This window comes from Hemitrygon akajei, chromosome 3, assembly GCF_048418815.1.
Source record: "Hemitrygon akajei chromosome 3, sHemAka1.3, whole genome shotgun sequence".
NCBI classification, from domain to species: domain Eukaryota; kingdom Metazoa; phylum Chordata; class Chondrichthyes; order Myliobatiformes; family Dasyatidae; genus Hemitrygon; species Hemitrygon akajei.
Genome location: NC_133126.1, coordinates 15,595,428 through 15,667,516, shown reverse-complemented (window position 1 = coordinate 15,667,516; position 72,089 = coordinate 15,595,428). Strand labels below are relative to the sequence as shown.

Genomic DNA, 72,089 nt, shown 5'->3' with positions numbered 1-72,089 from the left:
TTATGTGGGGATGCAACAGAGGTTCACAGATCAATTTGTGGCAAGGCAGGTCTGTCATTTGAAGAGGAATTAAGTAGGTTAGACTTCTATTTTCTAGCGATCAAAGAAAGGTGAGCTAACCCCACTAAAACATGTAAAAATGTTTAGAGTTCTCCATTGGAGAACTTGGTAACTGGAGAATGATTCCCCTAGCTGTGGAGTCTGCAACTGTCTTAAAATGAGGTACAGGTAATGTAGAATTGAAATGAGGAATTTCTTCACATGGTGAATGGTGAATCTCAAGAATTCTCTCTTACTGTGGACTATAAATGTCAGTCAATAACTGCATTTGAGATAATGAATTTTGAGATGTTAGAGGAGCCAAGGGATATGGTGTTAAGTTAGATTGGCCATGATCATATTGAAACGTGGAGCTGAATCACGTACACTTTCTCCAATTTCTTAAGTTTCTATGCAACAAAGATCAAGAAGCTAGCATGTTTTCTTGGAATTAGAATTTACATATTTATCAATCAGTGTTTTAGAAGATTTCTAAGACTAGTATGAGGTTTTGATTTTACTTCAGAGAATGAAAGTTGCAATCTCTTTTCCCTCACAAAATATACCTTAATTCCTGTTTGTCTTTGCAGCTGTTGGTGATGAAGTAAGTGAAGATGAAGTGGTTTGTGAAATTGAAACTGATAAAGTTAGTAATATTTTTGATTGTTTTTTATAACATGCTTTTCCCCTGTTTTTTAAATTAAATCACTGAGATTTCTTCAGCATAACTGTCAGCTAGCAAATAATGTGTTCCTTAATATTCCAGTATTCTAGTGGGGAAAGTTTTAATCTATTCCCAGATTGCTTCAAGCCAAGAATTATGAAGGTTTGAATAAAGGACTGAGGCTCCTTAGTAGGGGTTCAGATGATAGAGCCAGTAGAATGATAAGGAATAAAGAGTCAATGTTTCATTTATCAGAGAGCACAAGCCAGTTTTTCTGTGAATTCCTGATAATCTGTGGATTTGCCATATGAGTATTTTATTGTAGTTTGTAAAACAATCTGCTATCTGCTATGTCATTAGTTTGGATCGTATTTCTGAACTGACTTCCCCCCCGCCCACCCCCCCCCCCACCATCTTGAATACTGAATGTAAAGATGTTTCTGTTTCTTAATTGACTGCTAGAATCGAAAAGGTTGCGGAGAATTTCCTTGCTAACACTGAGAATCTAGTTCCTGGTTAGGGTATAATTTCTGCAATAAATACTTTCTCTTTTCAGACATCAGTGCAGGTCCCTGCACCACATTCTGGTATCATTGAGGAGCTCCTGGTCCCTGACGGCGGTAAAGTGGAAGGAGGAACCCCTCTCTTTAAACTCAGGAAGACAGAAGGTGGAGTATCCTTTATATTACACAATGTTTTGAAAAACATCATAGGTTGACACAAAGTACACTGCAGATGCTGTGGTAAAATCAAGACATACAAAAAAGCTGGCTGAACTCAGCAAGTCGGGCAGCATCCATTGAAAGAAGCTGTCAACGTTTCATGTCCTGATGAAGGGTCTCGACCCGAAATGTTGACTGCTTCTTTCAGCGGATGCTGCCCGACCTGTTGAGTTCATCGTAGGTTGAAATATGTTTAAATTTTTATTTTTGCTTTTCCAGCTGGTGCTGCAAAGACCAAGCCAGCAACCCCCTCTGCTGCTAAAGAAGAAGCTCCAGTTCCACCTCCAACCACAGCACCGCCACCACCTCCCGCAGCCACAGCAGGGGCAATTCCAACCACGATGCCACCCGTGCCACCTGTACATACACAACCCATTGACAGTAAACCTGGTAAGTTTTAAAAAACACTAGTAATTTCATACCTCAAAAATGTCATACTGCCTTTTATATTGATATCATTTCTGAAGCAAAATGTCTTGCCATAAGACGCACAATGACATCCTGTGCACTACCTCAGTGGGTTGTACACTCACCTGAGATTACAGGTTGTGACTTCAAGTTCCACTCAGTGTCCCAAGCACAGTCAATTAGAGTGACGTTCTGGTGCAGTCCTGAGAGAGTGCTATGATGTCAGAGGGCTGGGTTCTTGATAAAATGTTAAACTAATGCCCATCTCTCAAGTGGATGTTTAAAAACAAATATGACATTACGTCAGGGTGTAGCAGAGTGATCCAGTTTGTCAAGATTGTCAACCATCCTTCACATAACATCATTAAAGATCAAGATTATCTGGCTAGTTGTCACATTTTGTTGTGACTTTTGTGCAAATTAGAACTCTCATATTCTACTTTTCAAATATGATCACACTTCAAAAATATTTTGTCTTGGAATGTCCTGAGTTCCTGAAACTTGCTCTATTAATACAAAGCATTATTTTCCTTTTACAATGTGTGCTTTTGGTGTCATTCATCAAAGGAACAACACTGAACCATGTATAATGAGTTCACTTTTTTCCCAACCCTGTGCCTTATCCTACAGCATTCTCCTTACTACTGCTTTGGACTGCCACTGAGATTATGCACTCAAGCCAGAGTGACGCTTGAATTCCCAACTTTTCAAATGAAGCAACTGTACTATTGACTGAAACAAGATAATGTAATAAAGCAGTGAAAACAAAAGGTTGTTAATTTTAGCAAATCTTTTGCTGTATCTAGTAGTTCACAACACTTTGCAATCATGGATCACTAACTTGTAACTAGTGAATTTGCTAATGGCAGTATGGTTACAAATGTTTCTTTAAATGGAGTTTTGCTGTGTTATCTGTAAAATATGAGATGATATGCCCAGGATATAATTGAGGGTGTAGCATATACATAATTTCTAATATTGCCTTGTTGTACTGTTATTTTTGTTCCAGTATCAGCAGTGAAACCTACTGCAGCTCCTGTTGGACAGTTAGCTTCAGATGTTGGATTCAAAGGTGTCAGATCAGAACATAGAGTAGGTATAATAAAATGCTGTCATAGCAATTGCATGTTATATTCAGTATTTAGCATTGTATATAAATAGTATGAATGATTGCATTGTTAGTTAATGAATTGAAACTCTTAAATGCTATTTTATCAGCTAGCAGATGAAATTTTTCCTGTGAAGCAGTTTCATTTTTTGTAGAATTCTTTGATATCCATGAAATTATTGCCTGGCTAACTTGGAAAAATGGGCTGTGCATTTATTCAGTGAAAGTAGCTGTCTATTCTTAGAGCATTATATCACAGAAACAGGTCCCTCAGATGGATACAGTAAACAGCTCCAACAGACACACAGGTAAAGTTCACCTGAAAGTCCTTTGAGGTCATCAACTGTATTCAGTGCTCTTGAAGCAGGCTCCTCTACATTAGGGAGATCTGATGTAGATTGGGGGAACCGCTTCATCGAGCACCTCTCCTCTTTCCCTTTCTCCCATGGCCCACTCTCCTATCAGAATCTTTCTTCAGCCTTTACCTCTTCCACCTATTATCTCCCAGCTTCTCGCTTCATCCCCCTCCATCTACCTTCCCTCTCAACTGGTTTCACATATCACCTACTAGTTTGTACTCCTTCCCCTCCCCCCCCCTCCCCCCCATTTTCCTATTCTGGCTTCTGCCCCTTCCTTTCTGCTCTTGCTGAGCGATCTTGGTCCAGAAAGTCAACTTTTATTTCCCTCCATAGATGCTACCTGACCTGCTGAGTTCCTCCAGCATTTTGTGTGTGTTATTCCATATTTCCAGCAGCTGCAGAATCTCCTATGTTTAGTATTTCACTGACTGTTGCATTAATGAGTCGTGGTAAAATGAAAACCACTGGACATTGAGGGGTAAACAATAATTGGAGAGAGACGTTGCACGTAGGAGGACAGTAATTGGAAATAGATTAGCCCAGTCACAAGGAATCACTGCAAGAGGTTTTCATGGCAGTTTTCTGGATGCATCACTTCATCTGCTTTATCGACTCGTTCTTCTGAAATAGAGTCAAAAGTGGTGAACTTCTATCCAGCATGTACTTCCTTCTAATTCAACCTAGCATGCTTTGCCCATCCCATTTCATGATAGTAACAGCAGAACATGGAAAAAATGCAAATGTGTTGTGCTTATAATTACACAAAGTTGAAGATGATTATACTTTGTCTATGTGCATCAAAGCAAGGCAGTATTCAAACATGAGCATTGCTGATGAAGGGTCTCAGCCCGAAACATCGACTGTGTATTCCTCTCCAGAGATGCTGCCTGACCTGCTGCATTTTGTGTGTGTGTTACTCTGGATTTCCAACAGCTGCATTGTCTCTTCTGTTTATGGTATTCAAATATGAGCTAATAATTGGCAAAAACATTTGTGTCGTGCACCTTGCTGGTATTGTTTATTTCAGAGAAAGAACACATGGCATTGACACTCATTTGCACTTTTACTGCTCTGGTGGGTTCATAATTGACAAGGATCTAATTTTTCTGTCACGTACATACTGTGTCAATGAGCCCACATTAACTGGGTGTCATGTGAGTGGCCTACTTCCTGATTTTTCCAACATTAACAAGGCTTAAGAGCATGATGGAATGCTCTTGTCCGGATAAGTCCAGTACAAACAACGCCCAAAAAAATCCCAACATCCAAGGCAAACTAAGCCATTTTACTGGCACCCCATTCATTCCTCTGTCCCTTTTCCATACATCACCCCCCACTTCCCACACCACACATTCTTTCACTCCACTAGTAACATAGTTGTGATTGCAGTGTATGTCATATATAAACTACACTGTGGTTACTTGTATTAAGTTCCTCCAACAGCACTTCCCAAACTAGTAGAGCTGCTGTTCCAGCGACTTGAATTCAATCCTGACTTCTGCAGTTGGTGCGGAGTTTGCTAGTTGTCCCTCAGGCTGCTCCATTTTTCTCCCATTTTTCCAGGCCTTGCGGATTGATAGGTCATTTAGTCTTGATAGGTTTGTGCAGATCAGCGGCAGAACCTGGTATGAGTTAATGAGAATGTAAGGTGCATAGGTTTCTAGAAAAAACAACAAATAGGATTATTCTGCAAAGTGGCATAGGCGATGATTCCTACATAATATGGAAATATGGTGAGCCCACAGTGGCTACCAGTAAGAAGAGTTGGTCTGTAGTCACTTGTGAGCACAGCACCTCCATTTGTAATTTTTCCTCCTTTTAACATGCCATCCTGACTTTGCAAACATTGCTGTTCTTTTATCATCACTGACTTAAAGTCCTCGACGTTTGTAAATAAAAATACTTTGATTGATGGAAAGAACTAGGGAATTCAAGAAGGTTGTTGACCACCATTTTCTCACAGACAGTTAGGAATAAACAGGAAACGGTAGTACAGCCAGCAAGGCTCACATCCTGAAATGATAAAGTCTCATTTCACATCCATGTGTCCTGGCTTCTATTGACTTCCTTTGCAGTTCCCTTCATGCCCTTTGGCCTGCCATTTTTGGTACTTAATTCCAGCCTTGCAGCCCTCCGCTTCTGACCTGCATTGGCCCTGCACTAGCTCTAAATTCTGGAATGCACCATATCTTTTCTCTTTCGGGATGCTCCATAAAACTTATTTTACTAAGCACTTGATCATCTGCCTTAATGATATTATATGATGCAGTGTCAAACTTTGTTCGTAACATCTCCCTGGAATCAACGTGGAATGTAATAGATCAGGAACGTTGCTATATTGCACGTGCAAGCTGTTGATGAGTTAAAATGGAGTAATTTAGTAATTAACTTTCAAATTATTAGGTTAAAATGAATAGAATGCGACAGCGAATTGCACAGCGACTAAAGGAGGCTCAGAATACTTGTGCCATGCTGACGACATTTAATGAGATTGATATGAGGTAAGATGAATTTTGTACCTACAATCATCATAAGTGGTGTAAGCATGTAGCTGTAATTGTCATTTATTTGATATGCTTATTTGTTTGATAAGAAAAACTAGTGTTTAATGTATGATTCACTGCTGTAATATGTTAAGCACAGGACATTTTCCTGCCTCTCAAATATTGGTTGTGAGATTCCATTGCACTATTCACATTGACACTCAGTACCAGTACGTTGTGACTCTTCAATAAGTGTTAGCCAGAACTGCTGAAACCTTTTTATGTTTTGCTTCTGGAAGCAGATGTAGAAAACTTGTCATCCTGTGTTGAAGGGCAAGAGTGGTAGTGAGTGATGTATCTATACTTTTACACCCATTAATACCCCATATTTCAACTCTTCATAGCCAGCTTAGCCTTTGCTGATATGACCTGCTGGGTGGGTGCTGTTGGGACACTCCATTATTTCTGTGGTCTGGTGAAATAGCTGAGGTTAACAGTTGTGGATTGTTCATCATGGTATCAAATCCATGCTTTACCATTTCAGGCGCAACAGCATTGTCTTCCCCGATTTCGCTGCTGTGTCCTCTTCTCCTCTTTCTTGACCTTAGTCTTCCTATGAGTCTTGTGGAAAGGTTGTATACAGAAGGTTACAGGGCAATATGTTGGCTTTAAATTGAAAGTAACTCTGCTACATCTTGAAATGTAATTAGGGAATTTTCTTCCAATGCCTGTAAAACCCAATGCCAAACTGAAAAATAATCTCCACTTAATGACAAACATGTGTAAATATTTGTTCCTAAAGTGCTTTTTGTTGTCAGTTGCACAGACTGCCCTATGTTAATTTGAGAAAATATTTGTCTCTTGTGTTAGAAATAATGCTTTTAGCATTTCTTTTAAGGGTCTAATAAGCCAGTTTTGGTTACAGCTCTTCAGGATCGTGTTGTGTAACAACCTATTTAAACGGATTAGTGAAGAATGCATTTTGTAAGACTAACATCTGCATGGAGACTGAAGAGAAGGAGGGAAGAGATGAAGGAGAGAGATAAACCCCCAAGGGAGAAGCTCAGTCTTCAAATAAAAGCAGTTTAATGATGAGGCAATGGAATTTTGATATTGTTAGACTAAAAGATTTTATCATTTCTGGCTCCTTTTCTTGTGTTCTTGCATCTTGGGGATGCATAATAGTGTTAGTTAAGTAATCCTAGATATAATGAGCTTAAGTGCAGGAAAACAAACAGGGTTAAGGGGAAAACACAGATATAGATGCCTATTATTTGGTCAGTGAGCACACTATCCACTTTCACTGGCTTTTAACTCTTACATTGCTAGTTTTATTTGAAATATCTAAACAGTGAGAAAACACGTACTTTCTGCAGGGAACTCTGCCTTCTATAGACTTCACTTTGTTTGGAACACCTTTGCACCTTTTATGTGAAACAGCAGCATCAAATTTTCCAATACTACATCGTGAGGCCAGCAGGTCCATATTTTTCTGCATTTGTAGCATGCTGGTTCTTCATTGTTGCTTATGGGTGTGGTTAGAAATTCATGATTTATGCCATGGCCAAGCTGTGTATCTTTTTGGACAGATGAAAACTGTCAAAATGAGAGGACTTTGTTTCCCAGAATTCTATTTCTATGTCCGAGTGAGCCAAGAGAGGATAAAAACCTCCATGAATGTTGTCTGGGATTTCCGCGCTGCCTCTATCCTGTCCTCACTCCCTACAGTTTGATCTGACATTTGTACATCCATTAGAATTTGTGCTGTGTACAAGTGGCATAAAAAATCTTATCAAAATTGTGTTTGACAGTTAAAATGAATAGGTTCTCAATATCATTTGTGTATGTCAGAAATTTCAGGGTTCATTCATACGTGCCTCCCTTCCACTTGGGACTGTGTCATATAAAGAGTCTTTTAGGTAGTTGAGTTATATAGACAAATCTAGATTTTAATCATGACAGATCAATAGAATCAGGTACACCAACTAAGTCTCTTGTAATGGATATAGAGGATTAGTTTTTTTCCATAATCTTAAATGTAATGTGATATTACAAATTGCCATCATCAGTTGTCCCTCCCCCCACCACCATGACATTTTTCTTGCCTTGCAATGTGTCTATTTTGCAAATATATAGTATTAAGTTGACTGAATGGTTTAATGATCGCTAACACTGTTCCCTGCAGATGGTGAGAGAGGAGAAACAAAATCATAAGTCGTTGTAAGGGTGTATCATATCCGATGTCAGAGTAATGACACAAGTTTCTCTTTGAGTTTGAAAATGTGAAGGGCAGTGCAGTTTGCTGTGGGGCAGAGAACACAAAAAAGCAATGATTTGGCTTGGGTGAGATGGAATGAAATTGCAGTGCTGGAGTCACTGTATGTTCATTGAAAGCCTTAAGCTGATTTCCGTGCAGCCACATAAAGTGTCCTGAACAATTATAAAAGGCATTCACAAGATCACAAGCATTTGTCGGCTCTTGGAGTGTATTCATTAGAGTATAAAAGAATGAGAGGGCATCTCATAGAAACATTTCGAATGTTGAAAGGGTTGGACAGAGTAGATGTGGAAAGGCTATTTCCCTTGGTGGGTGAGTCCAAGACAAGAGGCCACAGTTTTAGAATTAGAGGGTATACATTTAAAGCAGAGATGAGGAGAGATTTTTTTTAGCCAGAGGGTCGTGGATTTATGGAATTCGTTGCCACATACAGCTGTGGAGGCCCAATCATTGAGGGTGTTTAAGGAGGAGATTGATAGGTATCTAATTAGTCAGTATATCAAGGGATATGGGGAAAAAGCTGGAAATTGGAACTAGATGGGAGAATAGTTTAGCTCATGGTGGTGTGGCAGAGAAGACTCGATGGGTCGAATGGCCTACTTCTGTTTCTTTGTCTTGTGATCTTGTGAATTGGCACTGTGAAAAGTTATTAGTGAAAAATAAAAGCTGATAATAAGTTTATTAAAATGTAGAGAATGAAGGCAGAAGATCTTGTGCAGCTCCGTGTAGCTTGAGACCACAAAATATTTCAATTCTATCTATTATTGTCTTCATATAACAAAGGACAAAACAAAATAAAAATTTAGCACCTCTCAAGGTGGGAGAAATTGCTAATATCTATGTAGGCTTTAGGAGTGACAGACCTATTTCTACAATATATATTCTGTTCTATCTTAGTTTGATAAACCTAAAAGTTTATTGAGAAGCCATTTCTGAGTATTTGTTACTTTTATGAGGTTTGAGGGAAGAAAGGAAACTCTGTCTAATTTCAATCTTTCTGCTGCACATATGCTTGTAAACTCTTGTCTAACCTTTCTTTTGTAGTAATGTTATCCTTGATTCCTTTTTTCAAAAAGCTCATACGATTCACAGAGAAAATGCCATAATTGCTCAACATGTAATCAACATTTCAGATATAAGTAAGGATGATCGCACACGATTAACTTGAGATGTCTTGGAAATCTAATTGAATTCTTAAAAAACTAGGTACTCTAACCTAGTGGAATCGTTAATAGATCTGTATTTGTAATGTTTTCTTTTAACATGCTCCCTTCACTTTTGATTTGAAGTGAATTCTGACAATGTAGTTGTACCTAAAATATTGGCTATTCTTTCCAGAAATGCTTACTGCATAGTTTCATTGTTGTTTCCATCTAGGTTGTTTGTAACAATGGCATTTTTCTCTCAAATTTGTTCCGTTCTAGGTTGGTTTCTTGCGCATCTGTTGAATTGGGTCTGTTCCCTTTTCTCTACTGCATACTAACCTCTTAGCAGTTTTTTTAGGAAAATATCCACATTTACTGACTGTCTATAAATATTTAACAGCACTCTCTGCTTGGGATTTTTGTATAAGAAACGTGGAAATATGGAGAATGTTTAAACTGGTTTGACCATCAAGTATATCTTATACTTGTATCTATATGTCTTCATGCATATCTTGTGTTAGTAGGGATTTGCCTCCTGTGATTTTGTAGCAGCTTACTCTGGTCAGCACTATTTGTAGTTTATGTCATTATTGAAAGAAAATTGTTTTTCTTTTCTTTGCAGCAATATCCAAGAAATGAGAACTTTGCATAAAGAAACCTTCCTCAAGAAGTACAACTTGAAGCTGGGCTTCATGTCTGCATTTGTTAAGGCGGCCAGTTTTGCACTGCAGAACCAGCCAGTGGTAAACGCTGGTGAGTGAAAGCAATTGATGGGACCAAATATCAGTGCACATATTTGATTCAGTAATTTTAAATGAAGAACAATTGACATTAATAGTCATCTGAAATCTTTCCAGCTATTTACATAGCGATAAATGTAAACTAAAAAAAACTCCCCATTCTGTTAGTAAACAAAAAGCTGCCAGTATTTGACAATGAGAAACCTTGAGTGAAAGTGAACAGTGGTAATGTACTGATTCCTGATTAACTCTCAACAGGATATTTATAGTGAAAATCAAATAAAGTGTAGAATCTGGAAATCTATGGTAAAAGCAGCAAATGGTGAATGGTGTTTGACTTGAAGCATGTAACTATTTCTCTTTCCACTCATGTTGCCACACCTGAGTTTTTGCAACATATTTTGTTTTTATTTCAGACAGCTATAATGTTCAGTTTATTGCTGACACTTGATGTGCAACCTGCACCATGCACCAGATTATTTTCATTATTTTTCCTGTTCATTGCTATAAAAGGAAACGTCAATCTTTAACATTTTTGTATTTTATTTTGGAAAAAAATGTGCAACTCTTGCTTTGGCTAGCGTCTTAAGATAAGGGGTGATAACCCTCTGCCGGCCAAACTTAAGAAATCTCGTTTAGGTGGATGCTGCATGACGTGTCCCTCGTTACAACTCAGTACCCCGAAATAACAAACAGTATACAATATGCAATTAAACGATTAAGCTTGATAATTCTTACTTTGACCGTGGTAGTAAAGAAATGAAAAAAAAGGGAAAAAAACAGGCCAATCTTATTAAACAATCTGTTGTGCAAAGTTGGAGCTCACTGATAAATCGATCTTCCACCATCAACCTCTTCCAATTGTCACTGCCCTTTGGACCCTCGCTCCAAGTCCACCCCATCTGGCGGTCTACCAAATCTCTCCATTCTTTTTTTCTCATCTCTCCCCGGCAAAAAGACCACGAAAATCTCTCTTCCAGTTTCATAAGACAGAGCAACAATCTCCTGATTGGCTAACATGCATACCACAGTCCTGTTATCTCCAGCCATAACCCAAACATTGCTGTGACAGAGAAACCATTACCTCAGCAGTGGAACATTACAGAGAAGCCATTACATTACCAGCGAATCCTTACAGCATGTTATACTCTCCCCCCCCCCACCAAATTTAGTCATGTCCTCATGACATTGAGATAATTCGCCAACCCTTCCTGCAAAACACAAAGCCCAATCCAGGTGCAAAAGGCAGTGACATAGCTCCCCAAAATGGTAGAGATTACGCCCCATTCCCCTGGTGCTACATAGGCCAGTCTATCGGGTGGTCTCCTAATTCTCTGAGACCTCCATACCTCCTCACCTAACTCTTCAGGCTCAAATGCTACTGGGGATACTTCTGGTCTACCTGGCGAGTCCTCCCCCGACACATCACTCATGCCCCCCTGCAACTCGGAGCCCTCGGTCCCGTGTCCAGGCCCTGCTTCGTCTCCTTCAGGGTTCTACTGTAACCCAGGCTGCTTACAGATAGCCCCCCACTTCACCTTACTCAGCGGGAGAAGGGCCAGGAGTCAATCACTGGGGAGTTAGTGAAAGGCAGCATATACCACACATCCGGGTCCTCATCCTCCGAATCAGTATCCCTCTTGGGTGGGGGCCAGCCTAACCTCGCCTGTTGGGGGCTCTGTAGTTCTCCCCCCCCCCCGCATTTCTGAAGAGTCCTCTTACTAGGTGTAGTCTCCAAGTTGGGCTCTAGGTCTACCTGCACCTCTTGACCCAAAGTGGTTCCAATGGAGAATCTTGACAGGCCCATTCCCATCCTCGGGTTTCACCCGGAAAACTGGTAGGTTTGGCATCTGACTCTCCACTACATAGGGCGTAGCCGCCCAGCGGTCAGCCAATTTATGCTACCCAGGTAGCCCCAAATTCCTTATGAGGACTCGGGTCTCCCGGCAGGAGTTGGGAGAAGCTCACCTTTTGATTATACCTCCTCTTATTCCCTTGATTCTGCTGGGCAGCCGCAACCCCAGCTAATTCATAAGCCCTTTTCAACTCTCTCCTCATGTCAGACACATACTTCAGCTAAGTCTTCGGTGATAAGTCGCCCTCATCAGTCCCAAAACAACAGTCAATGGGCAACCTTGCCTCGCGCCCAAACATCAGATAGTATGGTGAGGCAAGGTTGCCCATTGACCTTTGTTTTACCCAGTAGCTTCATTTCTCGTACAATTATAACTGTGAACCAGATGCCCAGTATGTTGACTCCACCTGCTATTCTTGCTGATCTCCAGGGTCCCGACATGTCTAGCAAGGTCCAGTTAAACCTCTCTGGCTGGGGATCACCCTGTGGGTGATAGGGCGTGGTCCTCAACTTCTCGACTCCAAGCATGCCCAGTAACTCGTGGATGAGTCTGCTCTCAAAATCCCATCCCTGATCGCTATGTTTTCACATGGGAAAGCCGTAATAAGTGAAATACTTCTCCCATAACACCTTTGCCACCGTAGACACCCTCTGGTTCTTGGTAGGAAAAGCCTGAGCATATCTGGTGTAGTGGTCCGTGATGACTAAGACATTTGCCGTGCTGCTGGCATCGGGTTCTATTGACAGGAAATCCATACACACCAGGTCCAGAGGCCCCGCACTCTGAAGGTTTGACAAGGGAGTTGCCCGCTTCCGCCGTATGCATCGAATGCATGACTTGCAGTTTTCTTCGACCTCAGACTTCATTCAGGGCCAGTAAAACCGGTCTCTGAGCAATCCATAGGTCTCTTCCACCCCCAAATATCCAGAATCATCATGAAGTGATTTCAACGCCATCCTCCGATACTTCTCAGGCAGAACCAGCTGGCAACGCCGGGGTCGTCTGGGGGCGACGTGACCCGGTATAAGATCTGGTTCTTCAACTCCAACCAAGGCCATTCTCGTAGTAATGGAGGCACTGACGTGTGTTTCGTCCTCTCTGCCCGAGCCATGTCTCCATTTTCGACTGCCGGCCAAATGATACCAATGCCCAGATCATCTCACTGAGCAGCAGCCACTTCCCCAGAAGTCATTTCCGGCAGCAGCAGTCAGGTTACAATAAACTTGGGGGATGGCGTCATCAGAAGTCCCCGATTGATCCACCGCTCGCTCCTGCCCCTCGTTTTCCTCTGCCTTCATGGTGATGGCAAACTACACAGGGCCTTCACCCCCGGGGCAAGAACACTGTCCCACTCCTCATCCCTGACCATTGGGACAAAACATCAGTATCAATGTTCCTGCTTCCTGTCCGGTACTTCAGGCTGAAATCATAGGCAGACAACGCCGCCAACCACCGATGGCCTGTGGCATCCAGTTTCGCCGTGGTCAGGATATAAGTTAGGGGGTTGTTGCTTGTCCTCATCTCAAACTTGGCGCCAAGAGGTGGTCACTCAGATTATCCACCACTGCCCATTTCAACGCCAGAAATTCCAACTTGTGCGTGGGATAGCTTTTCTCAGAGAGCGACAGACTCTGGCTATCAAACGCAACGAGCCTCAACCCGGAACCTTGATTCTGATACAGGGCGCCCCCAAACCCTCTTGGCTGGCATCTGTGTGCAGTACATATGGTAATCAGGGGTCTGCAAAAGCCAGCACTGACGCCTGAGTCAGCAGCAACTTCAGCGACTGAAAGGCCTCCTCACATTTTGCATCCCACCTCGGTGTAAAGGGCTCCAACGTGATAAGATACTTCCCACCCTCCTGGCCTTTTCTCCGCCTCCCTTTCTTCCCCAAAGGAGGGAAACTGCACTGAAGCTGATTCAAAGGTGATTAACTTTCGCGCAGCCTTTCACAAACCTCCGATAATACCCACAGAACCCAAGGAACGAGCTCAGAGCACTCACAGTCTGGGGTCTTGGCCAAGTGGTAACCACCTCAATCTTAGCTGGGTCTGTAGCTACCCGATCTGTGAGACTATGTTCCCAACATAGCTGACAGACATTTGGCAGAACTGGCACTTGCCTAGGGAAAGTTTTAACCCTTCAGCTTTCAGTTGGACCAGCACCTTCAGCAGTCTCGCTTCATGTTCTTCCAAGGTGGATCCAAATGCTGTGAGGCCATCCAGATATACCAATACTTCAAGCAAGCTCATATCCCCCACCGTCTTCTCCATGACCCACTGGAAGGCTGCAGGAGTTCCCGAGATGCCCTGGGGCATCCTTTCAACTGGAAAAATCCCAGGGGACATATAAATGCCATTTTCTCTTTGTCGGCCTCACTCATGGGCACCTGGTAATATCACTCCTCAAGTCCAGCACACTGAACCACTTCGCACCAGTCAGGCAGGCCAGCACGTCTTCAGTCCTCGGATCAGTATACTGGTCAGGGATGGTGCACCTATTCAGATACCTATAGTCCACACACATCCGTACCTTCCCATTCTTCTTTCGGGCCACTGCTATTGGGGACACATCAGGGCTTGGGACACGATGGTGATACCAACTTCCTTCAACTTACACAAATGCTGCCGAACGTCCTCCACCTCTGCAGGAGCCAGTCGCCGTGACCTTTCTCTGAACGGGGTATCCTCAGTCACCTGGATAGTGTGACGTGTGCTCTTGGAACAACCCACATCAAACACGTCAGTGGAAATGACATCTTCCAGCTTCAACATTTTCTCTACCAGCTTCCTCTTCCAACCTGCAGAAACCGGGAAGTCCCCGAAGTTGAATGACTCAGCAGTCAACTTTCCTCCTTTTTCCAATAGTTTCTCCCAGCTTGTCTTACAGGGGCACTAGACATTACCGTCACCAGGAACAAATGCGCCGGGGCATCCCCCACTTGAAGGTAACCTCTCTCTTCGTAGTGTTCCTGACGATCACTGCCATCCTGCGTTCCTGTACAACCGAGGGCTTCTGCAATTCGGGCCTCACCAGTACCCGGAGCAGGAAATCCCAACTCCCCCTTGTGGTCTTCTGGAGCGTCGACTAAGAGGGCTTCTCCCTCAGGCACTCTGGGAAATTTGGGGGTCCCCATATCTCTCGCCACTTCACCAGGCTGTACCAGCATAGGCTTCAGCTGGGTGAACCACACAGTCCCTCGTTTAAATTTGGTATCCGACCCAGTGCTGCCACACACTTCCTCAAAAGCAACTCGAAACTCTGGGTGCACAGACAATGTCCCCAGAAAGCTCTCGCCAGCTTTCTCCTTGCAGGCCCCCATGAGCCTTTTCACAAGAGGGGTGTTGGTCCCCACCAGAATTGAAACACCGCCCTTCTCAGCAGAGTTCGGACAAACCAGCACCAATGTATCAGGGACCTCAGACACTCCCACATTGGCCTCCGAGAACTCCAACTTCACTGACAAATAACCATGGTATGGATAATCACTAGCGCAATTAGTGGATAATCAGTGGTAAATGTTTCAGATACCAGTTGTAAAGCGAATGGTACAACAATGTGACCTGTGGCCCGGTGTCGAATATGGCTTTAGCATAAATACCCTCTATTCGTAGTGACACACTGGAGCATGGACCAACTAAGCCTTCAGGAATTGGGCCTTTCGCTTTCAGGGGTTCCTTGGTACATTGCTGGGAATGTGTTCCCCCCCCCCCGAGACACCAGGCCGTTCCCTCACTGGGTCTCCTCTAGGTTTTCCCAACGACTCTTCCTGCTGAGGTACCCGGGGGCTCACTCACTCTCCTTCTGGTGTGACACCTGCTGCCAGCAGCCCTCCGCATTGTTCGTCCCCTCGGGGAATCCGCCCCCCCTCCCCCATCAGCTCCATCATACGGGGGGGGGGGGTCACACCCGCTGATATCGGCCAACATATCTCCGTTCTCAATTCCACCACAGTCTCCTGTACCGCTCCCTGGGGAAGGCTATCTGTGGTCACTTCACCACAGGGGACAACTACCGAGGACTTTACCCTGTTGACTCAGTCCTCCCATGCCTCCACTATGTTCTCCTCTTCCCGTACCTCTGTGATCAGCTCAACAAAAGATGGAGGGGGATGTGCGTCTTATGAGACTGTGGGAGACCCCAAGCAATCAGGTCTTGGGACTGGGCGCCCTTGGTTATCTGGTCCATTCTTAACTGATCCACCTCAGCCGCCTGAATGACCCCCTGGCGCCTCAAACAATTTAGCTGCCTCTCTAGCCGAAAAATAAAAGCAGAAAGTTTCTCCCCTTCTCCTGATGCATGTTCTGAAACCCCACCATGAGCTCCATTTTGCTTCCAGTCGGACCGAAAGCATTGTCCAGTGCTTGCAGATGATTGACAGCTGTCGCTACGGGAGACTTCAGTCTGACAGTTCTCACAATGTCAGCGGCCCGCCCATTCAAACTTTCAACCAATCTTCGTCGTTTACAATCTTCGCACTGCCACTCACCTAACAACTGAGAGGTCCGTTCCACCCAAGTCTCATACTTCTCCCCTTTAGGGGTGGGTGTTATTCCAGAGAATAGGTGGAGCCTGCCATAGCTGGGACATTGAATCTGATTTCTCCATTTATTCACCAGAGAAGTAAGGGCGGATACTAACTCAAAATTCTCACTCTTCACCAGGGGACGTGGACTAATTAGACATTCCAAATCCAATCACTCTTTTCCCTCACTCCTCAGAAACGAGAGAACCTGGTCTTTGAAATCTCCATGCCCAGCTACCTCAGCACTGGTCTGCATTAGAACGAGAGCTGTGCCAGCCATTTTATCAAACCTCCGCCTACAATAGCAACTTCAACAGTACTTAACAGACGAATTAACAACTCATCCAGAATACAAATATCTGCCCCACTGGTTCATTGCTCAGGACACCCGACGTAATCAATCCCGAACACAGCCCCCACAATTGCAACTCTTGCTTTGGCTAGCGGCTTAATATAGGGAGCGATAACCCCTGGCCCAGCCAAACTTAAGAAATCTCGTTTTTGTGGATGCTGCGCGATGTGTCAAATGAATTTGATGGCAGTAGCTTCCCCCCGCCCAAAAATATAAAATATATTCTCTACCCATTTACTTGGGTAAGCTACTCCGTTTTAAATCCTGTTCCAGGGTGAAAGGAGAGATGTTTTCCCAGACTTCCTGCTTTACACTAGAAATCAAAGACCAAAGCACAGGCAAGGTTTTTTCTGTGGTAATGAGTAGGGCTTCAAATATAGAGCCACAGGGGATAATTAAAGAAAATTTAAACACTAGCTTTGTCATGTGTTGTTTTGCGTCAATGATCAACTGTCTAGGTATGTGCTGGGGGCAGCCTGCTAGTGTTGCTATGCTTCTGATGTCAATACAACATGTCCACAACTTGCTTATTCTTAATAACCCAAGGTCAGGGAAATGGAAACTATTGAAACCATGTGTTTGGGAAACAACACCAATAAACTGTCCATTTAAAAATTTAAGTATTTAGCTTGCTTTGTAAGTATGAAGTTCCTTTATCAATTTGGCAAAGCAGTCCCCACAGTATTTTATTCCACTGAAATTCATTATTACTTCTAAATACAACAATTATTTCAGTTCATGTCAGTGGTTCTATTTTTTTCTTTCTAGTTATCGATGATACAACCAAAGAAATCATCTACAGGGATTATATCGACATCAGTGTAGCTGTAGCAACGCCAAAGGTAAGCATTTATTGACTGAATTGGTCGCTGGTATTCGCAAGAGAAGGACAGAATAGCAGTTGCCTTCTGCTCATTCACAGATTTTATGCTGAAATGTTTTGGATAGTTCTTATTTATTTGTGCAGAATGAGCATCATTGAGTTTCTGCATTCTGTTGTTTTCCCTTGTACTATCTTAATGCACTATTGTAATAAAATGTGGATGACATGCAAACAAAGTTTTTCACTATACCTCAGTATATCTGACAATAATAAACCAATTTAATATATTGTATGACTTGAGTTTATTTTTAACCTCGAAAGCTTTACAAACCAGTACCTATTACAGTACCAGTACAAACCAGGTTATCAGCTGCATTATGATCAATAGGGATTCTGAGATCAAGATCGAATTTTCACAAATGACTTGCCAGGGATGGTGGTGGATGCTAAAACATTAGGGGTATTTAAGAGCCTCTTGGACAGGCACAAGGATGAAAGAAAAATGGAGGGTTATGGGGTAGTGTGGGTTTAGTACTTTTTTTTTAAGGATTATATGAGTCGGCACAACATGGAGAGCTGAAGGTCCTGTACTATGCTGTAGTGTTCTATGGTTAAATGCCATCACTGAGTTTCATTTCAAAATAAATATTCGTGCACAGTGAATTCTGGTTAATTGGGACATATTGGGACCAGTATATTTTGGCTCAATTAAGTAGCTGACCCAGATAGCTGAAGTTTAATAGAAATAATTAAAAATATACAAAAACAGCTAACTACTGTTTAATAAATTACCTACTTACATGAAATACACAACAAATTAGAACACTAGCAACGCTACTACAGTACTCTAAAACCTCTGGTGAAGGGGCTCGTCATGTCCATTCTGTGGCAGCTCACTCACCCTTGTTCTCTGCCGGACGCTCAGCTGTCACCTGTGGCTTCAAGTAGTGGTTTGCATGTGATAGCAGCCACACCCTGGCACACTGTTTCGACAGGTGGACTAAACCAGGTGTGGGTAGCCAGCGGGCCTTGTACCCCCAGTAAATAGGAACGTGCTTGTCCTAGCGTGTGAAGTCAGCTCCGACGGACTGGATAGATGAGATCAACAGTGAGATCCAACGGCCAACAAGGTGGTTCTACAACGCCTTGTGGAGAGTGAAGAGCATGGTAAGGCACAGGAGAAGTCATGGTTATCCACTGCTACCAAGGCAGACCCCAAATTTTTTGACGACTGCTTCTACTACTGGACCCTGACCTCTGAGGTTGAGAGAGTGGAACTATCCCAGTGCAAGGGCCTTTCCACTTTAAAAACTCTTGCACACAGGTTTCACTGTAGTCATGGGATATGACGGGCAACTAACACGCTGAGGTGTTCTCTAGTCTGACTGTAAATGAATAAAATTAGCACAGATACCTGGTGCAGATAATGGACTGCCTTCATACAATGCTTTTGATGATTGCATCCTCCAAATCTTCATTTTCATTGTAACATTCAAGATGTTTATTGATACCTTTAAATTCAAGTTCAGGGTTAATTATTATTCAATCATACAAGAATCCCATGAATGTAGCCAGGCCAAACTGCATTCTTCCAGGGCCAAGGTGCAAAATACAGTATTAACAGTCGTACACAGCACAAGGCAAATACAGCATACATTTTCATAGTTTGTTGAAGGAGTGAAATCGTTTTATTTTCATTCCCGACTGTGTTTGGCATCTCCAAGCCTGAATGCTTGAAACCGTAGTAACCAAAACAATTCTAAATTGCCTTACTACTATTGCTCGCCAAGTATCAGTTACAAAAATCACTGCTTTTTGAACACAGACACACGTAACCCTGGCTACTTAAAAACTGCTGACTCGAAGCATGGTGTGTCTAATGGCCACGCAAGGTCACGTGACTGACACTAGTTAGAAACTGTTCAAATCTCCTGTCCTAACTAAGCAGCATAGTGTCCTAAATAAATAAAAGAAATCCCTGCTAACTTTTCGATTCTTTAAGAGTTGTCTCAAATAAGTGAATGCCCAGATTAACTGATGGACCAATTAACTGGAATCCACTGCACTTTGTAATTATTCTAACCTTGGGTATTTTGGAATCCAAAACATTGGGTAACATATTTTCTGCAGTTTATCCAATGATTAAATATAAATGCTTGATGGTTTTCCTATTCATTAGTGATTCCACAAGATTTAATGCTTGAACCCTTGCTGTTAATTGTGTATGTCAGTGGTTTGCATGATCAGTAAATTTGCAGATTCTGGAATCAGTGTATTATCACTTGTACGACATGAAGTTTGTTGGTTTGTGTACAGTACAGAGAAAAAACTGTAAATGACAACATAAACGAATAGTGCAAACTAAAACTAATGAAGTATGTCCTGGATGGTAAGGGTCCTTAATGGATGCAGTCTTAAAGCACCACCACCTGAAGATGTCTCGGATGGTGGGGGAGGGTTGTGCCAGTGATGGAGCTGGCTGAGTCTACAGCCTACTGCAGTTTGGTTAGGGAAAAGAAAGCATGTGGTATTCTTAAACTTTGTTAGCTTGGATATTGAATAAAGAGATTGCTCTGGCTTTAGAAAACTTAGATCAGATGTAAGCTGGAGTACTGCATGCAGTGCTACTAACCATATTTTGGGAAGTCAAATTCTAATGAAACATGTAGAGATAAGTGACAGGGACCTTAGGAGCTTTGATGTACAGAGGGATGTCTCACTGGAAGTGGAGACAGGTGGCTGGAGTAGTGAAGAAGGCATTTGGCATGCTTGCCTTCATAGGTTGAGGCTCTGAGCATAAAGGGAGGGCGACAGAAAAGATTTAGACTGCATTTGGAGTATTGGATGAAATAGTGATAGAGAGAGTACAACAGCATTTCACCACAACGTTACTAGAAAGAGGGGCTATAAACTTGGTTTGGTTTATTGTCAAGGGAACATAGCTGTTTAAGTGGTGACCTTATTTTTGTAAATTTGAAGGAGATTGATAGGTTTAATGGTGTTTTTTCCCCAGGGCAGGGGAATGTAGAACAAGAGACACATGTTAATGGTGAATGGGGAGAAAGGTTATAGGAGATTCACACAAAGGGTGTTGGTTTTCTGGAATGAGCTGCTAGTAGAGCAGTGGAGACAAATACAATGTTTGAAAGGAATTTGGGCAGGTGTTTAGATAGGAAAGGATTAGAGATTTATAGTCTCATTACCGGTAAGTGCAAAGAGCATAGATTAGGCATGATGGTTATCATGGTAAGGGCCATTTCTTCTGCAGTTCAGTTCTCTCATATGATGGTGCTGGAGAGGTTCCAAAGGAGATTTACCAGGACGCTGCCTGGAATGAGGAGAGACCGGGGAGGTTTTGTCTGTAATCCATGGAGTGGATGAAGTTAAAAGGGGATGTGATTGACATATACAAAGTTATGGGGGCCATACTTGGGGTAGATTGTAGGAAACATCTCCCCATATCAGATTTTGGTTAAGGGGTGAGAGATTTAGAGATGATCTGAGGCATGCATAGCTGAAATACATTGCCTGTGAGAGTGCTGGAAGCAGTCACTAACAACACTGATGTGTGTAGACAAGGCACTTTAAATTGCCTAGGTATAGACGACTGTGGGGATAAGTGCTGGAAGATTGTGGATCAGTGCCCAAATAGACTGTTTCTATTTTGTATGACTTAGTTTGAGAATGAGAAACCTGGCTTTGAAGCACATGTCTTGAATGTGAATAAAAGTAGTTACAAAGTTATGAAGGTAGAACAGGACTGGAAAAATTATTTAAAAAGTGAAATGGTGGATAAGCTACAAGATTTGAGGATCACAATTCTCAACCAAAATGCATTTGATTGTGGAATAAACTTGGTGAGAAGGACAAACTATCTTTGCTATTTAAAGAAGTTGAGGAGGATTTCAGATTTCAACAAAATATTATGAAAATTAATGATAAGATAACATTTGAAAAAGTTTTGGAAACCAGCATAAGGTTACGGGGAAAATAGACTGCAAGTAAACAGACCATTAATATTGAAGCTGATAGTCAGAGCTTTGACATATAAAACATAGATGAAAAATTTTGGTCCCTTAGATGGTAAGAATAGGAAATTGTCAAAATCTTACAAGTGTCTTCATAGTAGAATACATTAAGTACATCCCAAAAGTGCTGAAAAACCAAGGGCAAGTGGAACAATATATTTGGCAAAATAATGCAAATAACTTCAGGATATTTGGGAAGAGAATGGATAGGCTGATTTTGTTTTCCCTGAAGCTAACAAGGCTGAGTAGTAACTTGATAAGAGTAATATTAGCATGGATAGGGTTGATAAATCTATATCTTTTTCCCATCCTGGAGGTATCACAAAAGAAGAAAGCTCATGTTTAAGGTGAAAGGAAGGAGTTTTAAAAGGGGATTTAAGGAGCTCTAGGAGGAGGTGGTGGTGGAGTCAGACATAATTGCTATGTTTTAAGAAGCATTTAGACTAGTATCCACATTGGCAAGGAATAGAAAGATATGGACCAAATGTGAGTAAAATGTCATCATGGACATGATGAGCCAAGGTCTCTTAAATAAACTGCAGCTCTAAATGCTTGCTGATGCTCTAGATCTTATGAGCTGCTTTCTTTGGTCTTCAAAGTGGCTCCAGAAATAGAAAATGCTATGTTTGTAATTGTTAAAGATTCACTGTTCTGGTGGGTTCCTGAAGAAAGCCAGAAGTATTATGTTGCTATTGAAGAAAGGAGGGGATACAAAAAGCAGGAACCTATAGATTAATTACTTTGCATTCTCCCACTGTGAAAATGCTGGAATGCATTATTAAGGATGTTGAGGCAGGATATTTCAAAATTATGATAAAATCAAGCTGAGCTTTATGAACATGAGATTGCATTAACACTTTTAATAGTTATTTTTTGAGGATGCAACAAGTAGGGTGGATAATAGTACATATTTGGATATGTACTATTTTGATAGCGGGAACAAATTCAGGAAGGAGCCTTTTTAAAGGTGATTACACAAGGTAAGAACTTGCTGGATTTGAAGTGATAGCATACGTGGAGAATTGATTAATGGAAAGCAGAAGTGGGATAAACATGTAATTTTCACGTTGGTATTATGTGATGTTGTAGGGATCAGTACTTGGCCCTGACTAAGGGAACTGATTTAATTGCTAATATATTTGGCTACTGCAAGTAGGGGTGGGAAAGCAAATTGTCAGGAGGTTATGATAGGTTAAGTGCCTAGAGAAAATTTTGGTACATAGAATAAAATATTGGGAGATGCATAGTATAGAAAAGTGGAAGATTGCTTAAACATATATAATAACTAAATATATTCTTAATAGAATTTTAAATATATAGATGGTGGTTGGAATCTTGAACATTGCCTAAGGGTTTAGGTGATGGCAGATATTTACAAGAAGCTTTGAGATGTGTACTTCAATCATGATGCAGAGCAGGCCACAGAACAAGGAAATGAGGTTAATAGAGTTAGTACTTGATGATAGGCTTGGATGTGGTGAGCTGACAGTTGTGCCTATGTACTGTAGTCTCTGACTCGACCACTACCTGAAACACAGACCTTGCACATTGAAGCTAGGAAGGTCAACTTTCAACTTCATATTCCTTGCAATAAATGTCAGGATGTTTTGCCTCAACTGTTCATGGCATTGACAAGGCATCACACCACTTTTGAAGTTTTGGTCTCCTTATTTAAGGAAGGTATGCTTGCATTAGAGGCTGTATAGAGAAGATTGCTTTCTAGAATAAATGAGTTGTCTCATGAGGAAAGATTAGCAGGTTCAGCTTTTCTCATTGGAGTTGGGGTGATCCTGTTTGAAGCACGTCCCCTCTTTTACAAGGCAGTAAAATGTTGAAGCAGATTCAGATCAGTCCTGATCTTACTGATTCTACCTGTTTATCCTGATGAACGGTCTTAGCCCGAAACATTGACTGTTTATTCATTTCAGATGCTGCCTGACCTGCTGAGTTCCTCCAGCATTTTGTGTTACTGCTTCTACTGTTTCTGATTTCAATGTCCCCATGTTCCTCTTGAAATCCATTAAACCTAGCCCTGCTTTTATTAAAATATCTTAAATCTATTGGTAGATTTGAGTTTCAATTTAATCATTACTGTATTAATAGAAATGGGCTTTGGTTTGCTCAGGCCAAAATACATTTTCCCTGATATATGTGATCAGTTCATTTTCTTAAATTTCCTGTAAAGAAAGGGCTTGATAAATTTACTTTAATTATAGGCATTATGTAAGAACAGTGTGTAATCTTATTTTTTCTTCCATTCCATAGGGTCTGGTGGTTCCTGTAATTCGAAATGTTGAAACAATGAACTATGCTGATATTGAGAAAGCAATCAATGAGCTAGGAGACAAGGTGATTGTCAAAACATTATTATTGCTTGTTTGTGTTGAAGTGCTATCAGGCACTGACCCCATTTACACCACCTTCAAATCATCATACAACACTTTCATGAAACACAAATTCAACCACTGAGCTCGTTTCTGGGAACCATGCATACACATCAAAACCTTGGCAAGGGTGCAGACAAAAAATAGTGAATAAGGACTTGCATAAGACTGAAGATGCTAAGGCGGTTGTTCTTTGTCTGGAGAGGATTCAGAGCTGTCCCGACAGAGTTCTCACTGGAAGTATCAGGGCCCAGAGAACATATTTCCAAATTGCATATTTCCTTACAGCACAGTAGGCCATTTAACCAACTGAGTCTATTCTGACACACAGAACAAGCCCTTTCCCCCCACTAATTTCCCTGAAGCCGAGTCTCCCCAAGTTCCCATCAATATTACCAATCAACTCTTCATTTTGCTTTTTTTCCTTTATATCTGAGACATGTAAAATTCACAATATTTTGATTTTGTTATTTAATTTCTGCTTCCCAGGTATGAAAATTAACTCTTGTTTCCTGACTTAAGTTTCCAGAAAATTTTAGATGCCTTAACAGTTTGGTTTTGTGTCTGAATTGTTTCCGTGTAAGCCATGATACTTTGATCTTTTGAATAAGTGGGAATTGGAAATAACAAACCAAAGCCCTTTTAGAAGGACAGTGAAATGTTTCATCTAGAAGTAATCATCTTTCTGAGGAGTAACATACCTTTTACAGAATTGAAGTAAGTTTTAAAACATCAGATAGGAATTTGAATTTCTTTAAATCTTGCATTCATCCCATAACAATGCTGTGGTACCGTTTGCCAGACGGAAGCAGCTGAAATAGTTTATGGTTGGACTAAGTTTTTGTATGGAGGGGGAGAAAATCATAGATGAATTCTATTACACTGTTGGAAACTTGAGTGATTCAGAGTGAGGTTGGATAAGATGAGAAAAGAATTTGGCACATTTGAACTACCTAACAGGCACATTTTGCACTGATCTAGGCACGTAAGAATGAGTTGGCTATAGAAGACATGGATGGAGGTACTTTCACAATCAGTAATGGTGGAGTGTTCGGCTCGATGTTTGGCACACCAATTATCAATCCACCCCAGTCTGCCATCCTGGGTATGCATGGTATCTTTGAGAGGCCAATTGCAATCAAGGGTCAGGTAGGTAATAACATCATTAAAGTTGATCAGTTGTATGGTTTCAGATGGATTTCAAGTATTGCTTCTTGTGTTACAAAATGAGTTACAACTTGATGTCACAGATATAATGCATTTTTTGGATTTTTGTAAGAAAGGTAAAGATTAGTTTCATTTGGCACACATACATTGAAACATACAGTCGTCACTACCTCCTGCCATAGATGCTGTCTGGCCTGCTGAGTTCTGCCAGAATTTTGTGTTTTTATTTATTTCCAGCATCTGCAGATTCACTCGTGTTGTATACAGTGGAATGCATTGTTTTTTGCATTGTTTTCAACACAGTCCAAAGATTGTGCTGGGAGTAGCTCACAAGTATCGACACACTTTCAGTGGCAACACGGCATGCCCACAAGTCACTAACCCTAACATTAACTGCACATCATTGTAATGTGGGATGAAACCACAGCACCCAGAGGAAACCCACAAAGTCACGAGGAGAACATGCAAACTCCTTACAGTGGCAGGAATTGAATCCTCATCTGTGATTGCTGATACTGTAAAGTGATGCGCTACTGCTCCTCCCTGCTTTTATTTTGATCTCATTTCCCATTAGACTTGAGAGGCTTCAGTGGGTTTTTAACTAAATGCCTTGTCCTAGTGCACTCTTGTGGAAAGTGGTGTTATTCTACATTGGTTCTGATGTGTGTAGGAGTACTGGCCTGCACTGGAGATTGACTGTTGGCTGAGTACACTGTTAATTGATTTAGATACAACATCTCATGCTTGTTTCCCTCTTATTACAGGTGGTGATCCGCCCCATGATGTATGTGGCCCTAACCTATGACCACCGCTTGATTGATGGAAGAGAAGCAGTATTTTTCCTCCGAAAAATTAAATCTGCTGTTGAAGACCCTCGTGTGCTGCTGCTTGACATTTAAACCCCATTTCAATTATCTAAAGAGAAACACACATACTCAAAATGTCATATGCATTTTCATATTAAATAATTGTTCTACCTTTTTGATGTTTTAAAAGAAATCTAAATGAATGTTTTATGGACAAATTGCAATTCTGTTGGAATTGTTTATAATGGAAGGGTATAGCATGTCAGAGACTTTATAACTAATTTATATTGTGAGCAAACTAACATTGCAATCATTACTGTTATGTTATATTGAGGGAGCAGCTTTAAGTAGTGTCATTCACAATTTAGTATTATGAAACCGGCAATTACAGCAAAAGAAATGAGAATTGACTACCGTAGTATTGGAGCTGGAAATACTGAATTTATTAACTAATACTCATAGTGAGACATGTTGCCAAGGCAGATGTCTAACAAATGGTACATTTGATTCAGGAATGTTTCACATCTGTGAGCATATTTCATCCTCCAGCATTAATATCTTTATCTTGATATAAAACACACTGACTGAAAGAGTACTGTTGCAATGTTATTTCCTATCCAGCTAGGTAGGAGCAAATTTGTTGGTATAAGGTTGCTTTGGGAACTTTGAATAGCAAAAGTTTCATATTTATCACTTAGAGAACAGGGGACATGCAACCATTTGTTCTTAAATTGGCTGTAATACCAGGCTTTCAAGTATCTGCTTCCAATCTTGGCCATCGAAGACAGTTGATGAAAAGAATCAATCCCTGCCACTGTCTGTAAGGATTTTGTACATTCTTCCTGTAAGCATGTGGGTTTCATCCGGTGTTCCGGTTTCCTGCCACAGTCCAAAGATTTGCCAGTTGGTAGGTTAGTTGGTCACTGTAAGTTGTCCCGTGATTAGGCCAGGATTGCTCGGTGGTGCAACTCAAAGGGCCAGTAGGGCCTTTTAGGAACACAGAAAAAAGTGGTTTTATTGAGATACAGTATCTCAATAAAACAAACCACTCTTGCCTAAATAATCCAATTTGGCGTCCTAAAATAGACAACAAATGCAGAAGGAGTACAACTAATAGAGCAAGGTGATTACTGTTAATTTTAGATGGGTGTGAATTTACAATGTGGAAATGTGTTTACAGGTTTTAATTTGTTCTTCATTGATAGGTCTTTGTACTGGGCTGATTTCTTGTTCCTGCTCTCGTCACCTCCATAGCCCGAAATTGTCTAGCTGATGTCAAGTTACAAGCATTCATGCCACTATCTTACCAAATCTGTTCAGCTTGATGTTAGTCCAGATTTCCAAATGATTCATTATGGGACCAGCTTAATACAAATCCATTTTGTTAACAGCATATTCTGTTCAAATCAAACCCTGTTTCCTGAACATTGAATTTCCTTATCCTCTGAGAATTAAGCAGTCTTTTGAAATTTAAAACATACGCACAACTTTTATTTTAATCTCATACTATGTTGTGGTGAGCAGGTGGTATTAAGGTTAGCACAATATTAGGGTCAGTAAAGTAATCATCAGGTCGAGTATTATTTGGATAAATGTAGATCCTTCTGTAGAGAGGAGGGTTTTTATTGACAGCTGCTTCCTGACATGAAATGTCCTTCCTGTATAAATGAATTACAGTAATACAATTTAATAGAATAGTGGGAAGATGGTTCCAAATGAGAATAAAGTCAACAGTGTTTTTACAGAACAGTCACAGGAATGTGTGCATTTAGTATTGAGAACAAGCTGGGTGTGGTGGGGAAGAGATTTGCACTTTGAAGGTAATGGTGCATTTTTTTCCATTGAGTTTATTTTTAATATTAGGTAGTGAGATTCACATGATCGTACTACACTGCGTGTTAAGTGGAAAAAGGAGCCCTGTCCTTAACTTGTGTTTTGAGACAGAGATATACACTAGCACAAAATCAGAGGTGCTGCTTCTACAGATTCACATACATTTTCCAGGATCTTCGTAACAGTGACAATATTTCTTCCCTCAACCTGTATAGCTTTTAAATGTTCGATACATGGTGTGCACTGTGATTTCATATGTGACACTAGCTGACCTGTTTCCATCAGCACAGGGCATAGTTAGATATATGTACGTTGCTTTTTTAGAAGTTAACTGCACAGTGGTGCAGTCATTCGCAAGAGGGAAACATCTGTGATTGAGAGAAATACATTGGTTACCTACAAGTTATAGAGGAGAAATTTTCAGTAGCTTTATTCTGGGTGTGCTACCAAGCAGTCTTAAGTACTGTATTCCAACTGGATGCAGTTATGCGACAATTTATTGTTGTGCAGCTTACATCTCTGCCAGTAGGTGCTTTCCCAGGCGTGACATTTATTGGTATACAGGATGTTTATATTTACTTTGCAGGTCAGTTATTTAAATTACAAAAAGTCTGAAGCATTTAACCAAAAACAAGGCAGTAAGTTGAAATGTTGAAAGGGAGAATTGGTGATGTAATGGTATTTGAAATTAATAAATGTGACTATTCAAATCATCTTGGCTGGTCTACGATCTGAGAGTGTAGGCCATTCTGAACAGAAGATGGGTAAAATTCATTTGCTCTTTTTACTTTACAACCTTCCTTTCATTTTGTGAAAATCATGGGTGTTTAAAGTTCTTGTATATTTTATACGTGCATTGGTCTTCTACTCTTGGATTAAGGTTTTGGGATAGTGAGCGCTCGTGATTGCCATATGTTGAGATTACTAGAAAAATAGAAAACCTACAGCACAATATAGGCCCTTCACCCACAAAGCTGAGAAATTACTTAGCGGTCGGTACCCATAGCCCTCTATTTTTAGATTAGATTAGATTAGATTCAACATTATTGTCATTGTGCCAAGTACAGATACAAAGCCAAATGAAATGCAGTTAGCATCTAACCAGAAATGCAAAGAATAGTGTTATTTACAAAATAACTGCAAATAAAAATAAGTGCTACAGCACACAAATATAAAAGTACTGAGACAGTACAATACGGGTGCAATACTGCTTCGCGCTGTGATGTGAGGTTCAGCAGGGTCAGAGCCTCAGGGAAGAAGCTCTTCCTGTGCCTGCTGGTGCGGGAGCAGAGGCTCCTGTAGCGCCTACCGGATGGGAGGAGAGTAAAAAGTTTTCTAAGCTCCATGTACCCATCCAGGAGTCTCTTAAAAGACCCTATTGTATCTGCCTCCACCACTGTCACCGGCAGCCTGTTCCACGCACTCACCACTCTCTGCATATATAAAAAAAACTTACCCCTGACATCTCTCCTGTACCTACTTCCAAGCACTTTAAAACTGTGTCCTCTCATGTTTGCCATTTCAGCTCTGGGGAAAAAGCCTCTGACTATCCACACGATCAATGTCTCTCACCACCTTATACATCTGTATCAGGTCACCTCTCCTCCTCCGTCACTCCAAGGAGAACAGGCCGAGTTCACTCAACCTATTCTCGTAAGGCATGCTCCCCAATCCAGGCAACATCCTTGTAAATCTCCACATCTTTCCTGTAGTGAGGTGACCAGAACTGAGCACAGTACTCCAAGTGGGGTCTGACCAGGGTTCTGTACAGCTGTAACATTAAGGCTCCTGGACTCAATCCCATGGTTGATGAAGGCCAATGCACTGTATGCCTTCTTAACCACAGAGTTAACCTGCACGGCAGCTTTGAGTGTCTTATGGACACCAAGATACCTCTGATCCTCCACACTGCCAAGAGTCTTACCTTTAATACTATATTCTGCCATCATATTTGGCTTACCAAAATAAACCACTTCACACTTATCTGGGTTGAACTCCACCTGCCACTTCTCAGCCCAGTTTTGCATCCTATCGATATCCCGCTGTAACCTCTGACAGCCCTCCACACTATCCACAACACCCCCAACCTTTGTGTCATCAGCAAATTTACTAACCCATCCCTCCACTTCCTTATCTCTATCACTACCTAGTTTTTTGAACCTTTTGTAAGTTTTTCTTCTTGACTAGATTTGCAACAGCCTTTGTACACGACGGTTTCTGTACCCTACTATCCTTTCCCTGTCTCATTGTAACGTACCTATGCAGAACTCCACGCAAATATCCCGTGGACAATCACCACATTTCTTCTGTACATTTCCCTGAGAACATCTGTTCACAATTTCTGCTTCCAAGTTCAGGCCTGATAGCCTCATATTTCCCCTTACTCCAGTTAAATGCTTTCATGACTTGTCTGTTCCTATCCCTCTCCAATGCTATGTTAAAGGAGATAGAATTGTGATCACTCTCTCCAAAATGCTCTCCCACTGAGACCTGACACCTGACCAGGTTAATTTCCCAATACCAGATCAAGTACAGCCTCTCCTCTTGTAGGCTTATGTACATACTGTGTCAAGAAACCTTCCTGAACACACCTAACAAACTCCACCCCATCTAAACCCCTTGCTCTAGGGAGAAGCCAATCCATATTTGGAAAATTAAAATATCCCACCATGACATCCCTGTTATTACTACGCCTTTCCAGAATCTGTCTCCCTATCTGCTCCTCGATGTCCCTGTTACTATTGGGTGATCTATTAAAAAAACACCCAGTAGGGTTATTGACCCCTTCCTGTTTCTAACTTCCACCCCACAGAGGCTCCGTAGACAATCTCTCCATGACTTCCTCCTTATCTGCAGCTATGACACTGTCTCTAATCAACAACGTGACGCCCCTACCTCTTTTGCCTCCCTCCCTGTCCTTTCTGAAACATGTAAAGCCTGGCACTTGAAGTTACCATTCCTGCCCCTGAGCTATCCAAGTCTCTGTAATGGCCACAAAATCAGCTCCAAGTACTGATCCACGCTCTAAGCTCGTCCACTTTGTTCACAATACTCCTTGCATTAAAATAGATACATCTCAAACTATCAGTCTGACCACATCCCTTCTCTATCACCTGCCTCTCCTCCCTCTCACACTGTCTCCGAGCTTTCTCTATTTGTGAGCCAACCACCTCTTCCTCTCAGACTAGATCAGTCTGTAAGAGGCAGAACATCACAAAACCCTTTTGCAAGAGCAATCGGATTCAGTCAATTTGGATCACTTAGTTTCACATAACTTTGCAGTTACAACGGAAGGTCAAAATGCAACTGACATCACATTTAATGACTTCAGGATGTGTGCAAAATGGACATTGTCATTCTGGAAATCTGAAGAGATTCTCAAAAGATTTATTAATATAACTATCAGATTTGTTGAAGTAAAAATGGTCGAGATAAAGTAGTGATCGGTCCAGCTCCTCTCTATGCCATCCATCTTTAAAAGTTGTAATGAGGCTCTTAAGCTTTGTACATCAACACTGCAGGATGCAGGAAGTCTTAAGGTCACTGTCATTATAGCAGTAAATGCTATACCTTTTCAGAAATCATTTAAAAATATTAAATCTGTGCAACTATGAGGAGACGGAGGGTGTTCTCCTCTTCTCCCCCCCCCCCCCCGCAGTTAAACAAGTTTTCCCTAGATAACCGTTCACCATATTTGTGGATTAAACAAACTTTAACTTTATTGTGTTCACTGATTTGCAATTGGATGTAATTTAGCTAAAGGCCAAATGCTGGTAAAATGGGATTAGAATAGATAGAGACTTGATACGTGTGGATCTATCTATACCTCTACAAGACATTGGTGGACCACATTTGGAAAAGATTCTGCAGATGCTGGTGATCCAGAGTAACACACACAAAATGCTGGAGGAACAGAAAAATCTGGATTTCCTTTCTAATCCTGATGAAAGGTCTCAGCCCAAAACATCAATTTAGCTGCCTAACCTGCTGAGTCCTCCAGCATTTTTGTGTGTCACACTTGAGAGTATTGATAGTTAATAGGAAACTTGTCATTAAACTGTAAAAGGTGCAGAAAAGATTTGCAAGAATGTAACGAGGACTGGAGAATTTAAGTTATAATGTGAGGCCAGATAGGCTAGGACTTATTTCATGAGTAGGAGGCCAAGAAGTAAACCTTATAGAAATCAATAAAATCATGAGGGGTTTAGTTAAGGTGGATCATCATACTTGTTTTTAACTAGGGACGTCTAAAATTAGCTTCCGTTGATATAAGGTGAAAGCAGAAATTTTTAAAGGGACCATTTGCTCAAGGAAGTTGGTGGGTATATGGAACCAAATTGTAGAGACATAAAATCACAGTACTTACAAAACATTTGAATAGATTGGTACATGGATTAGAAAGGTATGGACCAAGCACAGGCAAATGGCAATCATTCATCTTGGTCAGTATGGACTAGATGAGTGGAATGGTGTGTGGTGCGTGTGTTTGCTCTGGATTTCCAGCACCCACAAAATCTCTTGTGTTTATGGGTTGTTTCTGTGCTTTATAACAATGATTCTAAACCTTAAGTTTCTGGTCGTGCTCACCTAGTTTGCCTAAACTGGCTTATCTGCAGTTAACATGCTGCATTTGGTCAACGTGCCTTGGTTTAGAGTGGCAACAAGTTAAAGTTCCTCAATTACCATCCAGAGCTTTGTCTCGGGGAAAAAAATGTGTAGACTTCAGTCACGTGAAACTGCACGAGGCAAAAGTAGGTGGATGCGGATAGAAACTGGACGAAGTAGTTCCCTTATTTTCTATGTTGCTTTCTAAATCGGTTAAAACCAGGCGGAGGAATAATCCTTTGCCCTTTTTCATGTAGGAGAGTGCAATGTTGGAACAGTGGCCAGTGCACTAATATAACACAACTTTTTTCAAGAGTGAATCCCAACGGCATAGTGTGTTTTATGTAAAGAAAACGCCTTTATGAGGCAGAGGTTGCTTGGGTTTCGCCATTATAACTAGCAGCATATTCAGGCATTACGGAACTGGTAACCGAACCTGGAAGTTCAGACTTCTGGATGGACGCCTGGCAGCGAAACTGCTTCTTGGACTCAGCAAAGTGCAAGCTCCTGAGGGATTTCTGGCAGGTTAAACACGCCCGTGAGGAAGAGAGGTAAAATGCACTGGTATTTTAACTGGCATTTTTAGATGGTTTAAATTTCATTATTTTCATCATTAAAGCACCTTAGCGGCTTTGGTGGACAGCAAAACGGGCGTGGCCGCCGCTGGGTTCTGTCTGCGACGTCATGGAGGGTCGCGCCCATGGGCTCCAAGAAGTTTTTGCCGAACCTGGTCATCTTTATCCCCGGGCACCTTTAAGCACCCGAGTGATAAGTCAGGAATAGGACCATCGAAGATGTGCTTTCGATATGAGGCACGGCTGAAATGTGAACTAGCCTTTGACATACTCTTACATTGCGGAATGTTTTAAATAAATTAAGGGTTGAGATTAACTAGCACTGGAAGAGTTCGCAGAGCTTTTTTAGGTAATCATAGGAATGAATAAGGTGCAGCCTGTACAAGTACCTCTGGGTCTTCCATCAAGTTTCATATTTTTAAAGTTGGTGTAGGTAAGGTGATAATTGTTCCTCTCTTCTAACTGGCTCGGAAGGAATAGGATGAGGCTGGGGCGGAAGGTAATTTGGTTAGCGCCCAAGTTTGTGAAGCAAGACTCGAGTCCTCAGCAGAGTGGCGGTATTATAAAAGAATAGAAAACTATAGCTCAGAAACAGGACTCACTTAGTTCATGATGAACTGTTACTGCCTGGTCCCATCGTCCCGTACCAGGACCATAGCCCTTCCTGCCCTCCTGTCCATTACTATTCCACTCTAACACAACTTCTCTTAAATGTTGAAATCAAACCTGCATCCAGCACTTCCTCTGGCAGTTTCATCCTACATTTCCATCACCCCCTGAGTGAAGCAGTTTCCCCCTTGCGTTCCTTAAGTGTTCACCTTTCACTTCTAATTTATAATTTCACCCTCTAGTTCTAAGTTCCCTCAAACTCTATGGGGAAAATGCCTGCTTGTATTAACCCTATCTATAGCTAAATCTCCCCTCATTCTCCTACACTCCAGCGAATAAAATTCATCATGAGTAAAGCCCTCCCCACCAGTGGGCAAATCCACAAAGGAGCACTGCCCATCATCAAGGAACCCCACCCCCCCCCCCCCCCCAACCATCTAAGCCAGGCTCTCTTCTCGCTGCTGCCATAGGGAAGGAGGTACTGGAGCCTCCGGACCCACCACAACAGGTGTAGGAACAGATGTTACCTCTTGAGCTCTTGAATCAAAGGGGATAACTTCAATCACCTCAACACTGAACTGTTCCCACAAACCTTTGGAGTCACACTCAAGGACACTTCATCTCTTTCTCTATTTATTGTTTATTTATTTATTATTATTACATTTGTTTTCTGTTTGTATTTGCAGTTTGTTGTCTTTTGCATATTGGTTGTGTCTTGAGAGCATTTTTTCATTCATTTTATTGTGTTTGTATTTAGTATGAAGCTTGCAAAAAAAAAATCTCAGTAGTATATGGAGACATAACAGCATGTCCTTTGACAATAAATTTACTGTGAACCTTTAACCCATTCAAACGTTCCCTGTAACTCAGGTCCTCAAATTCCAGCAACATCCTTATAAATTTTCTCTGTACTCTTTCAGTCATATTGATAGCTTTCCTGCAGGCCGGTGACCAAAACTGAACACAATACTCCAGATTTGAAATCACTGATGTCTTGTACACCTTGAACATAAATTCCCAACTCCTGTGCTCAGTACAATGATTTATGGCTCCCTTTACCATCCAGATTTCAACCAAAGATTGAGAAATTGGAGCAGTTCACTTAATGTCAGTGACGATAAACCTGATTCTGATTCAGATTCAGGAGGCCATTTGACCCACCGAGCCACTCTGCCGTTCATCATGGTCATGCCTGACCCCACTCTGTGTCATTTTTCTGCTCTATTCCCATTTCCTTGGATTCCGCTAATATCTTTAAATCAGTCTAAACTCAATCATTGAATGAGACTCCACTACTCTCTAGGGTCACTTCCCTTGGAGGGGCAGCTGGGTCCTGATACTCCCTGAGATGTTATCTAAGTTCTAAGATTTGTGGATTGGATTGTAGTTCATATTTGCCTCTTTTAGGTCTATGGTTTTTTCCGTGTTCTCACCCATTCTTTTGTTGCTGATTGGTGGACTGGGGGGTTTGGGTGATCTGTTCATTTCTGTGCGAGAGAGGGTTTGGGGGGTTTGGAATTTGGAGTTGTTTTTTTTCTTTTTGTGTGGGGGGAAGGAATTAATGTCTTTCATCTACTATGATTTTCTGAATTTTATGGCTATCTGGAGAAGACAAATCTCAGAGTTGTATTCAGCCTACATACTTTGATAAAATTGGATAGGGAATACTGGAGCTACTGTGTGTCACTTTTTGAGTGAAGAAATTACTCTTCATTCCAGTTCTAAATGATGTACTCCTTATTCTGAGATTGAACTCATCAGTCATGGGGAACATTCAGTTCATAATACCCTGTTGAACCCTGGAAGAATTTTGTATTTCAGTGAGATCACCTGTCATTTTTCAAAGCTCAGGAGAAAAGGGATCCACCCTACCTATTATGATCATCATTGCCTCTGCCCACTGCTCTCTGACTCTTTGACCAAAACTTGTTATCACGGCCATGTATTCTTCCTCATTGCAAGTTTTTACCAGCACCACTACTCATCCTGAGCTCCTCTGTCATTCCTCTGAGGTAGGGTTTTGACCCAAAACCCTTCACCTTCCCTCCCCCCAGTAGTTGCTGCTCATCCTGTTGGGTTTCTCCAGCAGAAGCTTGATAAGATGTTGATCAGTCTGTTCTTGGAGTATTGTTTTGAGGTCCTTGTCTAGGAAGGATGTGTAAGCATTGGAGAGGGTGTACAGGACATTCACAAGAATGATCCTGGGAATGAAACGGTTAATGTGTGATGAACATTTTTATGGCCCTGAGCCTGTATTCACAGGAGTTTAGAAGATTGGGGTGGGGGATCTCATTAAAATCTATTGAATATTGAAAGGTCAAGATTGAGTGGGCATAGGCTGTTTCCAGTAGTGGCGGGGAATGGTGTGGTTTAGGGCCAATGGGCACAGCATCAGAATACAAGGACATCCCTTTAGAAAAGAAATTAGGTGGACTTTCTTTAGCCAGAGGGTGGTGAATCTGTGGAATTCATTGCCACAGACAACTGTGGAGGCCAAGTCATTGAGTATGTTTAAAGCAGAAATTGATAGGTTCTTGATATGTAAGTTTAAGGTTACGAAGAGAAGGCCGGTGAATGGGGTTGAGAGGGATAATTAATCAGCCATGATGGAATGGTGGAACAGACTCAGTGAGCTGAATGGCTTAATTCTGCTCCTATCTCTCACAGTCTTATGGTCAGATTGTGTGTTGCTAAGAAATACCAATTTTAATTCCAATTCCTGTTCTGACATGTCCGTGGATGACTCTTGTGCCAAGATGAGTCAGCTTAGAGGAGCAACATATGCATTCTATCTGGGAGGCCTCCAACCTGATGGCATGAACATTGATTTCTCCTTCCAGTTTTAAAACATCCCTCCCCCTCCCCTCTCCTATTTCCCACTCTGTTCTCCTACCTTCTATCATCTGCCTACTATCTCCCTTTGGGTCCCCTCTTCCCTTTTTCCTATGGCCCACTCAATCAGATTTCTTCCTCTTCAGTCCTTTACCTTTCCTACCCACTTGGCTTCATCTATCACTTTCCAGCTAGCCTCTTTCCTCTTCTCCCACCTTTTTATTCTGGCGTCTTTCCCCTTCCTTTCCCGTCCTGATGAAGGGTCTCTACCCACAACATCAACTGTTTGTTCATTTCCATAGGTGCTGCCTGACCTGAGTTCCGCCAGCTTTTTGTGTGTGTTGCTTTGGATTTCCAGCATCTGCAGACTTTTTGGTGTTTATGAAACACATTAGATGTTTTTTTTCTTTAAAAAAACCTCACATTTACCCACATTTACTCCATAGATCAGCTAACCATGACTTCCGTTTCATAACTCCATAAGGCCTCTGTACAATCTTATTTAGCAATTTTGTTTGTCCAAAAGTGCCGAAGACCACAGGACCAGATACTGTTTTAGCTAGAGAACTGAAGACCTGCAGTTTAGAACTAGCTGCATTTTCTGCCAAATTGCTTAGGAACAATTACAACTCTGGCAATGTTGAAATTTGCACACGTATTTCCTTTTTCTCTTGCAAATTCTCCTTTCTCAATTTTTATTTCTCTAATCGTGCAACTTGACCTGACCTGTTAAAATGGTGCTGGTGAAGCTCAGCGACTATTTATCAAAGGCAAAGAAAACCACTAAATACTTTATTAACAACACCTTTTCTGGTAAATGATCAGTTCAAACGACCGTCTGTAACTTCCCTTTTGGATATGAGCCTTTGAGCTGCCTGTATGTCCTGGAATTTGTGCACAGTGAAGTCTTGAATGTATGGTGTGATTGTAGCTTGTGAGCTGAATCGAGATGGCCAGGCCCAGGCCTGACTGCAGGGAATGAGCCAGGTTCTGGCCATTGCTGGAGTGGACTTGGAGGCGCAGAACAGAGTTGAGGTAGAGCCCAGGCCCGAGAGTGAGGAAAAACCTGAGAGCAGTTGCTCAGATCCAAGAGCAAGGGATGACCCAAGGTTTGGACAATATTGGCGCTGGGCCAGATTGAAAAGGTCATGGTGTTCAGGGCCGGAAGTGAAGGATGGGCCAGTTCAGCTTGCTGCTCAACGTTTACTCAGCTCTGCATTGAACTGAGGCTGTGGCCTGCTCCTGAGTCAGCTGCATTGATGCCTAGCTTTGTGTCTGTTGACTCACTTTCATAAAATTCAGTTCTGAATACTATTTTCTTTAGTTTGCATGATCTGTTTTTTTTCTGCACATTGGTGTTTGACACTTTTTTAATGGGTTCTATTGTGTTTCTTTATTTTGTGGGTGTCTATAAGGAGGTGAATCTCAAGGATGTAAAATGTACTCATAGAACATTACACATTACAGCACAGAAACAGGCCATTTGGCCCTTCTTGGCTGTGCCAAACCATTTTTCTGCCTAGTCATAGTTTGATAATAAATGTACTTTTAAGTTTGAACTTCAGCCCTGCATTTCACACCTTTTCACCTGCCTTTCTTTGTGGTCTTGCTCCCTAATGGCCCTCATTTCACAGCTTCTGTTACAACTTTCAAGTTAATCCTTGTCTTTATCCTATCAGAGATGTTCTGTTCCTCCAGTTTCTCATTCCTGCAATTTCTCTTCCTGAACCGTTAACTGTTTCCCTTCTACAGGTGCTGTCTAACCTGAATATTTCCAGCATTTTCTGATTTCATGTTCACCACCAGTTTATTCTCATTTTCTGTTTTTCCTTTCAATATCACTTTCATGTATCCTTTGCTAAATTCTGAAACAGGCTTACTATTTCTATTCTTGTCAAATTAATGTTACAATTCTGAATGCTGTTGTCTCCCCTGTGGGTGTAGATGGTTGAATATGGCATTAGTATAATTTGCATTCCTCTCACATCAGCCAGTGTTAACCCAGTGCAGCGTGTAATCGCATTGCTTCTGAAATAAGACTATAAAGCATAAAGTAGGAGCAGAATTAGGCCTTTCAGCCCATCAAGTTTGCTGTGCCATTCTATCATGGTTAATTTGTTATCTCTCTCAACCCCATTCTCCTGCCTTCTCCCCATAACCTTTGACACTTCCACTAATCAAGAATCTATCAACATTCGCTTTAAACATACCCGATGGCCTCCACAACTGTCTGTGGCTTTGAATACTACACCAGCTTTTGGCTAAAGAAATTCCTCCTCATCTCTGTTCTAAAGGGAGTCCTTCTGGTCTAAGACTCCCCCCACTACAGGAAACATCACCTTTCTAGGCTTTTCAACATTCGATAGGTTTCAGTGAGATCTCCCCTCACTCTTCTATGTGTTAATGAAATACATCAACAAAGACAGTCAGTACACTACCGTCCCAAGAATGAAGTTTTCCTCCTTAACCCTTCCCAAAAACATCTCAAGTGTACACAGCTGTGAGGTGAACTCAATCATCTGTGTACATTTTTTTTAAAAAATGATTCGATATATTCAAATGAATCCTTTTGTCACTGGAGTCCAAACAGCTCCATGCACACAATGAGCTGGCAAATAAAGAAAGGGTCGCTATTCATTAGGCCCAATATAGAGATGAATGCTCCATTTGCATGAGAATACAAGTAGCTCTTATATGGACATGTGGTATGAACAATATGTTGTTTTAGCTTTTTCAATTGCACCTCTTCAGGTTCCATTAGCTCGGGGGATGGTAATTAATATGGTCATAGCAGCTTAAGGTGTTTTTGATACTAATTTATTGATTTACACATCTGTGTTCTTTCAAAAATTGGCACCAAGATGGAATATTGCATAAGCCATAACCTTTTTAAATAAAGAATCAACCCAGGGATTGTTTTCATGTGCACTTCTGTAGGAAGTATCCGGTTTTGTTCCTGCCAAATGGAATACATACAACAATGACGATGAAATTGTTTGGTGTTAACTCTGAACTCTCGTGTTATGCAAAATTTAATTTTGTTGTAACGAGGTGAACTCTGCCCTTTTATCTCTCGTGTAGCTGAGTGTCCACCCAAAGCACACAAGATAAAGGCATCACTTCCATAATACAGTGGACAACGACTCTTTATCCTAGATGCAGATGTGGATCCATGCCAAGCAGGCAGACTGAAGGGGCCTGATTTGAAAGCATGGTACAATGGGTTTTTGCAGACATTATCTTTTTCATCCCTGCAACCTTGGGTTCAATTTCAGATAAGAAAAAGATAATTGTTTTGTGGCCACCCACTTTCTACGCAGGCGAACCGGCTCACAAAATGGCGCGTGCATCGGCAGAGAGGCCAGCCCCAAAATGGCGCTGGGCCTCCTCCTTCACCAGCAAGGGGAGAAAGCCCGCGCGAGGGAAGAGACTTTTGTAATGCACCTCGGACGTCATTTCTGCCCGGAGAGGGTGGGAACGGAACTGCGTAAAAGCCAGTGCTGCAAAGCTTGAATAAACTAGTCTGGAGTGCAACTTACAGACTGCGTGTCGTTATTTCTAGCTCTGTGTGTAGCACATTGTTACATTGGTGACCCCGATGGTCCAAATGGGATTTGGACCAAACGTAATCGTCTCTTCAACTGTTCACGCAGTTTCACCAAAACTACCAATTTTCTGGATGCTGCGACCATGCGTGTGGTTTGACCAAGCAGAAGCCCAGTTCCAGATTTGGCAGATATCTTCTGATTTCACTCGTTACTATTACGTGGTGAGCTCCCTTGACCAGCAGACAGCTGCCCAGGTTGAGGATTTCATACAGTCACACCCGGAAGAAGGCAAATATGCAGCATTCAAAGCGCTGCTCATGGGGACCTTTGGCATCTCATGGCATGAGCGAGGTGCCCGCTTGCTGCACCAGGACGGTTTGGGAGACAGGCCACTGTCAGCATTAATGAACGAGATGCTGGCCCTGGCTGAATGACACAAGCCCTGCCTCATGTTTGAGCAGGCGTTCCTAGAGCAACTGCCCGAGGACATACATCTGCTGCTGGCCGACGCAGATTTCAGCGACCCCCGGAAGGTGGCGGCCCGAGCAGACATGCTGTGGAAAGCCAAGAGGGAGAGCGGGGTGTCCATCGGACAGATTACCGAGCCATTCGCCCAACAGCAGGCCAGACCAGGCCCGGCAATAGAGCGCACACAACCCAGAGGCAGGAGTGAGGAGGCCAGTGAACAGTGGTTTTTCTACCACCAGCGGTGGGGCACAGAAGCCTGCTGTTGTCGCCCGCCTTGCAAGTTCCTGGGAAACGCCAGGGCCAGCTGCCGCTAATGACTATGGCGGCTGGCTACCAGGACAGCCTCTTTTACGTCTGGGACAAACAGTCGGGACGCCGCTTCTTGGTCGACACCAGAGTGGAAATTGGTGTCTTACCCCCGACGAGGTACGACACCCCGCAACAGGAAGCCAGGACCCACCCTGAGGGGCGCAAACGGCAGCACGATGCGGACCTACGGCACCCGCACAGTGCAGCTGCAGTTCGGTGCCAGCCGGTTCACGTGGGACTTCACACTGGCCGCTGTGGCCCAACCACTCCTGGGGGCGGACTTCATGCGAGCTCACAGCCTGCTGGTCGACTTGCAAGTGTTACGGATTCAGCAACAATAAATATATGAGTTAGGCAGGGGTTTTTATAACAAATAACACGTTTATTAAACACTGAAAACAAACCCCCCCCAAAAGTAAACAAATCACTAACGTAACCGGAAATCAGCTGCTATGCGGTAGCTTAAACAGTTCTTAAAGCAAGGAAGCTTAAACAGTTCTTAAAGCGATGTTGCAAAAACAGTTCTTCAAAGTAGTATTGCAAAAGTTCAAAATGCTTACAGTCCATTTAAGGGAGAGACTTTTTAAGATGATTTAAATTATCTTTCACGTCGTGTTGTTGCAGTTCCCAGTCGAACTACTTTTCCCACGAAGAATTTAGGAAGATGGACAAATGAAACGGCTTAAAGGCACTGACCTTTCCTTTACAACACTGTACTCAATCCTTTCTGTTATTCACAGGGATTAACATGAGTACAGTCAACGAATTCCATCAGAATGAGGATCAAACAAGGTCGAACCCGTTTCACCGTCGAAATCGACTCTCCTCGATCTTTTAACTCCCGAACTCCGATCTTTACTCTCCACTGATTCTCAACTAGCAGTATTATAAAGAAACTGCTGGCAATGACCTTTTAAACTTTAGGCATTAAATAAAACTCCATCTTTCAACCACACTGCGTCATGACATTAAATCACGCAGTGGCATGAAGTCAACATGGCAAATCCAGCCACGAACTGCCCCTCCTCACAGGGAGGGGTCCTCCTTTTATACCCTGTTTATAAAAAAAACCTGTCACATGACCTCTACTGGCAGGAAAATGACGTCATTCCACCATCACAAAACCATTACCTCAAGTCCAGTATAGCTTCAACACCAGTCACGTGACATGTACACCACTGTCACGTGTCACGGGTACGTAACACAAGGGATACGACTGGTACATGCCGAGACTTTCCAGACGTTCTCCCTGGGTGAAGCCAAGTTGCCGGCCCCACACCTGGACTCCATCACACTGTCGGACATCAAATTCACCAGAATCCTAGTGGACTTTCCATCAGTTCTGGTACCGCAGTTCATGGCAGCTATTCCCAGACACGGAGTACAGCACCACATTCCAACCCAGAGACCATCCTCCACCCCCTTGCACGAAAGCTCCCCCCAGACAAGCTCCGCCTGGCGAAGGAGGAGTTCAAGAGGATGGAGGAATTAGGGATCATACGGCGGTCCGACAGCACTTGGGCCTGCCCCCTGCACATGGTGCCCAAACCAGCCGGGGGTTGGAGACCATGTGGTGACTACCGCAGGCTGAACAAGGCTACAATTCCAGACTGCTGCCCCGTGCCGCACATACAGGACTTTGCAGCAAACCTGCACGGGGCAAGAATCTTTTCCAAAGTCCGGGGATACCATCAAAACAGCACTCATCACCCCGTTCGGCCTGAAGAATGCCACACAGACGTTCCAGCGGCTAATGGATGCAGTGGGATGTGACCTGGACTTGGTGCTCATCTATTTGGACGACATCCTCATAGCCAGCAGTAGTTGTCAGGAGCATCTGTCCCACCTCCGCCAGCTCTACTCCTGCCTGAGTGATTTCGGCCTCACAATCAACCCGGCCAAATGCCAGTTCGGTCTCGATACCATCGACTTCCTAGGCCACAGGATTACCAAAGACAGGGTAACTCCTCTGCCCGCCAAGGTAGACGCGATCCGCCACTTTGCCCGGCCCAACACGGTCAAAGGCCTACAGGAGTTCATTGGTATGGTGAACTTCTACCACCGCTTCCTCCCCCCAGCAGCCCGTATCATGCGCCCTTTGTTCACCCTGATGTCAGGTAAAGGCAAGGACATTACTTGGGATGAAGAGGCCGCAGTCGCTTTCGTTAAAGCCAAGGAAGCCTTGGCAGATGCCGCGATGCTGGTGCACCCCAGAACGGACGTTCTGACCGCCCTCACAGTGGACACATCCGACACAGCTGTCGGTGGGGTGCTGGAACAACTCATCGAGGGGCGCTGGCAACCCCTGGCATTCTTCAGCAAGCACCTACGACCACCTGAACTCCAGTACAGTGCCTTTGACCAGGAGCTGCCTTTGACCGGGAGCTGTTGGCACTGTATCTGGCAATCCGGCATTTCAGGTACTTCTTAGAAGGCAGGCCGTTCACCACGTTCACGGACCACAAACCATTGACCTTCGCGTTCATGAAGGTGTTCGATCCCTGGTCGGACCCGCCAGCAACGACATCTGACCTACATCTCCGAGTACACAACGGACATCCAGCATGTCTTGGGAAAGGACAACGTCGTGGCGGACGCACTCTCCAGCCCAGCTGTCCAGGCCCTGTCCCTGGGGGTGGACTATGCAGCACTGGTGGAGGCGCAGCAGGCAGACGACGAGATGCCCAGCTACAGGACTGCAGTCTCGGGTTTGCAGCTGTAGGACTTTCTCGTAGGCCCAGGTGAGAGGACCCTCCTGTGCAACGTGGCTACCGGTCAACCTCGCCCCATCGTCCCGGCAGCCTGGTGGTGACAAGTTTTCAACTCCATACACGGCTTGGCACACCCATCTATCAGGACAAACATCCGGCTGGTCTCCAGCAAGTTCGCGTGGCACAGACTTCACAAGCAGGTCAGCGAATGGGCCAGAACCTGCACACAGTGCCAAACAGCCAAGGTGCAGCGGCACACTAAAGCCCCGCCGCAGCAGTTCGAACCCACCCACTGGAGGTTCGACCACATTCATGTGGATATCGTGGGCCCCCTATCAGTGTCCTGAGGAGCGCGGTACCTCCTAACGGTGGTAGACCGGTTCACGAGGTGGCCAGAGGCGGTCCCACTCACCGACATCACCGCTGATTCCTGCGCCCGAGCGCTGATTGCAACCTGGGTAGCACGCTTCGTGATACTGGCCCACATTACCTCCAACAGAGGCGCCCAGTTCACCTCCAGCCTGTGGTCGGCTGTGGCCAGCCTGTTGGGAACACAGCTACACCACACAACTGCCTACCACCCACAGTTGAACGGACGAGAAAGGACTCGAACATCCACCGTCACTTGAAGTCGGCTCTCATGGCCCACCTGAAAGGGCCTAACTGGGTGGATGAGCTTCCCTGGGTCCTGCTTGGAATTCGCACAGCGCCCAAAGAGGATCTGCATGCCTCGTCAGCCGAACTGGTGTACGGCGCACCCCTGGTCGTCCCAGGAGAGTTCATACCAGCCCCAAGGGGGCAAGAAGAAGAACCTGCAGCAGTCCTGGACAGACTATGCGAAAGGCTCGGCAAACCTGGCCCCCGTACCAACTTCACAGCATGGACAGATCCCAACCTGCGTACCCAAAGACCTGCAGAACTGTAAGTTTGTATTTGTACTGTTACGTACCCCGTAACTGGGTTAACAGACCAGCAGAAATGGACTGATATGTTGGAGTCTGGTGGTAATGTAATTAAAGGTGTTCATTAGTAAACTAAGCAAAACAGTATCAAAAATGCAAATATACATATAAAACAGGTTAGCAATGATAAATACAGAAGTGCAGGTATAAGAATCAAAACCAAGCTCTATCAAAGTTAGGGGTAAATGTATTGTCATAAGAGAATATCGAGTTCAGTTCAGTTCGTGCTGAGGTAGTTGTTGTTGTGTTGCAATGCTGGAGAGAGAGAGAGCGAGCGAGAGATGAGCAGCTGCAGCAGGCAACCTTCTGTCGTCGTCTTGTTCCGTTGTACCGCTGGGGTCACCGGTTAGGACCCTTCCATTCCAGGCTAGACCGTTCTTCAGTGATGGACTCGTCACCCAGGCAAGGGTGAACACACACACAAGTCCCCACCGGTCTGCCTTCATCCACCGTGCTCCAGACCGATTCTCCTGAACCGATCCTCCAGGCCCCACCTTCCTGTGAGTGCACAACACTCTTTCAGTGTCCACTGGTGTGTGTGTCTGAGGGTGTCTCCCCAGACCCGTCTTTTATCTCCCCTTGATGGGGTATCAGCCATCCATCAACTCAACACATCCATGTCCATCAAACTGGCCACTCCCTGCTGTCTCTTCAGAAATGTTAACGAGCAAAGAAGTGTCCTTGTAGCAAAAGGTAAATAATTAGTGAAGAAGCTATAATACATAAATCATCCGTCTCTCTCCCTCTTATCTGTAGCAGATGCCTCTACCTCTGTTCTTCATCTCTCTCTCTCTCATTAGCAGCATAGATCCCGGGGGGGGGGGGTGTCAGTTCTGGACCCCAATTTCCATCTGGTTTGTTCAGCACACATAACACCCCCACCCTTAAAAGAATTTTTTGCCGGGGGTGAAAATTAACTAGTAAGGCACATTTACAGGATCTAATATAATACAGAAGTGGTCATTAATCAACAGGGTAACACAGATATATTTCAAATTAACACCTGGCTAAACAGTAAGCAATTACATTGTCAGTCCCTTTACATGTTGTATTTTAATATCAAATTCTTGTAACAACAGACTCCAACTTAATAACTGCCTATTTTTATTCTTCATGTTAGTCAAACATGCCAATGGGTTGTGATCAGTATAATCTATCAATAGTTTCTGTGCCGGACAAATGTAAACCTCAAAATGCTGTAATGCCAGGATAGTGACAGTAATTATTTTTCTACAGTGGAATAATTTTTAGTTTAGGTGTTATATTACAAAGTGTGAACCAATACATGTGTGATTATAATGTAGACATTACAGAAGTTTGTGTAAATACTAATCTCTATTTTCCATTAAACTTAACATTCAGTCAATCTACTATGATATTGTCTTTATCTTTCACAAGCTTCATCTAAAAAAAGTCAAATTCCTGCAAAACCAGATCCTGTTATTCAAAGTGGCATTTGATCAACCCTTGCCTCTTTTCCACTTAACTCTCACGTGGTTAGCTGGCTCACCAGCCCAAGATTAGGCCTTCACAGACTCCCTTCACAGGTGCTAGCTTATCACTAATGTTTTCCAGACTAAACCCACTTGCTGAACTTCCACACCACTCATTATTTTAAGCAAGTCATTAATTTTATCTTTAGATCTTTACTTCGATCAGTTTCCAGTATAACACCTGCAGGTGATCCCTCTTGGTCAAAACAACACTTCAAGTTCTGCCTCTCCAAATCACATTTGAACAACATCACCAAGTTGTTTATCCTTAAATTTCAAAACAAACTGTAATTGATTCGCTGGCACCTTGTTACCAGACCACTGACCCTTCAGCATGGTTACTACTTCTAAAACCAATCCAGACTTTAAATTTCCCTTATTCAAAAGTCTAGGAACAATACTTTTCCCTTTTCCTTCAATAATATTCACATCACCAGCTTTCATCTCATCATTAACTTTTAGAACACCGTCTAACACAAGTGACTGAGAATTCTCACTTTCCACTGGTGCCAGGGTTAACCCTCACTCACTGAACCAAGTCCATCTGACCCAAAAGGATTGAATTCCTTTTCAACTAAGTCAGACCCCTCAGACTTTTCCTGAGCTTCAACAGTAGGTTCAGTACCCTGTGAATCCACAGGTACCTTCACAACCTGAACACAGGCAAACGGGACATCTGCCTCTTCTAGGCTTTCAATACCAGTCCCAGTTTCAAATTTTAAGTTCCCTGATCCTCCCAGTTACTCTCTGGGCAACTCCCATCCAGAGTAAACTCCAACCTTGCGGGTTAAAACAACCTCGTCTGCGTCTGCTAACCCGGCAGACTCCCTCAAGGTAGCAGCATCCTTTTCATCTAGGACTGCCCTCACATCATTGGGAACACACTTAAATTCTTCAACTGCAAACAGCTCTGTCAAGCAAGATCGATCATCCGTGTCCAACCCTGGACCTTCTAGCTGCCACATCCGTTTCTCTTCTTGGCTCTGTTCCTTCCTCATTCCAAAATGTTCACCTAGGGGTATCTTATGGGCAAGGTTCAAAATTCCGTTCCTTGACAACACTAAATCTGCTTCGTCTCCCTTACTTTCCTTAGCTCCACTATTCTCCACTTTACCGTCCTCTAACCTCTGCTGGTACAGGGCTGGTAAAAACGTCTCAGCTAAATCAAGGTTGGACTCAGCTATCAAGGTTGGACTCAGCTAAATCAGCAGTTGTTTTAGCAGCTTTCCTCGACATTCTTCTGGTGACTGCGCCTGCGGGATTAACTTCAGAAACTATGGGTGGGTCCTCAGTCCTGGCAGGTTTACTCGTGAGCTGAACTGCAGAAAACACATCCCCCCCCCCCCCCCCACCCGCCAGGTCATCCCCGAGCAAGACATCTACATCAGGTATCGGGAGTGCAGACCGTACCCCTATCGTGACTGGTCCGGATACCAAATCACACTTCAAAAATACTTTATGTAACGGTACAGCCTCAGTCCCTTTTCCAACCCCTTGTATCACATTTACCTCCCCAGTCTCGGTCTCAGCACTGAATTCTAACACCTTCCTTAGGATCAATGACTGACCCAGCCCCAGTATCTCTCCAGATCCGCACGGGAACTGGGGTTTCTCCCTCCTTCACGGATACCAACCTGTCCAAAATAAACTTCTTGCGCCCCTCTTAACCTCGCCCTCCTCATCGGTCTGTTGACTGGCTCAATGCAACCAGTCAGGGTTGTCGTCTTTCCTTTTCCTGTCTCCTCCTTCGGAGCCAGGCACTTAGATGTTGTGTGACCAGCTTTCCCACAATTATAACATGTAAAGCTGGGAAACTTCCTGCCAGCCTGCTTTTCCTCCTCCTTGCCTTTTCCGGTAGACCCCAGCTTATTCTCTGCCTTAGCCGGTGGGCTTTCTCTACCGTCCCTACTGCCTCTCTGGTAGCTCTTATTTGGGGGAAATTTTATCTTGTGGGTTAAGGGATACTCGTCTGCTAACTTGGCAGTCACAGACAGAGTCTCTCCCTCCTTCTTGTCCAGGTACGTCCTCATACCCTCAGGGACGCAACCTTTAAACTGCTCAATCAGCATCAGCTGTGTCAGTTTATCAAAATCTCCATCGACCCCCTTTGAGGTGCACCAACGCTCAAAATACTTGTACATTTCACGGGCAAACTCTAAATACGTGCGGTCCCAAGGCTTTCTCATGTTCCGGAACTTCTGCCGGTACGCCTCTGGAACCAACTCGTAACTCCTCAGTACAGCCCTTTTTACTTCCTCATAATCTTTAGCCTCATGCATAGACGATACCGAATAGGCTTGCTGAGCCTTCCCCCTAAGTACAGTCTGTAACAGAACAGCCCACTTCCTCTCAGGCCAGTCCTGATTCATAGCAACTTTCTCAAAATGGAGGAAGTACCTATCGACATCCATCTCCTCGAACGGGGGTACCAACTTAACCTTCTGACCAATCTTGAACCCCCTGTTTGGGTCTGCTGCCTGGTTCCCTCCCTGCCTTGCCTTTAACCTTTTTTTCAGCTCAAACTGCCTCTCTTTCTCCCTTTCTTCCCTCTGCCTTTCAGCATCTTCTCTTTCCTCTCTGCCTCCAGCTTCCTTATTCGGAACTCATGCTCCCTTTTCCTTTCCTCCGCATCCAACCTTAATTTTTCCATCTGAAGCTGAAGCTCACCCCCGTCCGGATTACTCTCAGGGAACAGCTCCAGCACCTCTACCGGAACACCTCCTGGGATACATAATATTTGGCTATTGCTCTCTGTATCTCTGACTTTCGCATCGCCGGTTTCACCGCCGAGAGTTTCAACCATCTCACAATATTCAACAATTCCAACTTTCTGGCATCCTCTAATGCCCCGAAGTTGGTTCCCTTAGAAATGGTCAATCTCCATTTCTGCTGACTACGTTTTCGGTCTCCCACACAACCGAATCAGATAAGGGAATTCTACCCCGATCAATTCAACAACCTCCCGATTGGAAATTCAAATCCCGAGACGAGTCCTCAATTTGTTACGTACCCCGTAACTGGGTTAACAGACCAGCAGAAATGGAATGATACGTTGGAGTCTGGTGGTACTGTAACTAAAGGTGTTTATTAGTAAACTAAGCAAAACAGTATCAAAAATGCAAATATACATATAAAACAGGTTAGCAATGATAAATACAGAAGTGCAGGAATAAGAATCAAAACCAAGCTCTATCAAAGTCTCGGGGTAAATGTATTGTCATAAGAGAATATCGAGTTCAGTTCAGTTCGTGTTGAGGGAGTTGTTGTTGTGTTGCAATGTTGGAGAGAGAGAGAGAGAGAGAGAGAGAGAGAGAGAGAGAGAGAGAGAACGAGCGAGAGATGAGCAGCTGCAGCAGGCAAACCTTCCGTCGTCGTCTTGTTCCGTTGTACCATTGGGGGTCACCGATTATGACCCTTCTGTTCCAGGCTAGACCGTTCTTCAGTGATGGACTCGTCACCCAGGCAAGGGTGGACACACACACAAGTCCCCACTGGTCTGCCTTCATCCACCGTACTCCAGACCGATTCTCCTGAACCGATCCTCCAGGCCTCCACCTTCCTGTGGGTGCACAACACTCTTTCAGTGTCCACTGATGTGTCTGAGGGTATCTCCCCAGACCCGTCTTTTATCCCCACTGACGGGGTATCAGCCATCCATCAACTCAACATGTCCATGTCCATCAAACTAGGCCACACCCTGCTGTCTCAGCAAGAATGTTAACGAGCAAAGATGTGTCCTTGCAGCAAAAGGTAAATAATCAGTGAAGAAGCCATAATGCATAAATCCTTCATCTCTCTCTCTCTCTCTCTCTCTCTCTCTCTTATCTGTAGCAGATGCCTCTACCTCTGTTCTTCATCTCTCTCTCTCTCATTAGCAGCATAGTTCCCGGTGGGGGGGGGGAGGGGTGCTCAGCTCTGGACCCCATTTCCATCTGGTTTGTTCAGCACACATAACAGTACAAAGAGGCGCACACCGGGCACCGCTACAGCGGCCATACAAGGGGCTGTTCAAGGTGATCAGGAACAAACGGGTCCATGTACGTTCTGGACATTGGGGGGGGGGGGGGGGGAGAGGAGGTTTTCAGGGTGGACCAACTCAAACTGGCCCATGTGGACTTGGCGCAGCTGTTCGAGGTTCAGCCACCGCGGCGCAGAGGCAGACCGCCCAAACAGAGACTGATCCAGACTGTGGACATTGGGGGGTGTATCACCGGTTCTGGGTGGGTGCGGGGGGGGGGGGTTACCTGGCCACCCACTTTCTACGCAGGCGAACCGGCTCACAAAATGGCGCGTGCGTCAGCAGAGAGGCCAGCCCCAAAATGGCGCTGGGCCTCCTCCTTCACCAGCAAGGGGAGAAAGCCCGCGCGCGGGGAAGAGACTTTTGTAATGCACCTCTGATGTCATTTCCGCCCGGAGAGGGTGGGAACGGAACTGCATAAAAGCCAGTGCCGCGAAGTTTGAATAAACTAGTCTGGAGTGCAACTTACAGACTGCGTGTCGTTATTTCTAGCTCTGTGTGTAGCACATCGCTACAGGTTCCCATTTTTAATTTGGGGTAAGAGAGTCTGATGTGGTATCAAAACTCATCCCAAGAATACAGCTCAAGGCGTAATCTCCCAAATGTGATGTAAAGAAGGGAAAAGAAGAGAACAGAGTGAACACAGTTTGACAGATTCATAAAATTCCACCAATTTCCTTGTTGTGTAGGGGTCTGCTTCTTCATGCAGAGTGTGTGTGTATCTGGAATGAGGAAGCCAGTGGAAGTAATTGAGGCAGGCACAATAACAAAATGTAAAAGACACTCTGGTAGCTATCTGGATAGAAAAGGTTTTGAAAGATATGGGTAAAACGTGGACAAATGTGACAAGCTCGGATTGGAACCTTGGTCAGTATGGATGAGTAGGGCCAAATGGGGCCTGTTTCTTAGCTGTTTTGAATATCAATATCATAAACTTGTTCCAAGTAGGCCAATGTATTTTTGTTTGTGTTCATACAAAAACTAATTACATTTAATCATCAAATTACAGTCTTACTAAAATTAAAGAATCAAAGATGTACCAAAATCTCTTCCATTATAACTCAGTTCATCAGGGCAAATTAGATGTTGTCTTTACTTGGATTTGAGTTTTATTTTCTCTTGCTTTGGATAGGGAACCAGCAGAATGGACCAATGGTTTCCCAACACTATTTTCTGGAATCATTGAGGAATATTCTTGGGGTGAGTGGAGATACATGCAGGTCAGACCAGGTAAGAGAGGCAAGTATTCTTCCCTGGATGGTACTGGTAATCTGGGTGGTTATTTTGCTACAATCTGTTAGTTTCATGGTCATCATTTCTGACACTAATTTTTTATTCCAGATTTTGTTGAAGGACAAAGTTCAAAGTAACATTTATTATCAGAGTACATGTGAGATTCTTTTTCCTGTGGGCATACTCAGCAAGTCTACAGAACAGCACCAGGATCAACCAAAGAACAAGTCGAGCACAGAGACAACAAACTGTGCAAATGCAAATATAAAGAAATAGCAATAAATAATGAGAGAATGTTTTAACAAGGGAAAGATTCCTTAAAGAGAGATCATTGGTTGTGGTAACATCTCAATAGATGACTGCAGTTATCCTCTTTTGTTAAGAGCCTGATGGTTGAGGGGTAGTAACTGTTCTTGAATCTGGTGGTGTGAGTCCTGAGGCTCTCGTACCTTCTACCTGATGACAGCAGCGAGAAGAGAGCATGACCTGGGGTGGTGAGGATTTCTGACGATGGATGTTGCTTTCCTATGAAAGTGTTTCACGTAGATGTGGCCAATGGCTGTGAGGGTTTTTACCTGTGATGTACTGGGCCGAATCCACTACCTTTCATAGGATTCTCTATGCAAAGGCAGTGGTGTTTCTATTCTAGGCCACAATGCAGCCAGTCAATACACTTTCCACTGCGCATCTATACAAATTTGTCAAAGTGTTCAATGTCGTGTCAAATCTCTGCAGATGCTAAAGAAACGCGGTTGTAGTTTCTTTGCAAGTACATTTATATGATGGGTCCAGGAATAACACCCAGGAATTTAGTTACTGACCCTCTTCCCTCTCTGATCCTCCAATGAGGATTGGGCTCATGGACCTCTGCTTTCCTCCTTCTGATCCACAATAAGTTCCTTATTGAGTGAGAGGTTATTATTATGACACCTCTCTGCCGAAGTTTCATTCTCTCTCCTGTATGCTGATTCATTGGCACCTTTGATATGACACACAACTTTATATAAATCCAAAATTTCCTGCTGCTATTTTGGGATTTGAGCTCATTTCTGGATTGGTGCTCAAGACCTCCAAGTAATGGCCCGTTCATTGATCTTTCACTGTCTTGCTCCAAGCTTCGCTGATGCCCTGCTTAAAGACCTTTGTCCAAAACTCCTTGCCTTATCACCGACAACCAAACTGGAGGAAATAGTCTTTCATATCATAGTTTAAATGTTCTGTTCCATCTCCTATTGAATGGAAATGGACCCAGCTCCTCTCAAATGTTCTTACTTTCATGTGTAGCACCCTGTCATCATTCCTGGTCAATAATGCAATAGCTTTAACTGTAATGGTATTGAGTTTGCTGACTACAAAGTTCTAAACTCATACAAAGACTTTAAACCCTAGACCATATAGATAGATACAGGTGCCCTCACTGAAGGGAGCAGTACTGTAACTACCTGTTTATTCTCCATGGCAAGTTTAGCTTTCATTACCCACTATTCTAGTGGTGGGTTGTTCTCTCTCTCCCCCCCCCCCCCCCCCCCACAACCAAGGAGAAGATACTTCCAGCTAGGAAAGTAGATTAAACACAGTTTATTTACTTTAAGTGATACACCTTTAAATTTAGATAACATTCTTAAAAACATTTAAAACTGAGGATTTCTATCATAAAAGATTTCCAAATTACAAATAATTTCTAAAACCCAATGTGTTTTCAAAACACAGATACAATTCCTATGAGCTAAAAAGACAGACAATTGATGCAGAAATGGAAGGCAGAGGAATGAGTTCTACTTGTGTGTAACAAGCTGCCAGCACAATGGTGTACGTGAGCTCGATTTCAATGTTTGGATAGGTACATGAATGGGAGGGGTATGGAGGGCTGTGGTCCCGGTGCAGGCTGACGGGAGTAGGCAATTTAAATGGTTTCAGCATGAACTAGATGAACCGAAGGGCCTATTTCTCTGTTTTACTTTTCTATGACTCTACTTCATCCCATGTTTGGGTCGTTCTTGATGTCTCTTAACCATTCCTAATAAGTGTGACTGCTCTCCACATTTATACTAGTTTTTCTCCATTTGGGTGTCTTCACACACGTGATTTTTTTCAGATACCTTTTTACACAAATGGTCTAAAAGCTTTTGGAGGACACAATTCCTGATTCCCACAAATAATGCTGGGAATAATTCTCTCTTTAAGCATGAGAACCTTCCAGCTATTAACAGATCAGCTATTTTAATGTGGTAGGTGATAGTATCAATCTGGCCTCCTTGAACTAAATAACTTAGCCACATTGTCTGGTTTGAAACAAGCCCAATTGCATAATCCCCTAGTTTTACATTAAAATTCATGAGAAGTCAGTCCAGGTGCTGAGAGCCAGCACCCTGTGTTCTACAGAAAGTGTGTTTGTTTATAAAGCTGTCCTTTTGACTTCAAACTGATTGCTTGACATTTACATTAAAAACTGAAGCCTCCATAAGACCATAGCCATAAGATATAGGAGCAAAATTAGACCATTTGGCCCATTAAGTCTGCTCTGCTATTTCATCATGGCTGATCCATTTCCCTCTCAGCCCCAGTCTCCCCACCACCCTTCATGGCCAGACCAATGAAGAATCTGTCAACCTCTGCCTTAAATATGCATGAATACTTGGCCTCCGCAGCTGCCTGTGGCAAAGAATTCCACAGACTGACCACCCTTTGGCTAAAGAAATTCCTCCTGATCTCTGTTTTAAATGGTTGCCCCGCCATTCTGAGGGTGTCCCTCTGCTCTTAGACTCTCCCACCATTCTTCTGAATTCTAGTAAATACAGGCCCAGAGCCATCAAACACTCTTCATGTGACAAACCATTTAATCCCTGAATCATTTTCATGAACCTCCACTGAACCCTCTCCAGTGTCTGTATATCCTTTCTAAGATATGGGGCCCAAAACTACTCTCAATACTCCAAGTGAGGCTCGTGCTTTATAAAGTCTCAACGTTATATCCTTGCTTTAATATTCTAGTCCTGTTGAAATGAATGTTAACATTGCATTTGCCTTCCTCACCACGGACTCAACCTGCAAATTGACCTTTAGGAAATCCTGCACGAGAACTCTGAGTTCCTTTGCTCCTCGGATTTTTGAATTTCCTTCCCTTTACAAAATAGTTTATGCTTTTATTTCTTCTACCAAAGTGCATGATCATACACTTTCCAACACTGTATTCCATCTGCCATTTCCTTGCCCATTCTCCTAATTTGTCTTAAGTCCTTCTGTAGCCTCTCTACTTCCTCAAAACTACCTGTCCCTCCACCTATTTTCATATCGTCTGCAAACTTTGCAACAAAGCCGCCAATTCCATCATCCAAATCATTGATATATAATGTAAAAAGAATCACACCCAACATAGGCCCCTGTGAAACACCACTTATCACCAGCAGGAAAAGGTTCCCTTTATTCCCAGTGTTTTCCTCCTACCAATCAGCCACTGCTTCATCCATGCTAGAATCTTTCCTGTAATACCATGGGCTCGTAGCTTGTTAAGCAGACTCGTGTAGCACCTTGTCAAAGGCCTTCTGAAAATCCAAATACAAAACATCAACCAATTCTCCTTTGTCCATTCTGCTTGTTATTTCTTGAAAGAATCCCAACAGATTTGTCGGGCAAGATTTTCCTGTGAGGAAACTATGCTGACTATGGCCTATTTTATCATGTGCCTCCCAGAACCCCGAGACCTCTCCTTAATAACTGACTCCAACATCTTCCCAACCACTGAGGTCAGACTTAATGGTCTATAGTTTCCTTTCTTCTGCCTCTCCCCCTTCTTGGAGTGATATTTGCAATTTTCCAGTCTTCCAGAGCAATCCCAGATTCTTGAAAGGTCGTTACTAATGCCTCCGCAATCTCTTCAGCCACCTCTTTCAGAACTCTGGGGTGTATGCCAACTGGTCCAGGTGACTTACCCATCTTCAGGTATTCCAATTTCCCAAGAACCTTCTCTCTAGTTGTGGTAACTTCACACACTTCATGACCTCTGACACCTGGAACTTCCACCATACTGCTAGGGTCTTCCACAGCGAAGATTGTTGCAAAATGCTATCCAGTTTATCTGTCATTTTGTTGTCCCCAATTACTACTTTTCCAGCATCATTTTCCCGTGATCCAATATCGACTCTTCCTTCTCTTTTACGCTTTATGTATCTGAAGAAACTTTTGGTATCTTTAATATTATTGGCTAGCTTCTTTTGTATTCCATCTTTACCTTAATGACTTTTTTAGTTGCCTTCTGTTGATTTTTAAAAGCTTTCCAATCCTCTAACTTCCCACTAATTTTTGCTCTATTATATGCCCTCTTTACGACAAGACGCTGTATAAAAAATATTGGTTGGAACTTTATCTTGCTCAAAAACAACCCCTTAATCTCTGCTGTGTTTAGAAAGTTAAGCTCAGCAAAAATGAAAGCCTCCCCCCACCCACCCTCCTGGCTCTGGACAGTGAATATCTACCTGTAGTGGTATAAATCATCCTAAACAGGGCGGTACTCACAGTCGTATCCAAATGTGTCAATACTTTTTATTTTTGTATGATTTTTTTGAACCCCTTTTTTTTGAAACCATGTGTTGATTTATTGCTTAATTAACTACAGTTGTAATTACAGGCAATTTTGTATTTGAAATCCTTAGTCTCTGATCATCAACACCTTTCTATGCCTTTTCAAAAATATGTACCTCCTAGCCTAATCATGGGACAATTTACAATGACCAATTAACCTACCAACCTGTACATCTTTGGACAACAGGAGGAAACTGGAGCACCTGGAGGAAACCCACATGGTCACAGGGAGAATGTACAAACTCCTTACAGACAGCAGCAGCAATTGAACCCGGGTCATTGGTACTGTAAAGCATTGTGCTAACCACTACACTATTGTGCCCCACAAAATCCTTTGTGTTTTTCCTTTGGTCAGTTATATCTGTCACCATTTTACTTTGACCTCCTGAAGTTTTTGTATTGCTTGTATGCCTCTATCCAAATCCAAATAACTTACTGAGGCCATTGATTTAATTTATTTTTAGCACCTGGGCATCATTGGTGAGGTTAGAAATTATTTCCCATCCCTAATCAATACTGAGAAGCTGGTGGTGAGCCATCTCCTTGAAATGCTGCAGTCTTCTGATGAAAGTGCTGCCATGGTTCTATTTGGGAGGGGGTTCCAGGATTTAAACCAGACAAGAATCAGATTGCTAGTCTTGACCAAGATGTTAGTGTCCTCTCTAGCCTCAACTAATGTCCTTCCATTGTTCAAGAAGGAAAGTAAGAATAACAGTACCAAAGTCCAACTTCATAGCTCCCTGTAGGTGGCTGCACAACTTGATAGGGTAGGTGAAAGGAAAGAGTTAAATTTGAGTCAAAAAAGGCATGGTAAAATGTGCAAAACAAAATGGAAGTTTGTAATACAAAATGGCGTTGGTCTCTAAAGTGGGAATGTTTTGAGAAAGAACAGGGGAACCAGGCCACATCAACGTTTTGAGAACTTAGTGTGAGTACGAGTCTACCGCCTTGAGAGTAGATGATGGTGAAAAATGTCTGGAAAAGTGTTAGAGTAAGGGGTCTTCAAGTGTATAAAAGAAACAGCCTTTTGTGCAAAATGGGAATCTCCTGTTAGGCTGGATCGGGACTAATGCTAAGAGCTGGAAACAGAGATGAGGATATTGAAAGGAGGGGTGAGAGAGCGAGATTGGAAAAGCTGTCAGACAATTGTGGTTCGCTCCAGCAGTATATTGTGTCAAGTAGTTTAGTAATTGGTTGATGAGTACTATTTTGCCTCTTCAAGTTTATTAAGCATTTTTCTTTCTTACTATAGTTTATTTTTCGTATAACTAATGTATTTTCTTATAACCTTTAATATGCGTACAGTGGCTCCTTTGTTTATGGATACATCTGAATCACAAAAAGAACAAATTACAATTGTAAAATATTTTCATTACAAACTGTATGCTTGCTTTTATTAGTCAATCACTGAGTTCAAGAATCATGAAGTTACTTTGTCTTTATAAAACTATAACTAGGCTGCATCTGAAGTATTGCACTCAGTTCTGACCGCCCCATTACAGGAAATGTGTAGAGGAAATAACTTGGAAAATGTGTAGCTCGAGTGGTTGATGGTTGGGTTGAACTATTCTCCGATCTTGACAATTTACTTGCAAGTAAGTTGCCAAGATTGGAGAACAACTCAACCCAACCAATGTGTTGAGGCTTTGGACAGGTTTACCAAGATGCTGCCTGGATTAGAGGGTGTGTGCTATGAGGAGAGGTTGAACAAACTTGGGATGTTTTCTCTGCAGTTGCAGAAGAGGAGGGAGACTTGATGAGATTGTTAGAGACATGGATAGTAGTTGTACCTTTATCCCAGGGTTAAAATATTTAAATACTAGAAAACATGCACTTAAGGTGGGAGACATATTCTCTGATGCAGAGTGTTGAGTGTCTGGAAAGCACTGTGGGGCTGATGGTGGAGGCATTTAGTGATTGGTTGGTAAGTACTGTCTCATTTACTACTTTACTAACCATAGCTAAATTGGTTTATTATTGTCATTTCAAAGTTCAAAGTAAATTTATTATCAAAAGTACATGTATGTCACCATATAGAAACATGAGGTTCATTTTCTTGTGGGCGTACTCAATAAATCTATAGAATAATAACTATAACAGAATCAGTGAAAGACCGCACAACTATGGCGTTCAACCAGAATGCAGAACACAACAAACTGAAAATACAAAAATAAAGAAATAGTAATAATAAATAAGTAAGCAATAAATATTGAAAACATGAGATGAAGAGTCCTTGAACACAAGTCCATTGGTTGTGGGAACATTTCAATGTTGGGGCATGTGAAGTTGAGTGAAGTTTTTCCCTTTATTTCAAGAGCCTGATGGTTGAGGGGTAATAACCATTCCTGAATCTGGCAATGTGAGTTGAGTGGCTCCTGTACCTTCTTCCTGATGGCAGAAGCGAGAAGAGAGCATGTTCTGGGTGGTGGGCCTCCCTGATGATGGATGCTACTTTCCCGTGACAGTTTCATGTAGATGTGCACAATGGTGGATTGACCAATATCCACTACTTTTTGTAGGATTTTCCAGTCAGGGGCATTGGTGTTTCCATACCAGGCTGTGATGCAGCCAGTCAATATACTCTCCACCACACATCTACAGAAGTTTGTCGAAGTTTTAGATGTCATGCTGAACTTCTGCAGACTCCTAAGGAAGTAGAGGAGCTGCTGAGCATTAGTGCTGAGTAACGGTGAAATTCTTTGCCTTGCATGTCATCCTTACAGATGATTACATCACAATGGTGCATTGAGGTAATACGGGGGGAAAACAACACAATGCAGAACAAAGTGCTAAACATATGGGGAATGTACAGTGCAGAGAGACAATAAGGTGCAAAGACATAACAAATAGATTGTAAGGTCAAGCGTCCATCTTATCATTCTCTACTGACTTTATACTTCAAGACTATGAGGCTAAGCACAACTATGATGCCATATTTAATTTTGCCAATGACACCACTCTCATTGGCTGAATCAAAGCTGGTGACAATTAGCGTATAGGAGGAGGATTCAAGATCTGGCTGAGTGGTGCCACAACAAGAGCCTCTCACTCAATGTCAGCAAAAGCAAGAAGCTGATTGTTGACTTCAGGAGAGGGAAACTGGAGATCCATGAGCCTGTCCTCATCAGGAGATCAGAGGTGGAGAGGGTCAGCAACTTTAAATACTTCTGTTTTATTATTTCAAGTGGATCTGTTCTCAGTCCAGCTCATAATTACTTTCCATTAGGAAGAAAGCATGGCAGTGCTTCTACTTTTTTTTTTTGGAAGTTTGCGAAGATTCAGCATGTTATCTAAAACTTTGACAAACTTATTTAGATGTGTGGTGGAGAGTATATTGACTGACTGCATGACAGCCTGGTATGGAAACATTGATACCTTTGTATGCAAAAGCCTACAAAAAGCCCATCATTGAGCACATCTATATCACAGGAAAGCATCATCCATCATCAAGGTCGCCCACCACAGCAGCCATGCTCTCTCCTCACTGCTGTCAGCAGGAAGAAGGTACAGGTGCCTCCGGACCAGCGCCACTGGGTTCAGGATCAATTACAATAAGACATAGTGGAGTTGACTCGAGGGGCTGAATGACCTAATTCTGCTCGTATGTCTTATTACCCCTCAACAATCAGGCTCTTGAACTCATTTCCACAACTCTTCAGAGACTCTTCATCCCATGTTCTTGATATTTATTGTTTATGTAACACACTGTAAGGTTTCACTGCTAACGTAATGGCTTCTCTGTAATGTTCCACTGCTGAGGTAATGGTTTCTCTGTAGCAGCAATGTTTGGGTTATGACTAGAGATAACGGGGCATGCTAGCCAGTGTGCGGGATGTTGTTCTTTCTTGTGTGTCTGGGAACTAGGAATTTGTGGTTCTTTTCCCCGGGGGAAATGAGAGAAGACGTGAATAGAGAGAATTGGTAGACGTCGGACGGAATGCACTTGGAGCAAGAGTCCGAAGGTCAGCGACGATCGGAGGGGGTCGATGGTGGATAAGCGGCCTTCTCAGTGAGCTCCAACATTTGCACATTAGACTGTTTAATGAGGATGGGCCCTTTTTCTTTACCAACCATATAGTCAAATTAAGAATTCTAAAGCTCAATTGTTTAATTGCATATTGTGTACTGTCTGCTATCTCATGATACTGATTTGTAACAGGACACGTCACGCAGCATCCACCCAAACGAGATTTAAGTTTGGCCAGGTCAGTGGGGGGCTATCATCCCCTATGTTAAGCTGCTAGCCGAAGCAAGAGTTACACTTAATTATTTATTTTTATACTTAAAGCAGAGATTGATAGGTTATCGATTGGTCAGGGTGTTTAAAGGTTGCGGGAAGAAGGCAGGAGAATGGGGTTGAGAGGGATAATAAATCAGCCATGATGGAATGGTGGAGCAGACTTGATGGCCTAATACTGCTCCTAGTCTTGTGGTCTTCTTATTTCATTTTGAATTTGCACAGTTTGTTCATTTTTGCACATTGGTTGTTGTCCATCCTGTTGGGTGTGTGGTCCTTCATTCATTGCGTTCCTTGTAGTTAGTGTGAATGCCCGCAAGAAAAGAATCTCAGGGTTGTATATGGTGACGTTATAATAAATTTACTTTTAACTTTGAAAATTGTGGGCTGAAGGGCCTGTTCTTCTGCTGTGCTGTGCTGTTCCACGTTCCAACCAGCAGGGGGCGCTGCTTTTCAATTTTGGATCAATCTCAGAAATGATCAAAGTTCAAAGTAAATTTATTATCAAAGTATGTATACATTATACAACTTGAGATTTGCCTCCACAAAACACAGAACCCCCCCCCAAAAAACCATAAAATAGTATGCTGTCAGACACTGAATGTGCAGAGAGAGAAAAATAAACCATGCAAACACTAAACGCAAGCATATAGTGCTCTGAACAGAAGTCCACAGAGTCTATCCATTGATCCTTAGTTCAGCACAGAATGGAACTGAACCAGCTCAACCCTCGCCTCCAGTCCTGACACCCTGACCTTTTCAACCTGACCCATCGCTCAAATCGTCCAAACATTGCAACCAGTCACTTTGATACACTCTGGGCCTTGGATCCTGTCACCTTGATTCAGCCTGCACCCACCCTTTCTGACTCGTCCTGGCGCTTAAATTGATCGAACTTTGGGTCTTCCTTGTTGCGGCATTGGAGCCACAACCTCGCCTCACCTCAGTTTGGTCACATCATATCGCATCCAAGTCCAAAGGAAAGTTACAGACTTTGTTTAGGATGATCGTTTACCAGGGAAAGAGTGATTAACAAGTATTTAGTTATCTTGTTTTGTTAGCCAGCAGCCAGAAGTCAGAGATTCACCAGTGCCATCTTAAATTGGAAGATTGTTTACCAAAAGGGGAATAATTGAACACTGACATTTTGTTAAACTATTTTGGTTACTCCATATTTGGCAAGTATTTGTATTTAAACATGTAAATAGCTGAAAAGGTAGAACTGGTGAACATGAAATCCTTCATTTCTAGGCAATTGGGAGCCGAATGTGAATTTAGAAAATAAATTTCCTTTTGAAATTATTAAACATAAATTGCCGTAATAAACTTTAAATTACATTTGCTTTGATTTTAATAGCTTTTGATCATTTCTACTACTTTGAAAATGCACTGGAGTATGGTACAATAGCCAAGGACAGAAAAAGGTTGAGATCTCAGCTGGTGCTTCAGGACTGAAGGAGTACAGTAGCTGTCTTTCAGGTAAGATGTTAGACCTACACTGTTATTTCCGCTGGGGTGATAAAAATCCCACGGCTTTCAAGGAGAGCAGGTGGCTGATCCCCAGGGACCTGGCCAGTAGTTAACCCACAACCAATGTTATCTGTACACATAAGGTAGTGCTGTTTGTGGGAAATGGTGGGGGACAAAAATTTTCAACACTTCAGTACTTCATTGACACATTGCACAGCTTGTAATTGACGTGAAAGGCTCTATATTTGTAAATCTTCCATCCACATGTTTCTGTTTCTATTACAGGCCTGCAGGTTAGTCAGGGAGGGGAACTGTGGGATTTGTAGTGCAATGAATCTCATGTTAAACTTATACCCATCTGTGACCAAGTAATTCAAAGATGGGTTTGAGAACCAGCAGAGTCAATATATTATGGAGCAGACTTGTGGACTGAATGGCTTAATTTTATTCCTGTGTCTTATGATCTTATAGATAATAGACAATAGGTGCAGAAGTAGACCATTCGGCCCTTCGAGCCTGCACCGCCATTTTGAGATCATGGCTGATCAACTACTATCAATACCCGGTTCCTGCCTTGTCCCCATATCCCTTGATTCCCCTATCCATAAGATACCTATCTAGCTCCTTCTTGAAAGCATCCAGAGAATTGGCCTCCACTACCTTCCGAGGCAGTGCATTCCAGACCCCCACAACTCTCTGGGAGAAGAAGTTTTTCCTTTAATCTGTCCTAAATGACCTACCCCTTATTCTCAAACCATGCCCTCTGGTACTGGACTCTCCCAGCATCTGGAACATATTTCCTGCCTCTATCTTGTCCAATCCCTTAATAATCTTATATGTTTCAATCAGATCCCCTCTCAATCTCCTTAATTCCAGCGTGTACAAGCCCAGTCTCTCTAACCTCTCTGTGTAAGACTGTCCGGACATCCCAGGAATTAACCTCGTGAATCTACGCTGCACTTCCTCTACAGCCAGGATGTCCTTCCTTAACCCTGGAGACCAAAACTGTACACAATACTCCAGGTGTGGTCTCACCAGGGCTCTGTACAAATGCAAGAGGATTTCCTTGCTCTTGTACTCAATTCCCTTTGTAATAAAGGCCAACATTCCATTAGCCTTCTTCACTGCCTGCTGCACTTGCTCATTCACCTTCAGTGACTGATGAACAAGGACTCCTAGATCTCTTTGTATTTTTCCCTTACCTAACTCTACACCGTTCAGATAATAATCTGCCTTCCTGTTCTTACTGGATAAGTGGATAACCTCACACTTATTCACATTAAACGCCATCTGCCAAGTATCTGCCCACTCACCCAGCCTATCCAAGTCACCCTGAATTCTCCTAACATCCTCATCACATGTCACCCTGCCACCCAGCTTAGTATCATCAGCAAATTTGCTGATGTTATTTTAAATGCCTTCATCCAAATCGTTGACGTAAATTGTAAACAGCTGTGGTCCCAATACCGAGCCCTGTGGCACCCCACTAGTCACCACCTGCCATTCCGAGAAACACCCATTCACCGCTACCCTTTGCTTTCTATCTGCCAACCAGTTTTCTATCCATGTCAATGTCTTCCCCCCGATGCCCTGAGCTTTGATTTTACCCACCAATCTCCTATGTGGGACCTTATCAAATGCCTTCTGAAAATTGAGGTACACTACATCCACTGGATCTCCCCGTCTAACTTCCTGGTTACATCCTCGAAAAACTCCAACAGATTAGTTAAGCATGATTTACCCTTGGTAAATCCATGCTGGCTCGGCCCAATCCTATCACTGAATCTAGATATGCCACTATTTCATCCTTAATAATGGACTCTAGCATCTTCCCCACCACCGATGTCAGGCTGACAGGTTGATAGTTCTCTGTTTTCTCCCTCCCTCCTTTCTTAAAAAGTGGGATAACATTAGCCATTCTCCAATCCTCAGGAACTGATCCTGAATCTAAGGAACATTGGAAAATGATTACCAATGCATCCGCAATTTCCAGGGCCACCTCCTTTAGTACCCTAGGATGCAGACCATCCGGACCTGGGGATTTGTCAGCCTTCAGTCCCATCAGTCTTCTCATCACCGTTTCCTTCCTAATGTCAATCTGTTTCATTTCCTCTGTTACCCTATGTCCTTGGCCCATCCATACATCTGGGAGATTGCTTGCGTCTTCCTTAGTGAAAACAGATCTAAAGTACTCATTAAATTCTTCTGCCATTTCTCTGTTTCCCATAACAATTTCACCCAATTCATTCTTCAAGGGCCCAACATTGTTCTTAACTATCTTCTTTCTCTTCACATACCTAAAAAAGCTTTTGCTATCTTCCTTTATATTCCTGGCTAGCTTGCGTTCGTACCTCATTTTTTCTCCCCGTATTGCCTTTTTAGTTAAGTTCTGTTGTTCCTTAAAAACTTCCCACTCATCCGTCCTCCCACTCACCTTAGCTCTGTCATACTTCCTTTTTTTTAATGCTATGCAATCTCTGACTTCCTTTGTCAACCACTGTGGCCCCTTTCCCCCCTTTGAATCCTTCCTTCTCTGGGGGATGAACTGATTTTGCACCTTGTGCATTATTCCCAAGAATACCTGCCATTGCTGTTCCACTGTCTTTTCTGCTAGGCTATCCGTCCAGTCAACTTTGGCCAGCTCCTCCCTCATGGCTCCATCGTTTCCCCTGTTCAACTGCAACACTGACACCTCCGAGCTGCCCTTATCCTTCTCAAATTGCAGATAAAAACTTATCATATTATGATAAGAATGCATCCCGTAGGCACTCTACAAACTCCCTATCCTGTGGTCCAGCACCAACCTGATTCTCCCAGTTCACCTGCGTGTTGAAATCCCCCATAACTACTGCGACATTACCTTTGCCACATGCCAATGTTAACTCCCTATTCAACTTGCACCCAATATCCATGCTACAGTTTGGTGGCCTGTAGACAACACCCATTTGGGTCCTTTTACCCTTACTGTTCCTCAGTTCTATCCACACAGACTCTACTTCTCCTGACCCTATGTCCCCCCCTTGCAAAGGACTGAATCTCATTCCTCACCAACAGGGCCACCCCACCCCCTCTGCCCACATTTCTGTCCCTACGATAGCACGTATACCCTTGTATATTCATTTCCCAGGTCTGATCTCCCTGCAGCCATGTCTCAGTTATCCCAATAACTTCATAGTTACCCATTCGCACCTGGGCTTCAAGCTCATCTGCCTTATTTCTGACACTTCGTGCATTCAGATATAGAATTTTTAAGCCCATTTCTCCTCTCTCTGTTTGAATCGCTGCCTATTGTGCTTAACCCAGCTCCCCGAATTCCCATCGGGCTATACGCCCCTAGAATTTTGTTGTCCTTCTTAAATTTACTTATTCTTTCAATACATTTAACTCCATGTTCCGTCAGACCATCCCTCTGTACATGTGTCCTCCTTATCACTTGTTCCGCCTCACCTTTCTCTACTACACACTTAATATTCCGGAACCGTGTAGTCCCCACCTGTCCTTTATTCTTCCTCTCGCTATCCTCTCTCACATTCTGGATCCCCACCCCCTGCAAATTTAGTTTAAACCCCCCCCCCCCCCCCAAGAAGCACTGGCAAACTTCCCTGCAAGAATGTTGGTACCACTCCAGTTCAGGTGTAAACCGTCCCTTCGGAACAGATCCCACCTTCCCTGGAACAAAGCCCAGTTATCTACAAACCTGAAGCCCTCCCTCCTGCACCATCCTCTCAGCCACGTATTAATCTTTATAATCTTTCTGATCCTTGCCTTACTCGCACGTGGCACAGGTAACAATCCTGAAATTGTTACCCTGGAGGTCCTGCTCTTCAGCTTCGCACCTAACTCCCTGAACTCCCTACACAGTCATCCTACCCACGTCATTGGTCTTGACAGGTATTGAATTGTTAAGAGATTTCTTCTGGATTATGCAGGAGGGCAGCACCCTCTACTGGCGAAGAAGCTAAATTCAACTGCAGTGCTACGGAAACTTTAAACCCAAGCTTACCTGAACATTTGACAAAAGTTATGGGCATAGACATGACATAATTGGTAGAAGGATTAGAGACAAAAACAAAAATACAAAAAAAGGAGCAGGAACAGGCCATCAAGCTCTTCAAACCATTCAGTAAGATCATAGCTGATTTCTCAGCTCCTCTTTAGATAATTTATGATAGGTCTGTCACAACTGACTCTCCGAAAGCAGGGTAGTGGCAGGATCCCATAATATATTTAAAAAGTGTTTGGAAAAGGAGTTAGTATGCCACAACACATTCCAGTCTTTTTAGATATTGCTGTGGATTTCACCAAAGCCAGTTGTTGCCCAGCCCTAAATGTTCTGAACGATTATGATCAAAGTCAGGTTTATTGTCCTGCTGAAAGGTCTCGGCCCAAAACGTTGACTGTGCTCTTTACCATAGATGCTCCCTGACCTGCTGAATTCCTCCAGCGTGTTGCTTGGATTTCCAACATCTACAGATTTTCTCTTGTTTGTGGTAGTAGATAGTTGCCTCTCTAACTGGAATCCTGTGACTAGTGATGTGCTCCAGGAATTGGTGCTGGGCCCATTGTTGCTTGTCATCTATATCAATGATCTGGATGATAATGTGGTAAACTAGATCAGCAAGTTTGTGGATTACACCATTATTGGGGGTGTAGTATTCAGTGTGGAAGGCTGTCAGAGCTTCAGGGGGATCTGGGCCAGCTGAAAAAGCAGATGGATTTAATGTAGACAAGTTGGGTGTAGAGAAATGAACCAGAATTGATTAGAGAGCTTAAGGTATAAGAGCCCTTGGGGGCCCTGTGATCATCACATGATAGAATTCACCCTGCATTTTGAAGAAAAGCTAAAGTCAGATGTATCATTATTACAGTAAAGTGAGGGGAATTACAGAGGCATGAGAGAGGAGATGGCCAAAACTGATTTAGAAGGGAACACTAGCAGGGACGATGGCAGAACAGCAATGGTTGGAAGTTCTGGGACCAGTTTGGAAGGTGCTGGATTTTTAAATCCCAAAGAAGTAGTAGTATTCTCAAGGCAGGCTGATGCAACCACAGCTGACAACTTAGTGGGAAATCAGAGGATTGGGAAGCTTTTAAAAACTGACAGAAGGTAATTAAAAATCAAGGAAAAGTTTATTCAAATTTATATAGAGCATAAAGGAGAGGCTAGAGTAGATATTGGACCACTGGAAAATGATGCTGGAGAGGTAGCAATGGGGGACACAGAAATGGTGAATGAACTTAATAAGTATTTTGCATTAATATTTACTGTGGACATTAGCAATATGCTGGAAGTTTGAGAATGTCTGGGACCAGAAGAATTAAGTTGCCATTACTAGGGAGAAGATTCATAGGAAATTGAAAGGTCTTGGACAGGTACATGGATGAGAGGTTGTATTGTAGGAAAAGAATGTGGGACTTGAGAGGTTAATGGGTTGCTATAAGTACCCACTGAGCGTGTGGTATTTGGTGGGGTAGTGGGTTGTTAATGTAGCAGAACGGATGGCGTCGGGCCAGGAAATGTGACAATGCAATCGGTCCCAGCTCGTCAACCGCAACGCGTCCTATATTGTCCTGTGGTAACTGTACCATGTAGGCATGTAGAGGCATTGTACAGGATGTCCTTGTCCATGTAGGCATGTAGAGGCATTGAACAGGATGTCATTGTTCTAAGAAGTCAGCATGAACTTGCAGAGTGTGGGGGGATATATATATAAGGGGCCAGGGGCTGTGAGGTGCAGAAGACTGGGAGAGGACGATATGCAGTCCGTGGAGAAGGACAACAACTAGCAAGACCAGAAGGAACCCCAGGTGGGGACGAAACATCCCAGGTGAAGACCGCGTTCGCTGGCGTGGGTGCTTCATCACACCTGTTCCTGGCCCCGTATGAGTCATGTGGGAGTGGGATTACCCACACGTTGATAAGTATTGCTTGTATCGGGAAAAGGGCAGTTGCACAGCCGTGGGTAGTTAAGCTAAGCCGCTTTCCGCAATAAAGTGTCATTTATGCTAATATTTTACCTTACCAATAAACAAGTGTAATACTGTGATCTGGTGTACAGTCTCATTCTTGTCGCGGATACATTTTCTCTGATACCACGGTCCTGCTTGGTCGGATAGTTCCATCCATAACAATTGGCGCTGCGAGCAGGGTATCAGGATGAATTTGTTCCGCCGCAAGAAGGAGGCCACTCCCGAACAGTTCCTTATCCCCGGCTGGACGGATAATTCGGCCGGGTTCGGGATGCTGGCAAATACATTGTCTCAGTTGGGCTCTCCTCTTAGTTGGGAGGATCGCCTGCTACCACGGGAAACCCCTATCGGGGAAAGTGTGGCACGGTTATTGCGAGAGCTGAATTTTCCGAAGCAAAAGGGGTCCCTGACGGATGCTTTTTGGCTGCTGGCCACAGCCCTGAGGCATCAATCAGGAGTATTATCTGCTAAGAAGAAGGAATTGGGTGAATTAAGGGAGGAAGTTGAAGCCATGCAACAGAGGTGTGCTATGATGGGCGAAGTAGTGCGCACCAGTCAGAATCGGGCTTCTGAACTGGAGGAAACGGGGGTCAAATTGGCATGTAGGGCCCTCCAACTGAAACACCAGTTGTATAAGCAAAAGGGATCTATGTCCCCGGATCCCGCCCGAGTAAGGGCAATGTTAGCAAAAGGGGATGACATTGATACCTGGGATGGTGATATCTGGTATGATGATGACAACCGATATCCGGACCAACCATCTTATCCACCTCTCCCGGGCCCTGGCCCGGGAGAGGATACAGCCCAAGCCCAAGTCCGGCCGGCAATGGTCACCACGTATACTTATCCTACCCCCCAGGATGAGGCGGAGGGAAACGATTTTGATTCTGACTATGCTCAGGCCGAGGGCGATGCGCGGGTAAGACTGGGAGAGGACGATATGCAGTCCGTGGAGAAGGACAACAACTAGCAAGACCAGAAGGAACCCCAGGTGGGGACGAAACATCCCAGGTGAAGACCGCGTTCGCTGGCGTGGGTGCTTCATCACACCTGTTCCTGGCCCCGTATGAGTCGTGTGGGAGTGGGATTAACCACACGTTGATAAGTATTGCTTGTATCGGGAAAAGGGCAGTTGCACAGCCGTGGGTAGTTAAGCTAAGCCGCTTTCCGCAATAAAGTGTCATTTATGCTAATATTTTACCTTACCAATAAACAAGTGTAATACTGTGATCCGGGGTACAGTCTCATTCTTGTCGCGGATACATTTTTCTCTGATACCACGTTCCTGCTTGGTCGGATAAGTTTCCGTCCATAACAGAGGTGTATGGAGGGATATGGGCCAGGCGCAGGTCAGTGGGACTAGGCAGAAAAATGGTTTGACACAGCCAAGTAGGGCCAAAAGGCCTGTTTCTGTGCTGTAATGTTTTATGGTTCTATGGTCTGAAGTCATCTGAACCGGATAGTCTACAACCCAGGGATGTGAAGGAAGAGACTGAAGAGATTGTGAAGGCATTAGTAATGATATTTCAAGAATCAATTAATTTTAGCATGGTTCTGGAGGACTAGAGAATTGCAAATGTCATTCCAGTCTTCAAGAAGGGAGAGAGGCAGAAGACAGGAAATTGATCCTGCTGAAGGATTTTGGCCCAAAACATTGACTGTACTCTTTTCCATAGATACTGTCTGACCTGCTGAGTTCTTACAGTATTTTGTGTGTGCTGCTTGGATTTACAGCTTCTGCATATTTTCTCTTGTTTGAAATTACAGGCCAGTTAGTCTGACCTGAGTTGTTGGGTAGATGTTGGAGTCATTTGTTAAGAATGAGGTTTTGGGGTACTTATAGGCACACAATAAAATAGGCTGTAGTCAGCATGGTTTCCTTAGGGGAAATCTTGCCTGACAATCTGTTGGATGACTTTGAAGAAATAATCAGCAGGACAGACTAAGAAGAATTGGTGGATGTAGTGTACTTAGATTTTCAGAAGCCTTTGCAAGGTGCCACACATGAGGCTGCTTAAGTAGTTAAGAGCCCATGGTATTACAGGAAAGATACTAGCATGGATAGAGCATTTACTGATTGGCCGGAAGCAAGGAGTGGGAACTAAGAGAGGCTTTTCTGGTTGGCTGCTGTTAACTAGTGTTCCACAGGTATCTGTTTTCGAATTGTTTCATTTTGCATTATATGTCAATGATTTGAATGAAAGAATTGATGGCTTGCTTTGTGGATAAGTTTGCATACAATACAAAGATAGGTGGAGGGGCAGGGAGTTTTGAGGAAACAGAAGAGCTACAGCAGGACTTAAGACAGATTAGGAAAATGGGCAAAGTGGCAGATGGAATACAGTGACCGGAAGTGTATGGTCATGCATTTGGTAGAAGGAATAAAAAAGACCATTTTCTAAATGGAGAGAAAATTAAAAAATCTGAGGTGCAAAGGGATTTGGGCGTCCTCGTGCAGGATTCCCTGAAGGTTAGTTTACAAGTCGAGTTGGTGGTGAGGAATGCAAATATGAAGTTAGCATCATTTTGAAAGGAATAGAATATAAAATGAATAGAATATGAGGCTTTATAAAGTACCAGGTGAGGCTTCACTTGGAGTATTGTGAGCAGTTTTGGGTGTATCTAAGAAAGAGTGTGCTGACATTGGGGAGGGCTTAAAGGAGGTTCATGAAAATTATTCCTAGATTGAATTGCTCATCATATGAGGAATGTTTGATGCCTGTGGAAGAAAGAAGGGGGACCTCATTGAAACTTATTGAATAGTGAAAGGCCTCGATAGAGTGGATGTGGAGAGGATGTTTCCTATGGGTCTAAGACTAGAGGACAGAGCCTCAGAATAGAGGAATGTCCATTTAGAACAGAGATGAGGAGGAATTTCTTTAGCAAGAGAGTGGTGAATGTGTGGAATTTGTTGCCACAGGTGACTGTAGAAGCCAACTCATTGGGTATATTTAAGGCAGAGGTTGATTGATTCTTGATTGGTCAGAGCCTGAAAGGATAGGGGAAAAGGCAGAAGATTGGGGCTGAGAGAGAAATGGATCACCATGATTAAATGGTGGAGCAGACTCAGTGGGCCAAATGAGCTAATTCTGCGCCTATGTCTTACGGTCTAAGTGTTTTAATGTCCCTTTAGAACAGAGGTGAGGAGGAATTTCTTTTGCAGAGGCTGTGCCCTCCAGTCCTAGACATTTTCACTACTGGAAACTTTCTCTCCACGTCCAGTGTATCTTGACCTTTCAACATTCGGTAGGTTTCAGTGAAATCTCCCTTCTCATCACACAACGCCCAAACCAGAATTTATTTTGGTTTCATTTTATCAACAAGATCACCCCACCTCCTCTCTTCACCTGTCTGTCCTATCGATACAACGTGTATCCTTGGATAACCACAACACTATATGAGTCATACCTGTCAATTTCTCATTGTGCTAAAAGATCATCTACTTATTGCATATACACCCTATCCTTGTTATATGCGTCTTCAGACAATGTGGATTCAGTTATGCGAGGAACCTATTTCTATCAATGTCTCCTTATATGCATCCAAAATTCACAGTGCGAGGAGCACTGCTTTCCCACCAATACAAGTCACGTGCACACGCCTCACAGTCTCACATTGGTTTTGGCAAGGTGTGGATGTGCGTTCTTGCGCTCTTAAACTTCTGTTGGTTTTACCTACGGTGCAGTGATTTTGTGCTTGAAATATTTAACTATGCCTCCTAAGTGTCCGATGTCAATTCCTGGGCCATCAGCCAAGCGGCAGTGAACTGGAAAAAAAGTTGGAAATTATAAACAGGGCGGCGTTAAGTGAAGGTAATACAGTTCTGAGATGCTACTGTCAGGAACAGAATCTTGCCTTTAAAGTTCTTTTGTTGCTTGACAATGCGCTAGCCCATCCTAAACATTTGGACAGCATTCATCTTAACACAACAGTGAGTTTCCTGCCGCCTAACACAACATCGTTGATTCAACCACTCGACCCAAGGTGTGATCTACATTCAAGGCGTTTTTTTTTATGGCGAACTATCTCTCAGATGCTGCAAGCAACAGACAATTTTGAGAATCCCAGGAGTTTACCAACAGTGAGGGAATGGTGGAAGTCGGAACACTTGGCACAAATGGCAATGGACATGGACCCAAATTTAGAACGGAGTCAGCATTTCAGTCATTCCCTGCCATCAACCCTTCCCTACAAGCAAATTTATGCTGAAAGGCAAAATGCTGCCAAGCAAACAACCCTCACCGCTTTCTTCAAACCGTTGTCATCTCCTGCTGCCGGCAGTTCTGAGAGTCTTCCTTCACCCCTTTCTGTGCTTGATGATCCTGACGACCCACAACCATCCACCTCATCCATGTAAAGCTGCCCAACACCACAACAACCACTCATCTCCCGGAGCAAACACACCTGCCACCGTTGGTGAGTACTGTACACCCTAGTATGTTAACTTCCTGATTTATTGCATTATTACCTTAAACTTATGAAATATAATACAAATGTGGCCTTGTGGTACTGTACTGCTTTTGTGTCGTATTAGTATGAAAATGTAAATAAATTACAGATAAAGCATATTTAGGAAGCCCTCTAGAACACACCCCTATTTTCTCCATTTAAATAATTATTCACATTATGTGTTTTCATACTATGCGTTGACTGGGAGGAACGTATCCCCCGCATATAACGAGGATAGGGTGTACTGTGCATTCAAATATAACCCTTCAATCCTGCATTCACAATTTTGGCTTAGCATTGCA

General features: G+C 43.1%; 2 protein-coding genes across 7 annotated transcripts in view; both read left to right on the top strand.

Moving 5' to 3' along the window:
• The window catches only part of dlst (dihydrolipoamide S-succinyltransferase), a 50,965-nt gene extending 22,532 nt beyond the window's left edge, over positions 1–28,433 (top strand). Inside the window, exons 6-15 of the mRNA XM_073039238.1 lie at positions 630–685; positions 1,260–1,371; positions 1,645–1,815; positions 2,843–2,925; positions 5,704–5,801; positions 9,829–9,959; positions 17,448–17,521; positions 23,796–23,879; positions 24,896–25,063; positions 25,846–28,433. Coding sequence (XP_072895339.1) covers positions 630–685; positions 1,260–1,371; positions 1,645–1,815; positions 2,843–2,925; positions 5,704–5,801; positions 9,829–9,959; positions 17,448–17,521; positions 23,796–23,879; positions 24,896–25,063; positions 25,846–25,980 — 1,112 coding nt within the window. The 3' untranslated portion in view covers positions 25,981–28,433. The remainder of the gene's footprint in view (positions 1–629; positions 686–1,259; positions 1,372–1,644; positions 1,816–2,842; positions 2,926–5,703; positions 5,802–9,828; positions 9,960–17,447; positions 17,522–23,795; positions 23,880–24,895; positions 25,064–25,845) is intronic.
• Positions 28,434–32,565: 4,132 nt separating this feature from the next.
• On the top strand, positions 32,566–68,539 carry LOC140724734 (uncharacterized). Of its 6 annotated transcripts, none has more exons than XM_073039231.1 (4): positions 32,566–32,876; positions 50,983–51,080; positions 61,256–61,377; positions 65,784–68,539. In XM_073039231.1, exon 4 carries the CDS (start codon positions 67,526–67,528, stop codon positions 68,306–68,308), a length of 783 nt encoding a protein of 260 aa, XP_072895332.1. In that variant the 5' UTR covers positions 32,566–32,876; positions 50,983–51,080; positions 61,256–61,377; positions 65,784–67,525; the 3' UTR covers positions 68,309–68,539. The 6 variants fall into 5 exon arrangements, with proteins under 6 accessions (XP_072895338.1, XP_072895333.1, XP_072895336.1 ...); XM_073039237.1 differs by having other exon boundaries at positions 50,983–51,050; positions 68,198–68,539; XM_073039232.1 differs by having other exon boundaries at positions 50,983–51,050.
• The last annotated feature ends 3,550 nt before the right edge of the window (positions 68,540–72,089 follow it).

Coding starts and splice junctions, on each gene's coding strand:
- LOC140724734 (XM_073039234.1), top strand. CDS start 67,526: ATGAATTTGTTCCGCCGCAAGAAGGAGGCCACTCCCGAACAGTTCCTT.